The sequence below is a fragment of the Pongo pygmaeus genome, chromosome 5 (assembly GCF_028885625.2).
Source record: "Pongo pygmaeus isolate AG05252 chromosome 5, NHGRI_mPonPyg2-v2.0_pri, whole genome shotgun sequence".
NCBI lineage: Eukaryota > Metazoa > Chordata > Mammalia > Primates > Hominidae > Pongo > Pongo pygmaeus.
The window spans coordinates 117,684,873-117,738,243 of record NC_072378.2 but is presented as its reverse complement, the minus strand read 5'-3'; the positions used below and the strand labels follow the sequence as shown (position 1 = coordinate 117,738,243).

Sequence of the window (53,371 nt, the reverse complement as noted above, 5' to 3'; positions counted from 1 at the left end):
TGTTGAAAAATGGGCAAATGGTCAGAAGTGCCTGACATCCAGGCATTATTTTACACATTGGTCCCTTCCCAGTCTCTGCTCCCAGTGAGGCTCGTCCCAAATCTTTCTTCTTTCTCTCCTGTCTATTCCTTCAGTCTCCACTCCAAGCTCTGAGTCCTTTGAATCCTTGTTTCTACAGACTCATCTGACCTCTCCCTTTCTCCCCAGGCTGCTCCTCACCAGGCCGAGCCAGGTCCCAATTCTTCCTCAGCCTCTACTCCCCAACCCTATCATCCTTTTATCACCTCCCCTCCTCACACCTGGTCTGGCTTACAGTTTCATTCTGCAACTAGCCCTCCCCCACCTGCCCAGCAATTTCCTCTTAAAAAGGTGGCTGGAGCTAAAGGCATAGTCAAGGTTAATCCTCCTTTTTCTTCATCTAACCTCTCCCAAATCAGTTAGCATTTAGGCTCTTTTTCATCAAATATAAAAACCCAGCCCAGTTCATGGCCCGTTTGGCAGCAACCCTGAGACGCTTTACAGCCCTAGACCCTGAAAGGTCAGAAGGCCGTCTTAGTCTCAATATGCATTTTATTACCCAATCTGCTCCCAACATTAGAAAAAGCTCCAAAAATTAGATTCTGGCCCTCAAATCGCACAACAGGACTTAATTAACCTTGCCTTCAAGGTGTACAGTAACAGAGTAGAGGCAGCAAAGTAGCAATGTATTTCTGAGTTGCAATTCCTTGCCTCCACTGTGAGACAAGCCCCAGCCACATCTCCAGTACACAAGAACTCCAGACACCTGAACCGCTGCTGCCAGGGGTTCCTCCAGAACTTCCTCCCCCAGGATCTTGCTTCAAGTGCCAGAAATCTGGCCACTGGGCCAAGGAATGCTCACAGCCCGGGATTCCTCATAAGCCATGTCCCATCTATGCGGGACCCCACTGGAAATTGGACTGTCCAACTGGCCCAAGGCTCTGATCGACTCCTTCCCAGATCTTCTCGGCTTAGTGGCTGAAGATTGACACTGCCCGATTGCCTCGGAAGCCCCTTGGACCATCACGGATGCCGAGCTTCGGGTAACTCTTACAGTGGAGGGTAAGTCCATCCCCTTCTTAATCAATATGGAGGCTACTCACTCCACATTACTTTATTTTCAAGGACCTGTTTCCCTTGCCTCCATAACTGTTGTGAGTATTGATGGCCAGGCTTCTAAACCTCTTAAAACTCCCCAACTCTGGTGCCAACTTGGACAATATTCTTTTATATACTCCTTTTTAGTTATCCCCATCTGCCCAACTCCCTTATTAGGTTGAGACATTTTAACTAGATTGTCTGCTTCTCTGACTATTCCTGGGCTACAGCCATACCTCATTACCACCTTTTCCCGCATTTCAAAGCCTCCTTCACATCCTCTCCTTGTATCTCCCCACCTTAATCCACAAGTATAGGACACCTCTACTCCCTCCTTGGCAACCAATCATGCACCCCTTACCATCTCATTAAAACCTAATCACCCTTACCCCGCTCAACACCAATATCCCATCCCACAGCATACTTTAAAAGGATTAAAGCCTGTTATCACTCGCCTGTTACAGCATGGGCTTCTAAAACCTGTAAACTCTCCTTACAATTCCCCCATTTTACCTGTCCAAAAACCAGACAAGTCTTACAGGTTAGTTCAGGATCTGTGCCTTATCACCCAAATTGTTTTGCCTGTCCACCCTGTAGTGCCCAACCCTTACACTCTTTTGTCCTCAATACCTTCCTCCACAACTCATTATTCCATTCTTGATCTTAAAGATGCTTTTTTCACTATTCCCCTACACCTCTCGTCCCAGCCTCTCTTTGCTTTTACCTGGACTGACCCTGACACCCATCAGTCCCAGCAGCTTACCTGAGCTGTGCTGCTGCAGGGCTTCAGGGACAGCCCTCATTACTTCCTCCAAACTCTTTCCCATGATTTACTTTCTTTCCACCCCCCTGCTTCTCACCTTATTCAATATATTGATGACCTTCTACTTTGTAGCCCCTCCTTTGAATCTTCTCAACAAGACACCCTCCTGCTCCTTCAACATTTATTCTCCAAAGGATATCCAGTATCCCCCTCCAAAGCTCAAATTTCTTCTCCATCTGTTACCTACCTTGGCATAATTCTTCATAAAAACACACATGCTCTCCCTGCGGATCGTGTCCGACTGATCTCTCAAACCCCAACACCTTCTACAAAACAACAACTCCTTTCCTTCCTAGGCATGGTTGGATACTTTTGCCTTTGGATACCTGGTTTTGCCATCCTAACAAAACCTTTATATAAACTCACAAAAGGAAACCTAGCTGACCCCATAGATCCTAAATCCTTTCCCCACACCTCTTTCCATTCCTTGAAGACAGCTTTAGAGACTGCCCCCACACTAGCTCTCCCTGACTCATCCCAACCCTTTCATTACACACAGCCGAAGTGCAGGGCTGTGCAGTCGGAATTCTTACACAAGGACCGGGACCGTGCCCCGTAGCCTTTTTGTCCAAACAACTTGACCTTACTGTTTTAGGCTGGCCATCATGTCTCCATGCAGCAGATGCCGCTGCCCTAATACTTTTAGAGGCCCTCAAAATCACAAACTATGCTCAACTCACTCTCTACAGCTCTCATAACTTCCAAAATCTGTTTTCTTCCTCACACCTGATGCATATACTTTCTGTTCCCTAGCTTCTTCAGCTGTATTCACTCTTTGCTGAGTCTCCTGCAGTTACCATTGTTCCTGGCCCAGACTTCAATCCGGCCTCCCACATTATTCCTGATACCACACCTGACCCCCATGACTGTATCTCTCTGATACACTTGGCATTCACTCCATTTCCCCATATTTCCTTCTTTTCTGTTCCTCACCCTGATCACACTTGGAACATTGATGGCAGTTCCACCAGGCCTAATCACCACTAACCAGCAAAGGCAGGCTATGCTATAGTGTCTTCCACATCTATCATTGAGGCTACTGCTCTGCCCACCTCCACTACCTCTCAGCAAGCCGAACTCATTGCCTTAACTCGGGCCCTCACTCTTGCAAAGGGACTACACATCAATATTTATACTGACCCCATATCCTGCACCACCATGCTGTTGTATGGGCTGAAAGAGGTTTCCTTACTACGCAAGGGTCCTCCGTGATTAATGCTCTTTAATAAAAGCTCTTCTCAAGGCTGCTTTACTTCCAAAAGAAGCTGGAGTCATATACTGCAAGGGCCACCAAAAGGCATCAGATCCCATTGCTCAGGGCAATGCTTATGCTGATAAGGTAGCTAATGAAGCAGCTAGAATTCCAACTTCTGTCCCTCATGGCCAGTTTTTCTCTTTCTTATCGGTCACTCCCACCTACTCCCCCGCTGAAACTTCCACCTATCAATCTCTTCCCACACAAGGCAAATGGTTCTTAGACCAAGGGAAATATCTCCTTCCAGCCTCACAGGTCCATTCTATTCTGTCATCATTTCATAACCTCTTCCATGTAGGTTACAAGCCGCTAGCCTGTCTCTTAGAACCTCTCATTTCCTTTCCATCCTGGAAATCTATCCTTAAGGATCACTTCTCAGTGTTCCATCTGCTATTCTACTACCCCTCAGGGATTGTTCAGGCCCCCTCCCTTCCCTACACATCAAGCTTGGGGATTTGCCCCTGCCCAGGACTGGCAAATTGACTTTACTCACATGCCCTGAATCAGAAAACTAAAATAACACTTGGTCTGGGTAGACACTTTCACTGGATGGGTAGAGGCCTTTGCCACAGGGTCTGAGAAGGCCACTGCAGTCATTTCTTCCCTTCTGTCAGACATAATTCCTCAGTTTGGCCTTCCCACCTCTATACAGTCTAATAACAGACCAGCCTTTATTAGTCAAATCACCCAAGCAGTTTCTGAGGCTCTTGGTATTTAGTGGCACCTGGTTTTACCTCAACTGCCACCCTTAAGTCTCTCTTTATGTGGATAGAAGATCTTCAGTGGCAAGGTACCCTCCAGTACTTGCACCCTGATGAAGTCCTTTACTGTTATACTTACTCTTATTCTCATTCCCGTTCTTATGCCATCCTTTACCTCTCCCCAGCTATCTCCACCACACTATCAATCTCACTCTCTCCTAGCCATTTCTAATCCTTCTTTAACAAACAGTTGCTGGCTTTGCATTTCTCATTCCTCCAAAATCACTGAGGCCGTTACTTACTCACTGCTTAAAAAAAAAGGCCGGGGCGGGGGGACTCCGTGTATTTTTAAATGAAGAGTGTTGGTTTTACATAAATCAATCTGGCCTGGTATATGACAACATAAAAAAACTCAAGGATAGAGCCCAAAAACTTGCCAACCAAGCAAGTAATTATGCTAACCCGCTTGGACCCCCTTGGACACTCTAATTAGATGTCCCGAGTCCTCCCAATTCTTAGTCCTTTAATACTTGTTTTTCTCCTTCTCTTATTCAGACCTTGTGTCTTTTGTTTAGTTTCTCAATTCATACAAAACCGCATCCAGGCCATCACCAATAATTCTATACCACAAATGCTCCTAACAACCCCACAATGTCACCCCTTACCCCAAAATCCTTCTTCAGTTAACTCTCTTCCACTGTAGGTTCCCACGCCACCCCAATCCCACTCGAAGCAGCCCAGAGAAACATCGCCCATTATCTCTCCATACCACCCCCAAAAATTTTCACCACCTCAACACTTTACCACTATTTTGTTTTATTTTTCTTATTAATATAAGAAGACAGGAATGTCAGGCCTCTGAGCCCAAGCTAAGCCATCATATCCCCAGTGACCTGCACATATACATCCAGATGGCCTGAAGCAACTGAAGATCAACAGAAGTGAAAATAGCTTAACTGATGACATTCCACCATTGTGATTTGTTTCTGTCTCACCCTAACTGATCACTGTTCTTTATAATCTCCCCCACCCTTAAGAAGTTTCTTTGTAATTCTCCCCACCCTTGAGAATGTACTTTGTGAGATCCACCCCCTGCCCCCAAAACATTGCTCTTAACTCCACCACCTATCCCAAAACCTATAAGAACCAATGATAATCCCACCACCCTTTGCTGACTCCTTTTTCGGACTCAGCCCGCCTGCACCCAGGTGAAATAAACAGCCATGTTGCTCACACAAAGCCTGTTTGGTGATCTCTTCACACAGACACGTGAGACACTCGCTACCACGCCCAACTAATTTTTTGTATTTTTAGTAGAGAGAGGGGTTTCACTATGTTGGTCAGGCTGGTCTTGAACTCCTGACCTCAGGTGATCCACACGCTTTGGCCTCCCAAAGTGCTGGGATTACAGGTGTGAGCCACCTTGCCCAGCCAGGATAACTTTTTCTGTAAGATGAAAGACATCATAATGCAAGCCATTTTGGAAAATATTTTGGGATAAAATGCTAGTAATATATCTGACAAAATACAGATAATATCCCTACCATAAAATAAACCTTACAAATTGATTTTTAGAAAAGATGAAGAGCTCGATTGCTTAATGGGCAAAGTATATGAATAGGTAATTAACAGAAGAGGAGATGCAAAGGCTAACACATATATAAAAACCCATTTAATCTTACTAGTGGTCAGGAAAGTAAAAAATGAATTAATGAGATACCATTATTTTCACCCATCAGATTGGCAAAAAGTAAAGACTGCACATAGATGCTGATGACTTCCCATAAAAAGGGACCCACAACACTGCTGTTAAGAGTTTCAGTGTGAGTCAATATAACATTTGGAGGAAGTAATCTTTGCAAAATTATCAGGTGGGATTAATTACAATTGAAAATAGGCTGAGCACAGTGGCTCACACCTGTAATCCCAGCACTTTGTGAGACTGAGGTGGGAGGATCTCTTAAGGCCAAAAGTTCAGGACCAGCCTAGGCAACCTAGCAAGCCCCTATTTCTACAAAAAAAAAAAATAAAAATAAATTGGCTGAGTAAGGTGCTGAGAGTTTGTAATCCTAGCTACTTGGGAGACTGAATCAGGAGAATAGTTTAAACCCAGTGTCTCACACGTCCATGTGAAGAGACCACCAAACAGGCTTTGTGTGAGCAGCAAGGCTGTTTATTTCACCTGGGTGCAGGCAGGCTGAGTCCAAAAAGAGAGTCAGCAAAAGGTGGTGGGATTATCATTAGTTCTTACAGGTTTTGGGATAGGCGGTGGAGTTAGGAGCAATGTTTTGCAGGCAGGGGGTGGATCTCGCAAAGTACATTCTCAAGGGTGGGAAGAATTACAAAGAACCTTCTTTTTTTTTTTGTGAGATGGAGTCTCGCTCTGTTGCCCAGGCTGGAGTGCAGTGGCACGATTTTGGCTCACTGCAAGCTCCACCTCCCAGGTTCACACCATTCTCCTGCCTCAGCCTCCTGAGTAGCTGGGACTACAGGCACCCGCCACCACACCTGGCTAATTTTTCATATTTTTAGTAGAGATGGGCTTTCACCGTGTTAGTCAGGATGGTCCTGATCTCCTGACCTCGTGATCCGTGATCCGCCTGCCTCAGCCTCCCAAAGTGCTGGAATTACAGGCGTGAGCCATCGTGCCCAGCCACAAAGAACCTTCTTAAGGGTGGGGGAGATTACAGAGTACATTGATCAGTTAGGGTGGGGCAGAAATAAATAGCAATGGTGGAATGTCATCAGTTAAGGCTATTTTCACTTCTTTTGTGGATCTTCACTTGCTTCAGGCCATCTGGATGTATACCTGCAGGTCACAGGGGATATGATAGCTTAGCTTGGGCTCAGAGGCCAGACACCCAGGAGTTCAAGGCTGCAGTGAGCCAAGATCATGCCACTGCACTCTAGCCTGGGTGACAGAGTAAGATCCTGTCTCTTAAAAATGAACGAACAAACAAAAAAACAAAATAAAACAAAAAACACATAACCAACACAGGGATCCCAGTTTGGAATTTCATTACATTTCCAGGTGAATCATGAGCTACTTTTCATACAATACATGGAAATTTATTGCCTATTCAGACAATTTTCAGTGACATTGGGAATTGAGGGAAAAAAAAAGTGGTTGATAAATTCTAAGTAAGAAATTAGTACTATAGGCCTGAATAACAGTGATTTAATCCAGGGTGAGGGAGGTTATGGCAGTTGTGGGGTTGTGTGGTGTGGAAGAGAATAGATTGAGCAAAAGGACTATATACTAAGTATTTTTCTAATATGGAGATTGATTGGGTTAAGAACACTCCCACTCTGAAGGCAATCGTCAGTGACTGTTTTGAATGTTGAAAATAGGTATTAAATAAAATCCTTTATATTGGATTCTTAAAAACTGTGTTTTGTGGAAACCCATAGAGAATATTAAAACAATATCTTGCCTTAGAAAAAGATGGGGAAATCCATTACACCACCTCTGTCCTGTCAAAAACAGATACCACCTAGAATAAAGGCAATCCTAGGGCTGAGAATATGCTAGTAAGACCCCTGAATCAAACCGTTAAGATAATCCATTTTTATTAACTGGAATGACACCAGTTCCACAAGGTTTATTCTCACAAACATGGGCACTTTTACCATTCCCTGGGGCTTCAGACTGATATGCCAGCAAGAATCCAATTTAATTCCCCATCAATTATGGTATGTGATGCAAAAACACTGAGTTTCTGGGTGACTTGTAAAGACGGCAGTTATTCCATTTGTGTGCATATTTGGCTAAGCAAATTTAGCTAAGAGCAAAATATCAAATTAACTAAATGATGGGTGACATAACTGAGCCATGAAGCATGACAAAGAGAGCTTTAGAAAATTATTATTCTGTAATCCAGCACTTTGGGAGACGGAGGCAGGCGAATCACTAGGTCAAGAGTTTGAGACCAGCCCAGCCAACGTGGTGAAACCCCCAACTCTACTAAAAATACAAAAAATTAGCTGGGCATGGTGGTGAGCACCTGTAACACTAGCTAATTGGGAGGCTGAGTCTAGAGAAACACTTGAACCCAGGAGACAGAGGTTGCAGTGAGACGAGATCGCACCACTGCACTCCAGCTTGGGCAAGAGTGCGAGACTCCATCTGAAAAAAATTGTTATTATTCAGTTCTTAGTGTTGGCGAAACTCATATAACCTACAGATAAAAATCATGAAAGAGCTAAATGCCATCAGACCCTTCTAACCTCCTTTCCCCTACATTATTGGCTATTTTGTAATGAGACCAGACTCTTCAGCTGTAGCCTCAACACCAGAGCATTATTTGCTGAGGGGAGATGGTAAACACCTATAGAGAAAAAACAATTCCTTGTAAGGAAGGAGAGTTTTCTGACCATCAGCCTTGAAGTTAACTTACCCTTCTACAGCCAAGACATCCATGAACATCCTCTCTCTGTAGTAAGGGAGGAGACTCACAGGTGCAACCAAGCAGATTTGGAGAAGACTTTTGAGCCCCTTTGCAAAGGCATTAGCAGAAAGCCCACATCAGAGACAGATAAGTCTACAGCATTTCCTCCTGCTATTGTATATGCTGCATAGCAGAAATTTTTAAAGTGTCCAAAGAAACGCTTTAAAGTTGATAAATTTTGAGCAATTCTGAGTAGATACTAAGAATGCTGTTTAGTGAAAATATCAGCTCTGATCAAAGCAGTAATTTCCAGTGAGACTGTGTGTATGCCAGAAAAAAGCACTAGCTCCTTTTCATTTATTTCAGCTCTTGCTTCTTAGGTTCCAAACTGGGATGACATTCTCACCCACTAACCCAAGGCTGAATGGGAGATTAATCCATCTAAGAACAAGCAGGCCCTTACAGGGGCCAACTTAAAGGCTCTAACCAGAATTTGTATTACCAAGGGAGCAGCCCATAGGAGGCATATGACCAGGCAATGGCTCAGTTCTGACTCTTGGCAGGGCTAAGCAACCGTAATTTGTAATGTTTGGGGTCATGGAGAAAAGACAAGGGCCTTCACCCAGTGGACACATGCTGTCCACTGCATAACCCTGGGGCGAACCATTTACATGTGACCATATGACTGGCATCTGGGATATTAAGCAATGTCTCCATTGGGAGAGAGGAGCAGATTTGCAAATTATGGGGAGCAGATAGAAAAAATGTGTTTTTTTATATGTTTTATTCAAGAAAATTAACTCTAGGAGATATTGCTATAATCCTTAATTTACAGATGAAGAAACAAACACTGAAAGGTATCAAGAAAAACTAGTCTTTGGAAGTTTATCTTCCCTTTACCTATCTACCCCCAAGTAGTCCCTTTTCTCAATACCCAAAATGACTCTTCCTTCTCCAACTCAAGTGACACTCAACCTACACCTACCATCCAGGGCGTTGATACAACATCTCATATTCTGTATTTCATTCTTCCTTCTAAATGTCACCTGCCCTGCATCCCAATCCTGGTCTCCAGCTGCTTTCCAAGATTGATAGGTAATTATCTAATTAGAAAAAAAATTCTACATAAGTATAAGTGGGTGATAATTACGCTTTAAAAAATTTGCTTATCCTTTTCTACTTTATCCTTCTCCTCACCCTTTTTTCTCTTTTCTAGTGAAGTAATTAATCAACTCAATGAAGAACAGATGAATGGATGGATGGATAGATAGATATAGATAAATTCTATTATTAAGTAAATTGGGTCCCTCCAAAATCCATATGTTGAGGCCCTAACCCCCAATGTGACTGTACGTGGAGATGGGGCCTTTAGGAGGGTAAGTAAAGCTAAATAATGTTATAAGGGTGAGGCCCTAATCTGGGTGTCCTTATAAGAAGAAGAAGAGAAACCAAAATGCGCTGCGTGCTCTCTCTTTTTCCCTGCGTGCACAGATGAGAGACGGAGCAGAGGCCTCACCAGAAACCAACCCTGACAGCACCTTAATCTTGGAATTCCAACCTCCAGAACTGTGACAAAATTAATTTGTTGTTTAAGCACCCAGTCTATGGCATTTAGTTATGGCCACCAGAACAGATGACTGCAGATACTTTATTGGACATATGACTATTCTAGATACTGTTTGTGAGTAGAATACACTGAGTGAATGTTATATTGCTGCAAATGCTGTAGTCAAAAGAGTGCTGGATGGAAGTAAGGAAACTCAGGTACAATCAAGTTCTAGCTCTACCTCTTCCTGTAGGTGTGAATATGACAGTTACTTCACCCCTATAAGCCTGAGCTCCTTTATCTGTAAAAGGATAGATTCCTTCTCAAGGCCCTCACAGCTTGGGAATTCTAATGATAAATATCCAGGCAATGTCAGTGGGTATAAATTATTACTCATCGTGCATTATTAGTCTTCCTTAGAGAGAACTGTAGGTCTAGCACATAAGAGTTGAAGTCCCACACAATAATAAGAAAAATCATGTAAGAGTTCCCTTATTTCTATACTTCTGTGCTTCATATGCTTGGGATACATGTCAGTATGCCAAGGAGAAAGAAAAACCCCAATACAAATAGGGCTTTTCTGCAAGAGGGTCAAAATTTTTTTTTTTTTTTTTTGAGATGGAGTCGTGCTCTATTGCCCAGGCTGGAGTGCAGTGGGGCAATCTCAGCTCACTGCAAGCTCCGCCTCCTGGGTTCACACCATTCTCCTGCCTTAGCCTCCTAAGTAGCTAGGACTACGGGCACCCACCACCACGCCCGGCTAATTTTTTGTATTTTTAGTAGAGACGGGGTTTCACCATGGTCTCGATCTCCTGACCTCGTGATTCGCCCACCTCAGCCTCCCAAAGTGCTGGGATTACAGGCGTGAGCCACCGCGCCCCGCCAAGAGGGTCAATTTTATAAAGATTTTGAGAGAGGAAAATATGAAGTAAGTACTGCAAAATGTGAATAAAATGGTAAGTTAAAACATGACATTCTGAAAAAAGGTTTGGCTTCTGGTGGACATCTTTGCTCATCCATTCATTCTCTATTATTTACTTTCTTTCTCACTGGGGATATTTTAACAGAAAAATGTTGTAAAGTACTGCAACAGATAAATCTTGTAGGACCTAATTTGGAGAGAGTTTCAGATTTATTTGCAAGTAGACTATATTCACAAGTGGATTCACAGAACAAAATTATTCTTTGGCCATTCCCAAACAGGCAACTCTCAAAAGCTTACATTTAATCAAAAGAAAGGCAGGATGGGGATTGTGGTCACCTCAGTGAGAACTGCATAGAACTCGGAGCACAACTCTTCAGGAAGGTCATTGTAGGGATATCTGTAGGATTGAAGGTGCGTGTTTGCATTTCCCTTTCTGGTTTCATTTTGGTCTGGTTAAGACTGTCAAACAAGACCTACTGTTCCTTAGCCTGGCAAATGTGTGACTCAAACTAAGCCAATTAATCTTTCCCTCTGAAGATATGAATGTTGAGAGGAGGGAGCTAACAATGAAAATAGTTGGAGGGCTGCATTCTGCCAAGAGGAGAGCCCTGAAGAAACTGAGGGTCTCTTCCATGATGTATTTTCTGCCTGGGGCCCTGGAGCAGGTTTGATCCCTGTCCTTTCAAGATCCTCATCTTTTCCTTTGATTCTTTGAGCTATCCCAAGTCCTTTCAATAACTTCTTTCATGCTTAAGTCAGTTAGAGTCTGTTTTTATTGCTTGCAACCAAAAGCCTGTAGTGTATGCCAATAGCACCAGCATCACATACAAAAATTATTTTTCTTATTTGATAAAATCAGCTACGCTATTTCCAGGAAGTTATCCATATGATGATTCTATTTAGCATTATGATTTGCCAAGTGTGATGGTTAATATTAAACATCAACTTGATTGGATTGAGGGATGCAAAGTATTGTTCCTGGGTGTGTCTGTGAGGGTGTTGCCAAAGGAAATTAACATTTGAGTCAGTGGACTGGGAGAGGCAGACCTAACTTCAATCTGGGTGGGCACCATCTAGTTAGCTGCCAGCACAGCCAGAATAAAGCAGGCAGAGGAAAGTGGAAAGCGCAGACTTGCTGAGTCTTCCAGCCTTCATCTTTCTCCTGTGCTGGACACTTCCTGCCCTTGAACATCAGAATTCCAGGCTCTTCAGCTTTTGGAGTCTTGGACTTACGCTAGTGGTTCGCCAGGGGCTCTCAGGACTTTGGCCACAGACCAAAGGCTGCACTGTCGGCTTCCCTACTTTTGAGGTTTTGGGGCTCAGACTGGCTTCCTTGCTCATCAGCTTGCAGACAGCCTATCATGGGACTTTGCCCTGTGATCCTGTAAGTCAATAATCCTTAATAAACTCCTGTTTGTATATACATATATCCTATTAGTCCTGTCCCTTTAGAGAACCCTCACTAATACACCTAGGTTTCACTATCAAGCACAAATTACTTTTTTTCTCTTTTTTTCATAACTTATTTTGATTTATTTATTTTTTATTATACTTTAAGTTCTGGGATACATGTGCAGAATGTGCAGGTTACATAGGTATACGTGTGCCATGGTGATTTACTGTACCCATCAACCCATTAGATATTTCTCCTAATACTATCCCTTCCCTTGCCCCCCACCCACTGACAGGCCCCAGTGTGTAATGTCCCCTCCATGTGTCCATGTGTTCTCATTGTTCAGTTCTCACTTATGAGTGAGAACATGTGGTGTTTGGTTTTCTGTTCCTGTGTTAGTTTGCTGAGAATGATGGTTTCCAGCTTTATCCATGTCCCTGTGAAGGGCATGAACTCATCCTTTTTTATGGCTGCATAGTATTCCATGGTGTACATCTGCCACATTTTCTTTATCTAGTGTATCATTGATGGGCATTTGGGTTGGTTCCAAGTCTTTGACATTGTGAATAGTGCTGCAATAAATATATGTGTGCATGTGTCTTTATAGTAGAATGATTTATAATCCTTTGGGTATATACCCAGTAATGGGATTGCTAGGTCAAATGGTATTTCTGATTCTAGATCCTTCAGGAATCACCACACCATCTTCCACAAAGGTTGAATTAATTTACACTCCCAGCAACAGTGTAAAAGTGTTCCTATTTCTCCACATCCTCTCCAGCATCTGTTGTTTCCTTTTTAATGATCGCCATTCTAACTGGCATGAGATGGTACCTCATGGCGGTTTTGATGTGAATTTCTCTAATGACCAGTGATGATGAGCTTTTTTTTCATCTGGTTGTTGGCCACATAAATGTCTTCTTTTGAGAAGTGTCTGTTCATATCCTTTGCCCACTTTTTGACAGGGTTGTTTCGTTTTTTCTTATGAATTTGTTTAAGTTCTTTGTAGATTCTAGATATTAGCCCTTTGTGAAATGGATAGATTGCAAAAATGTTCTCCCATTCTGTAGACTGCCTGTTCACTCTGATGAAGTTTATTTTGCTGGGCAGAAATTCTTTAGTTTAATTATACCCTATTTGTCAATTTTGGCTTTTGTTGCCATTGCTTTTGATGTTTTAGACATGAAGTCTTTGCCTATACCTGTGTTCTGAGTGGTTTTGCCTAGGTTTTCTTCTAAGGTTTTTATGGTTTTAAGTCTTAAGTTTAAGTCTTTAATCCATCTTCAGTAAATTTTTGTATAAGTTGTAAGGAACGGGTCCAGTTTCAGTTTTCTGTATATGGCTAGCCAGTTTTCCCAGCACCATTTATTAAATAGGGAATTCTTTCCCCATTGCTTGTTTTTGTCAGGTTTGTCAAAGATCGGATAGTTGTAGATGTGTGGTGGTATTTCTGAGGCCTCTGTTCTCTTCCATTATTCTATATATCTGTTTTGGGTACCAGTACCATGCTGTTTTTGTTACTGGAACCTTGTAGTATAGTTTGAAGTCAGGTAGCATGCTGCCTCCAGCTTTGTTCTTTTTGCTTAGGATTGTCTTGGCTATACAGGCTCTTTTTTAGTTCCATATGAAATTTAAGTAGTTTTTTCTACTGTGAAGAAAGTGAATGGTAGCCTGATGGGGATAGCATTGAATCTATAAATTACTTTGGGCAGTATGGCCATTTTCATGATATTGATTCTTCCTATCCATGAGCATGGAATGTTTTTCCATTTGTTTGTGTCCTCTCTTATTTCCTTGAGCAGTGGTTTGTGGTCCTCCTTGAAGAGGTCCATCACATCCCTTGTAAGATGTATTCCTAGGTATTTTATTCTCGTTGTAGCAATTGTGAATGGGAGTTCGCTCATGACTTGGTTCTCTGTTTGTCTATTATTAGTGTATAGGGATGCTTGTGATTTTTGCACATTGATTTTATATCCTCAGACTTTGCTGAAGTTTTTTTTATCAGTTTAAGGAGATTTTGGACTGAGATGATGGGGTTTTCTAAATACACAATCATGTCATCTGCAAACAGAGACAATTTGACTTCCTCTCTTCCTGTTTGAATACCCTTCATTTCTTTCTCTTGCCTGATTGTGCTGGCCAGAACTTCCAATACTATGTTGAATAGGAGTGGTGAGAGAGGACATCCTTGTCTTGTGCAGATTTTCAGAGGACATCCTTGTCTTGTGCAGGTTTTCAAAGGGAATGCTTCCAACTTTTGCCTATTCAGTATGATATTCGCTGTGGGTTTGTCATAAATAGTTCTTATTATTTTGAGATACATTCCATCAATACCTAGTTTATTGAGAGTTTTTAGCATGAAGGGGTGTTGAATTTTATCGAAGGCCTTTTCTGCATCTATTGAGATAAACATGTGGTTTTTGTCATTGGTTCTGTTTTTGTGATGGATTACATTTATTGATTTGCATATGTTGAATCAGTCTTGCAACCCAGGGATGAAGCTGACTTGATTGTGGTGGATAAGCTTTTTGATGTGCTGCTGCATTTGGTTTGCCAGTATTTTATTGAGAATTTTTGCATTGATGTTCATCAGGGATATTGGCCTGAATTTTCTTTTGTTGTGTTTCTGCCAGGTTACGGTATCAGGATGATGCTGGCCTCATAAAATGAGTTAGGGAGGAGTCCCTCTTTTTCTGTTGTTTGGAATAGTTTCAGAAGGAATGATATCAGCTCCTCTTTGTATCTCTGGTAAAATTTGGCTGTAAATCCATCTGTTCCTGGGCTTTTTTGGTTGGTAAGCTATTAACTACTGCCTCAATTTCCAAACTTGTTATTGATCTATTCAAGGATTTGACTTCTTCCAGTTTAGACTTGGGAGGGTGTATGTGTCCAGAAATGTATCCATTTCTTCTAGATTTCCTAGAGTATTTGTTTAGAGGTGTTTATAGTATTTTCTGATGGTAGTTTGTATTTCTTTGGGATCAGTGGTGATATCCCCTTTAAGATTTTTTATTGTGTCTATTTGATTCTTCTCTCTTTTCTTCTTTATTAGTCTGGCTAGCAGCCTAGTTTGTTAATCTTTTCAAAAAATTAGCCCCTGGATTCATTGATTTTTTGAAGAGTTTTTTGTGTCTCTATCTCCTTCAGTTCTGCTCTGATCTTAGTTATTTCTTCTCTTCTGCTAGCTTTTGATTTTATTTGCTCTTGCTTCTGTAGTTCTTTTAATTGTAGGGTGTCAATTTTAGATCTTTCCTGTTTTCTCCTGTGGGCATTAGTGCTATAAATTTTCCTTTAAACACTTCCTTATCTGTGTCCCAGAGATTCTGGTATGTTGTGTCATTGTTCTGATTGGTTTCAAAGAACTTATTTATTTCTGCCTTAATTTCATTATTTACCAATAGTCATTCAGGAGCAGGTTTTCCAGTTTCCATGTAGTTGTGCAGTTTTTAGTGAGTTTCTTAATCCTGAGTTCCAATTTGATTGCACTGTGGTCTGAGGGACTGTTTGTTATGATTTCTGTTCATTTGCATTTGCTGAGGAATGTTTTACTTCCAATTATGTGGTCAATTTTAGAATAAGTGTGATGTGGTGCTGAGGAGAATGTATATTCTGTTGATTTGGGGTGGAGAGTTCAGTAGATGTCTATTAAGTCCACTTGGTCCAGAGCTGAGTTCAAGTCCTGAATATCCTTGTTAATTTTCTGTCTTGTTGAGCTGTCTAATATTGACAGTGGTGTGTTAAAGTCTCCCACTATTATTGTGTAGGAGTCTAAGTCTCTTTGTAGGTCTCCAAGAACTTGCTTTATGAATCTGGGTGCTCCTGTATTGGGTGCATTGATCCATTTACCATTATGTAATGCCCTTTTTTTTTTTGATCTTTGTTGGTTTAAAGTCTGTTTTCTCAGAGACTGGCATTGCAACCTCTGCTTTTTGTTGTTGTTGTTGTTTCCAATTGCTTGGTGAATATTCCTCCATCCCTTTATTTTGAGCCTATGTGTGTCTTTGCATGTGAGATGGGTCTCCGGAATACAGCACACTGATTGGTCTTGACTATTTATCCAGTTTGGCAGTCTGTGCCTTTTAATTGGGGCATTTAGCCCATCTCTATTTGAGGATAATATTATTACGTGTGAATTTGATCCTGACATTATGATGCTGGCTGGTTCTTTTCCCTGTTTTTGATCCAGTTTCTTCATAGTGTTGATGATCTTTACAATTTGGTATGTTTTTGCAGTGGCTGGTACCAGTTGTTCCTTTCAATATTTAGTGCTTCCTTCAGGAGCTCTTGTCACCTGGCAGGCCTGGTGGTGACAAAATCCCTCAGGATTTGCTTGTCTGTAAAGGATTTTATTTCTCCTTCACTTGTGAAGCTTAGTTTGGCTGGATATGAAATTCTGGGTTGAAAATTCTTTTCTTTAACAATGTTGAATATTGGTCCTCACCCTTTTCTGACTTGTAGGGTTTCTGCAGAGAGATCTACTCTTAGTCTGATGGGTTTCCCTTTGTAGGTAACCCTATTTTTATCTCTGGCTGCCCTTAACATTTTTTCCTTCATTTCAACCTTGGTGAATCTGATGATTCTGTGTCTTGGGGTTGCTCTTCTTAAGGAGTATCTTAGTGGCATTCTTTGTGTTTCCTGAATTTGAATGTTGACCTGTCTTGCTAGGTTTGGGAAGTTCTCCTAGATAATATCCTGAAGTGTGTTTTCCAACTTGGTTCCATTCTCCCCATCACTTTCATGTATATCAATTCAACGTAGGTTTGGTCTTTTCACATAGTTCCGTATTTCTTGAAGATTTTATTCATTCCTTTTCATTCTTTTTTCTCTAATGTTGTCTTCCCGCTTCATTTCATTAAGTTGATCTTCAATCTCTGATATTCTTTCTTCCACTTGATCTATTCAGCTATTGATACTGTATATGCTTCATGAAGTTCTCATGCTGTGTTTTTCAGCTCCATCAGGTCATTTATGTTCTTCTCTAAGCTGGTTATTCTAGTTAGCAATTCCTCTAACCTTTTTTCAAGGTTCTTAGCTTCCTTGCATTCGGTTAGAACATGCTCCTTTAGCTTGGAGGAGTTTGTTATTACCCACCTTCTGAGGCTTACTTCTGTCAGTTCGTCAAACTCATTCTTCATCCAGTTTTGTTTCCTTGTTGGCAAGGAGTTGGGATCCTTTGGAGGAGAAGAGGCATTCTGGTTTTTGGAATTTTCAGGCTTTTTGCTCTGGTTTTTCCTCATCTTCATGGATTTATCTACCTTTGTTCTTTGATGTTGTTGACATTCAGATGGGGTTTTTGTGTACCTCCTTTTTGTTGATGTTGATGCTATTCCTTTCTGTTTGTTAGTTTTCCTTCTAACGGTCAGGCTCCTCTGCTGCAGGTCTGCTGGAGTTTGCTGGAGGTCCACTCCAGACACTGTTTGCCTGGGTATCACCAGCAGAGACTGCAGAACAGCAAAGATTGCTGTCTGTTTCTTCCTCTGGAAGCTTCATCCCAGAGGGGCACCCACCAGATGCCAGCCAGAGCCCTCCCTGCTGGGAGGTGTCTCCCAGTCAGGAGGCACGGGGTCAGGGACCCACTTGGGGAAGCAGTCTGTCCCTTAGCAGAACTTGAGCACTGTGCTGGGAGATCCACTGCTTTCTTCAGAGATGGCAGGCAGGAACATTTTAGTCTGCTGAAGCTGCACCCATAGCTGCCTCTTCCCCCACATGCTCTGTCCCAGGGAGATGTGAGTTTTATCTATAAGTCCCTGACTGGGGCTGCTGCCTTTCTTTCAGAGATCCCCTCCCCAGAGTGGAGGAATCTAGAGAGGCAGTCTGGCTACAGCAACTTTGCCACTTTGAATTTCCCCGTCAGCTTTGTTTACGCTGTGAGGCGAAAACCACCTTCTCAAGCCTCAGTAATGGGGGACGCCCCTCTGCCTACCAAGCTCCAGTGTCCCAGGTTGACTTCAGACTGCTGTGCTGGCAAGTGAGAATTTCAAGCCAGTGAATCTTAGCTTGCTGGGTTTTGTGGGGGTGGGATCAGCTGAGCTAGACCACTTGGTTCCCTGGCTTCAGCCCCCTTTCCAGGGAAGCAAATGGTTCTGTCTCACTGGAGTTCCAGGCACCACTGGTGTATGAAAAAACAAACAAACAAAAAAAAACTCCTGCAGCTAGCTCGGTGTCTGTCCAAACCACTGCCCAGTTTTGTGCTTGAACCCCAGGGCCCTGGTGGTGTAGGGATTCCTGAGGGAGTCTCCCGGTCTGCAGGTTGCGAAGACTGTGGGAAGAGCATAATTTCGGGGCCGGAATGCACTGTCTTTCATGGCATGGTCCCTCATGGCTTCCCTTGGCTTGGGGAGGGATTTCCCTGACCCTTTGTACTTCCTGGGTGAGGTGACACCCTACCCTCCTTTGGCTTGTCCTCTGTGGGCTACATCTCTTGTCTAACCAGTCCCAATGAGATGAGCCAGGTACCTCAGTTGGAAATGCAGAAATCACCCACCTTCTGTATTGCTCTCTCTGGGAGCTGCAGACTGGAGCTGTTCCTATTCGGCCATCTTGCTAGCCACACAAATTACTTTTAAAATGGAAGGAATCTTACATCTTCTTACCATTGTTCTTTTCTGTTTTCTTCCCCCATCTCATCTTAACCCTCATTCTTAAGACATTCTTCAAACAAAAATGAGAACCACTACAAAAGAGAGTCTTGCATATCTAAGTGTATAGCACATTTCTACTTAAGAGATTGAACATTAAAAAACACTTTCTAAACTGTGAGCAAAGTTCATACTTAATCTATTTCATAGTTATAATCATCCATCATCCATGTTGATTCTGATGCTGGAGGGGTCTTCAGGTTTTGATTTCTTATTGGTCTCTTTGCTTTTCTCAGTCAGATGAAAGTGATGCTCACATTGCCTCATGATCTTCTTGGAGGACATCCAGCTCTCCCCTTGCTGTTCAGCTGGTGCTGCACATTGTCCTCCCCTTACATCTATGCCCTTGGCCATCAGGACTTCTCTCGCTTTTAAGAGACTGCAGGTGCAATTCCAGGGATTTCCATCCAGGTACAGGTGCCTGAGGTGAGTTAGACCCTCTAAGGCTTTTAGGTCTAAGGCAAAGATCTTATTGTTCCTCAGGCTTAGAACATGAAGCTGCTTGAGGTCCTTGAGCTCCCATTCAGCAATATTCTGGATGACATTGCGTTTTAGGTCCAGCCCGGTTAAGGTCCCTCGGAGCCTGCAAAGCATGGAAACAGGATGTGAGAGGAGGCCATGCCCATCATTCCACAACTGTCAGGGCAACAGTAACTGAGCAGCATTGCCTTTTCATACAGCTCTGTCTCTTCTCAAGCTAGGAAACAAGATTTATTTGAGAAAATTAATTATAAGCACAAATCTCAGTGTTAGTGTATGGATCCTTAACTTTTTCTCATAGATCTTATGTTCTAACCCTCTGATTTTTCTGGCTCCTATTCATAAAATCTTTAGTTTTTTTTCTTGTGAAATGAGATCACTCAAACAAATTGATAAGAAAAACACTAAGTTCCTCATTTCTAAGGTGGCAAAGGCCATTAATCAATAATTTACAGAAGAAGCAGTGAAAGTGTCAAATAAAAATATGAAAAAGTGTTCTTCATGAATATAAAAGGCAAATGAAAGAATGCAATGTTTTAATATAGCAAATTAAAACATGGCTTTAATTTTAAAACACTGCTGCTGTAGGTATAGTAAATACTGTTGGTAGAAGTGTAAACTGGTACCGTTTAGGAAACAATTTATTAATATGTATCAAATTTAATTAATATCATGCCTTTTGACCTAGGAAAAATAGAAAAAGTAAATATTTATTGACAAAGATGTTTGTCACATATTTGATATTTATAACAGCAAAAAAAAAGACTAATGCTCAATGATTTTAAATTATGAGATAATGGACTATTATGTGGTTACAAAAATCATGGGTTTTGATTTTTTTTTTTTTTTTAATACAGGATCTGTCTGTGTGGCCCAGGCTGGAGTGCAGTGGTGAGATCTCGGCTCACTGCAACCTCTGGCTCACCAGCTCAAGTGATCCTCCCACCTCAGCCTCCTGAGTAGCTGGGACCACAGGCACACACCACAACACCTGGCTAATTTTTTTCTATTTTTGGTAGAGACAGGGTTTCATCATGTGGCCCAGGCTAGTCTGGAACTCCTGGACTCAAACAGTCCACCAAACCTCGGCCTCCCAAAGTGCTGGGATTACAGGTGTGAGTCACCGCACCTGGCCTGATGTTTTAAAATAATTTTTTAAATAACAGTTATATGAAAAAGCTTTTGTAACTATGACTAAAAAAATCTAGAAGCTATAAAAAATTGATAAAGCATCAACATTAAACAGAATTTTAAAAGAAATTATGTACAGCAAAAGACAGGCAAAGTCAACAGACAAATGATAAACTGGGGATAAGCATGATGTCTGCACTTTATATCAAAAAAAGAATTAATCTCCTTAATATACAAAAAGCACTTAAAATTGAGAAGAAAAGATTATAAAATAAAACAGAAAAATGGGCAAAAAACCAAATGGAAGTTCACATAAAAAGCAAAGCAAAGGGCCCCCAAGTTTTCAACTTTATGCAGAACAGAGAAATTAAATTAAAGCTACACAGAGATGCCGCTTAACACTTATCAGATTGGTAAAAATTCTAAGCCTTAGCAATCTGGCCTGCGAACAAAGCTGTGAAGAAACAGATATTCTCACATATTGCTCATGGGAGTCTAAAATGGCATAGCCCCTATGGAGAAAAATTTAGCAAAACCTAACAAAAAAATACATATTTATTCTTTAGACCAGCAATCTCACTTCTAGGAATACACCCTGAAGATATGACTTTACAAATATAAACAGTATATGTGGCATTTATTATGATATTATTTATAACAGCAAAAGATTGGAAGCAACCCAGTACATTAGTAAAGAATTACTATGCAACCTTAAAAAAAATAAAATAATAAAAAAAAGAGGCTGGTCCCTATGAATTACCATGAAGTGATTTCCAGAAAGTATTGTTAAAGAGAAAAAAAGCAAGAAACAGAGCCATATATATAGTACACTAGTTTTTGCGTAAGAAAAGGGGAAATAAGAATTACATATACAAGTTTACTTATTTGGGGCAACTGAAGGAGAATGATAAACCAGAAATCAATAAAAATGGTTATATATAGGGAGTGGTTGGTTCCATGTGATTTTAATTTTTCAACCATGTTAATGTTTTACGTGTTCACAAAAACAAAATCAACTCCTAAAACTGAACACAAACAGGAACAAGCATATCTAATTAATTAATCCAATGTTTATATTTGTAACATAGTCATACAGAGAAAAGAAAAAGTATTCTGACTGAACAACCTTAGTGGATATATTTAAGCCTTAGATTCTGAGGACAAAAAGATCTCAAAATTTCTCTTAGTATGTTTATTGTTAATACTAATGTTAATAATGAAATTTTGAAATTTTATATGAATATTATCCGGCAAAACAAATAAGTAAATATATTCATGTCATTAGGAAACTATACTTTCATTGTAAGAGAAAAAGATAAAAATATAAAATAAAATAAAGAAAACCCTCTCTGATGTTAAATATGAATTGAAAATGTCAATGTGAATTCATAATTTTAAAAAATGTATTTTCTAGCTCTTGTTTGCTGAAAGGACCTAGAAACAGTATTATATTCTAGTAGCAATGCTACCCCAATGACATGAGCACACCAAGCACACAGATCTTAGCTGCTGAATTCCAATCTTTACTGGAAAGAACCAGAGCTTCTTGGAGAAATGACTGATTCTATGTCTAGGGAAAAAACCCCACAGAGTTTCTCAGCCAGAATGTGATAAAATGTTTAAGGATTAATGGAACACCCATTGGGATTGCTACTGTCAAAATAATGGAAATAAAAGTATTGGCAAGGATGTGGTGAAATTGGAAGCCTTTTGCACTGTTGGTGGGAATGTAAAATGGTGCAGCTGCTGTGAAAATAATATTTTTTTATTTTTAAAAATCTAAAAATAGAATTAGCATATAGTTTAGCAATTCCACTTCTGGCTATATATCCAAAAGAACTTAAAGCAGAGTCTTGAAGAGATATTTGTACCTCCATGTTCATAGCAGCATTCTTCACAATAGCCAAAGGTATAAGCAACCCAAGTGTCCATTTACAGACAAATAAATAAACCAAATGTGGTCTATACATACAATGGAGTATTATTCACCCTTAAAAAGGAAGGAAATTTTGACACATGCTACAGCATACATAAACCTTGAGGATATTATATTATGCTACATGAAAGAAGCCAATCACAAAGACAAATACTGTATGGGTCCACTTATGTGAAATATCTAGAATACTCACATTCATAGAAACCTAAAGTTAGAAAGTAGAATGGTGGTTGTCAGGGGCTAGGAGGAGGGGAATATGGAAAGTTTTGTAATAGGTATAAAGTTGTAGTTTTGTAAGATGAAAACTTCTGTAGGTTGGTTACACAAGAATGTGACCATACTTAGCATCACTGAAATGTACACTTACAGATGATAAATTTTACCTCATGTGTATTTTACAACTAAAAAAAAAAAAAAGATTAATGGAGTCATGTCTCATGAACAGAGGAACTACCTTGGAGGGGCTCCCAGTAGCCATATTTGTGACAATTTGGGCACCAAAAGAGACTAGCAACTGTAAGTGATCAAAACATACCAAATAAATTAAAATCCGTGGGTCCATAGTGATACTTGGGAAGAAAACAGAAAAGGGGAAGAGAGAGAGAAATAAAACATTATGTTAAGTGGAAAAAGTAGAATACAAAATTGAATGATCCCAAATATGTAAAAACAAATTATGTGCTTATGTCTAGACAAAGGCTCTGGTTGAACAATTCTGGATGATTTTTTAATTTTTCAGCATAATAAGTTTTCAAGCTTGAACAGCTATTGCTTTATGGAAGAAAATACAGGTTTTTTAAAACTGTGAATACCAATTTGAAAAATGTCATGCTCATGCCTGTTGATTTAAAAATAGAAAAGAATCACAATGGTGAATGTGAAAATCTTTTTCCTACACAGAAACTTTGTAGTAAGTGCTTTCCTTTTTATGAAATACAAAACATCTGAAAGTTTAATAGGGAAAAAAAGCCCTTCAAATTGAAATACCACCTGAATGCTATTTTCATACAAAGTGAACATACTGGATATATATTCATGAATTTTAGTATTCAGTGTAGTTTATTGTGGCAGTCCCAGTTATAGAAGTGTTATATCAAAAAGAGAAAACAAATAAGTTTAGCCATATTCTATGCCAATATTACCTTTTGCTTGTTATAGTATTATTATTACATGAATTTTATCCCAGAAGGTCAGTATTTTGGGTTTCTAGCACTTAGCCTACATTTTGCCTTCGGGATTTTCTTTTTTAAACTAAATTTGTCATTTGATATTTGTAATCATATCCTATACAGTAGTATGTATACATAAGTATTTACACTTTTTGAGTAAAAATAATCATTTAAAGTGTCTTCTTCCTAGACAGAATAAATTTTACCTAATAAAGTAGTTTAATTTACCAGGGAAAATCACTTTATGCCTTCTAACAGTTTGATAATTAAATTCAATTCAAAGTTAATCTCCAAGAAAATATAATTTTGTGCACACACCAGCTTATCTAAGGTGAATTTCTAAATGGTATACAGAAAATCTCTTATGTATAGGTTCCCCCCTGCCAAGGAAAAATAGACTATTGTTGGATTGTGTAGTAGTAAGCAAGACTTCGTTCCCATTGCAGAGGACAATGAAGCCTAACTGGGAAAGATCCGCTAGAGTAAACAGGTGTCAAAAAGTCCCAATGTATTAAGACTTGTGTTCTAACTTAAGCCATTCTGTTTACCACTGTGTGGTTTTAGGTAAGTCATTTCACTTCTTAAAGATCCTAATTTTCCACCCTACAGATGAACCATTCAGTACACACGTCCCATAACCAATGTTAGAGAATGAAAATGAGTAAGCCAAGTTTTCTAGGAAACAAATACAATTATCCAGTTCTTGGATGTGTATCCAAAAATTGTGCCTGTTCTTAGGCTTGCCTTTTTTTTTTTTTCGTGTCTTGTTTGTATGGAAGCCATCACCAAATGACATTGTAAGAGAAATCACTATTTATCCTGGTTTTGTGACTTTCTGACAGCCACTTATTGCTTTGATATAATTTGTCTTTATAAGTCTGATTTATATTTTAAAGTAGCTCTGATTTTAAAGTAAACAGTTTTCTAGAAATGCTATCATGTTCTTTGGGTAGCTATTGCTTTTTAGAGTAAAAAGGGGCACAGCCCATTTTGCAGTAGATAGCAGTTGGGTGTAAGATGCTATCTGCATTTGGTTCTAAGAAGCCATTCTAGATTTCAATTATCTGAAGAGTGGATAAAAGAGATAATCTAATTTATATTTATACACTAAGCTGCAAATTGATGAAATCCGAAGCAGCAACAATTGAAGACCAGTTCCTGGGCATTTGAAGTAGTATAGTTATTTTATTGACAGTAGAGTAAATCCTAGAGGCAGGACTATGCAGTGGCTAAACTTCCCTGGCTCTGGAGTTAAACTACTGTGTTTAAATTCTGACTATGACGTGGACCCAGTTTCTGAATACCTCTAAGCCATAACACCCTAGTCTGTAAATTATTAGGTAAACCAGTGTACCTACCTTCACAGAATTATTGTATGTGTCTAAGTTCACTGCTGGTTTTAGTAAGCACTTAATAAATGTTAGGTATTATTTTCTATCTCAATTAGTGTAATGAGGCAAATGTAGTAGGTCTTTGAATATATGTGTACCTAAAACCATATACTACTATTTTCTTGATGAAATGTAGAATGGAGGATGGTAGGCAAAAGAAAAGATATGCCAAAATATCGTTGGTGATAGAAGCAGGTTGCCTGTGTTAATAGTTTACTTGTAGAAAACTGAATTGTATATTATAGATACTGTGTATGAAGAAGAAATATACAAATTTTTAAAAGTTGTAATGTTTAAAGGCCATAAATAAAAATTTTTTAATTAAAATATAAGGAATACATATTATCATGTTTCAAGTTTTAACTTTTTTTTTTTTTTTTTGAGACAGGGTCTTGCTTTGTCACCCAGGCTGGAGTGCAGTGGCACAATCATGGCTCACTGCAGCCTCAACCTCCAGGGCTCAAGCAATTCTCCTACCTCAGCCTCCTGTGTAGCTGGGACCACAGGCATGCACCACCACACCCAACTAATTTTTTAAAAAACTTTCATAGAGATGGGATCTCACTATGTTGCCCAGGCTAGTTTTGAACTCCTGGGCTGAACTGATCTGCCTGCCTCAGCCTCCCAAAGTGCTGGGATTACAGGCATGAACTACTGTGCTCAACCATGTTTTAAATTTTAGTGAGAGGAAAACCACAGGGAAACCTTTCTGGGTCTTTCCCACTTGTCAATCAAAACAAAAAAGAGCTGAGGAGTGGAGGCAGTGTTGATAGGGGTATTTCAAAACAAAGAATTTTGCTATCACAGCTGGCCAAGTACTTTGACAGAGCAGACAGTTGTGTTGCTTAATTTAAGCCTCACAGGAAAAGCCCACTCCCACCTCATGTTACTGGCCCCATTGTCCTTGCAAAGTAGCTCTTGACCCTAGCTGCACATTAAATTCATCTGGGGAGCTTTTCAAAAGTAGTGATGCCTGAGTCCAGGGGCATCTGATTTAATTGGTTTGAAGTGAGGCCTAGGTATAAGTATGCTTTTTAAAAATATTTCTCCATATAATTCTAATGTGAAGCCAGATTTGAGAACTATGGCTAGCTCATGCTTGCAATTCCACTATACATTCCATTGGGTAAAACACTGTGCTTTCTGTAGTCACTTGTTAAAACACAAATACTCTGAGAAGAGTAAATAATTAAGTTACTTTTTCCACTTTTTTTTTTATTATTATACTTTAAGTTTTAGGGTACATGTGCACAATGTGCATGTTAGTTACATATGTATACATGTGGCATGCTGGTGTGCTGCACCCACTAACTCGTCATCTAGCATTAGGTATATCTCCCAATGCTATCCCTCCCCCCTCCCCCCACCCCACAACAGTCCCCAGAGTGTGATGTTCCCCTTCCTGTGTCCATGTGTTCTCAGTGTTCATTTCCCACCTATGAGTGAGAATATGTGGTGTTTGGTTTTTTGTTCTTGTGATAGTTTACTGAGAATGATGATTTCCAATTTCATCCATGTCTCTACAAAGGACATGAACTCATCATTTTTTATGGCTGCATAGTATTCCATGGTGTATATGTGCCACATTTTCTTAATCCAGTCTATCATTGTTGGACATTTGGGTTGGTTCCAAGTCTTTGCTATTATGAATAGTGCCGCAATAAACATACGTGTGCATGTGTCTTTATAGCAGCATGATTTATAGTCCTTTGGGTATATACCCAGTAATGGGATGGCTGGGTCAAATGGTATTTAGTTCTAGATCCCTGAGGAATCGTGACACCGACTTCCACAAGGGTTGAACTAGTTTCCAGTCCCACAAACAGTGTAAAAGTGTTCCTATTTCTCCACATCCTCTCCAGCACCTGTTGTTTCCTGACTTTTTAATGATTGCCATTCTAACTGGTGTGAGATGGTATCTCATTGTGGTTTTGATTTGCATTTCTCTGATGGCCAGTGATGGTGAGCATTTTTTCATGTGTTTTTTGGCTGCATAAATATCTTCTTTTGAGAAGTGTCTGTTCATGTCCTTCGCCCACTTTTTGATGGGATTGTTTGTTTTTTTCTTGTAAATTTGCTTGAGTACATTGTAGATTCTGGATATTAGCCCTTTGTCAGATGAGTAGGTTGTGAAAATTTTCTCCCATTTTGTAGGTTGCCTGTTCACTCTGATGGTAGTTTATTTTGCTGTGCAGAAGCTCTTTAGTTTAATTAGATCCCATTTGTCAATTTTGGCTTTTGTTGCCATTGCTTTTGGTGTTTTAGTCGTGAAGTCCTTGCCCATGCCTATGTCCTGAATGGTAATGCCTAGGTTTTCTTCTAGGGTTTTTATGGTTTTAGGTCTAACATTTAAGTCTTTAATCCATCTTGAATTGATTTTTGTATAAGGCGTAAGGAAGGGATCCAGTTTCAGCTTTCTACATATGGCTAGCCAGTTTTCCCAGCACCATTTATTAAATAAGGAATCCTTTCCCCATTGCTTATTTTTCTCAGGTTTGTCAAAGATCAGATAGTTGTAGATATGCAGTGTTATTTCTGAGGGCTCTGTTCTGTTCCATTGATCTATATCTCTGTTTTGGTACCAGTACCATGCTGTTTTGGTTACTGTAGCCTTGTAGTATAGTTTGAAGTCAGGAAGTGTGATGCCTCCAGCTTTGTTCTTTTGACTTAGGATTGACTTGGCAATGTGGGCTCTTTTTTGGTTCCATATGAACTTTAAAGTAGTTTTTTCCAATTCTGTGAAGAAAGTCATTGGTAGCTTGATGGGGATGGCATTGAATCTATAAATTACCTTGGGCAGTATGGCCATTTTCATGATATTGATTCTTCCTACCCATGAGCATGGAATGTAAAAACCACATGATTATCTCAATAGATGTAGAAAAGGCCTGTGACAAAATTCAACAACCCTCCATGCTAAAAACTCTCAATAAATTAGGTATTGATGGGACGTATCTCAAAATAATAAGAGCTGTCTATGACAGATCCACAGCCAATATCATACTGAATGGGCAAAAACTGGAAGCATTCTCTTTGAAAACTGTCACAAGACAGGGATGCCCTCTCTCACCACTCCTATTCAACATAGTGTTGGAAGTTCTGGCCAGGGCAATTAGGCAGGAGAAGGAAATAAAGGGTATTCAGTTAGAAAAAGAGGAAGTCAAATTGTCCCTGTTTGCAGATGGCATGATTGTATATCTAGAAAACCCCATTGTCTCAGCCCCAAATCTCCTTAAGCTGATAAGCAACTTCAGCAAAGTCTCAGGATACAAAATCAATGAACAAAAATCACAAGCATTCTTATACACCAATAACAGACAAACAGAGAGCCAAATCATGAGTGAACTCCCATTCACAATTGCTTCAAAGAGAATAAAATACCTAGGAATCCAACTTACAAGGGATGTGAAGGACCTTTTCAAGGAGAACTACAAACCACTGCTCAATGAAATAAAAGAGGATACAAACAAATGGAAGAACATTCCACTCTTAAAACTTAGCAGGATTACTCAACAAAATGCTTTCTAAAAGTCACTTGAGTAGAAAAACCCACCAAGTTCACAATATTGCCCATGGCTGTCATAGCCTGCTGTCACATCTTTTACATGATATAGTTACTGTCTAACCTGTTGTATGATTTTTCATTTTATACACTATTTTTTTCCTTTGGAGTTGGGGCAGTCAGTAATTAAAAAATAAGGCTTGTGGCCAGGCGTGGTGGCTTATGCCTATAATTCCTGCACTTTGGGAGGCCAGGGCCGGAGGATCACGAGGTCAGGAGATGGAAGCCATCCTGGCTAACACGGTGAAACCTCGTCTCTACTAAAAATATAAAAACAAAATTAGCCAGGCGTGGTGGTGGGCGCCTGTAGTCCCAGCTACTCAGGAGGCTGAGGCAGGAGAATGGCGTGAACCCAGGAGGCGGAGCTTGCAGCCAGCTGAGATCGAGCCACTGCACTCCAGCCTGGGCGACAGAGCAAGACTCCATCTCAAAATAAATAAATAAATAAATAAATAAAAAATAAGGCTTGTGACATTGTCAAGAAGTTATTTAAATAAAAAGTAGTAGAATCTTGAGACACTGCAAGTGTGTTTTCGCCTTAGGGCCCTTGAATTGGCTGTTCTTCTGTCTAGAAAACTTTCTCTCAAATAGCTTCGCAGCTAAATCCCTCACCTTCTTCCAGTCTTTGCTCAAAAGTTATGTTTTCATGAGGGTTACCTTTCTTACCTTATTTAAAATTGCAACCAGCCACCTCACCCACTACACTCTTGAACCTGATAATCATGCCCTTTTTTGTTGTAAGCTATAATAGCTAATATAGTCTGAATCTTATATATTTTACTTATGTATTATGTTTGTTATCAGTCTTCCCCTGCTAGATTTTAAACTGTATACAACAGGAAGTTTTATCTCTTTTATTACATTGATGTATCCCAAGTGTCTGGTAAAATACCTGGCACATGGTAAGTGCTCAAAAGATATTGATTAAATTAAAGCAATTGTGTATTCATGCTTATGTAGTAAAAGAAATTAATTACTTTGAAATCACCTTCTATATATTTGGAAATACTGATTTCTCTTGGAAACATCACTTTTTGATGTTTTATGCTGAGTACAGTTATCATACTATATAATTTTAAAATCCCCTTTTCGACTAGAAAAAAGAACATCTCTACATGTCAAAGATAATTTTCCCTTTTTTACTGATAAAAAATTATAATAGGCTGGGACTATAATTAGTGGCTCATGCCTATAACCCAGCACTTTGAGAGGCTGAGGTGGGAGGATCACTTGCTCCCAGGAGTTTGAGAATAGCCTGGGCAGTAGCAAGAACTCATCTCCAAAAAAAAATTATTTTAACTAGCCAGACATGGTGCATGCCTGTAGTCTCAACCACTCAGGAGGCTGAGGGGAGAGGGCTGCGTTAGCTCAGGAGGTTGAGGCTGCAGTGAACCATCATCACCCCACTGCACTCCAGCCTGGGTGATAGAGTGAGACCCTGTCTTAAAAATATATATATTATAAAACACAATAAAATTAGGTAAATAGAGTAGCATAGGATTCTATAGAGACCAGAAGTTGGTATATTAATTATGAGAAATTTGATAATGCTAATAGCCAAGGCAAGAAGCCTTTTATTTTTTCAATAAAGTGCTGAAAGGAAAAAAAAGAATCCACTGATAGACAAACATACTATCATTTTAAAGAGAATAATAGTGATTCATCCTACATTTTAAAAATTTATCTACTTTAAAATGTAGAACATAAAATAAAGTTTAAAGAAATAGGATCAATTAATATAAACACATGTTGCATTAGTTATAAATTATGAGTAGTTGGGAACAGGTGCAGCAGGTTGGGTATAAAGGGAGGGATATTCGGGAAGAGAAATTGTCCGAGTGTGAGGGCGTGCTTGTGTGTGTGTGTGTGTGTGTGAGAGAGAGAGAGAGAGAGAGAGAGGGAGACAGAGAGAGAGAGAGAGAACTGAAGACATAACCAAAACCAGAAGGTAAGACCAACCTGGTGGACTCACCCACTCATACAGACAGACACACAGAGAAGTAACCAAAGCCAGCTAAAGCTCTTTAAAGGTCACATCACTGAAGAGAATATGAGGCTCCCCAACAAGTAATTCAAAATAAATACAATATTACATTGTAAAGTTTTAATTTTCCCCCAATAACTACTACTTCAATGCATTTTAAATTATAAATATCTTACTATATTTTCCCCCTTATTTTTTCCTGGTGTCCTTGTTTTGCTAGTAGCTAAGCTCAGGCTTACTGACTGTTGATTATCCAGGCAATATGCAGTATGAAACTGAGACACAGTCTTTACAGTGTCTTCATATTATGTTTACTAATAGAGATATCACCTGTCGGTGTCTTGTTGAGAGGTGAAGCCGCCTGGGCTTCTGGGTTGGGTGGGGACTTGGAGAACTTTTCTGTCTAGCTAAAGGATTGTAAACACACCAATCAGTGCTCTGTGTCTAGCTAAATATTTGTAAATGCACCAATCAGCACTCTGTAAAAATGCACCAATCAGCACTCTGTAAAATGGACCAATCAGTGCTCTGTAAAATGGACCAATCAGCAGGATGTGGGTGGGGCCAAATAAGGAAATAAAAGCTGGCCACCCTAGCCAGCAGCAGCAACCTGCTTGGGTCTCTTTCCACACTGTGGAAGCTTTGTTCTTTTGCTTGCAATAAATCTTGCTGCTGCTTGCTGTTTGGGCCCACGCTACCTTTATGAGCTGTAGCACTCACTGCAAAGGTCTGCAGCTTCCCTCCTGAAGTCAGTAAGATGACGAACCCACCAGAAGGAAGAAACTCTGGACACATCTGAACATCTGAAGGAACAAACTCCGGATGCACCATCTTTAAGAACTGTAACACTCACTGTGAGGGTCTGCGGCTTTATTCTTGAAGTCAGCAAGACCAAGAACTCACCAGAAGGAGCCAATTGTGGACACATTGTCACATAGACAAGATAGATAAAGTTAGTGCAGGAGTGAGTTTGAGGACTGGAGATTCCACACCTCTGTTTAAAACTTCTATCCCTAAATCCTTGTGTAGCCTTGATCAGATAATTCACGTTTGCTCTAATTCTCTTGCTTATATGATGTGCTGAATTGTCCAAATCTTCAGAAAATTTCTACGGTAGCTACAATAAATGAAAACACTCACTCACCTTAGGAGTATGGACAACAGTAGGTTCTGCTCCAGGGCCAGGTTGGAGAGCTGAGAACACCTCTGCAGGGCTCCAGCTTCAAAGAAACTCACAATATTGTTGTGCAGAATCAAATGTTTCAAGTCTCGGAGGTCCTGGAAGTCTTGTGCTGTAACTCTCTGAATCAGATTATTGCTACAATCAAGTTTTTGTAGCTTTACTGGTAGTCTGAAGGGCAACATTTGGAGCTGGTTTTGGGACAGCTCAAGAGCAGTTAAATTGTAAGGAACTGTGCCCCATTGATGGAAGAGAATAAGTTTTCTGACAGGTAAAGATGGGACAGATTCTCCAAGTGTCTTGTATCTCAAAACCTTACCATTGTGAGCTGGTTTCTTTCCATCTTTAAAGATAGCAAGGATTTGGGTAGATTGATAAGAACTTTAATCAGAAAGTTACCACCGAAACTGAGAAATTGCAAAGACAACAGAGAAGTAAAGAAGCTATTGTTTAAGATGTAGCTTATTATTCTCCAGGCTCATATGTGTCAGATGGGGAAGTATCAGGAGTCCAGCTATAGCCTCCATATTGTTACCATCCAACATCAAACTTTGCAAACTGGCAAGGGAGGAGAAATTGCTGGGAGAGAGGGAAGAGATCAGATTGTTTTTAAGTTCGAGGATTTTTAATTTCTTCAGTCCTTCAAAATCTGATCCATGTAGGACATTTATTGACTTATCATTTAGTTTTAACACTTCAAGACTGGCTGGGAGAGCACTGGGGACTTAACTTATTTTTCCAGAGTTCTAAGGTCTTCAAAGTACTCAGAGTTTTGAAGGTGTCATTTTCTACTGACTCTGTTCCACTAGCCAGCAGAATAGAATCTTCTAAAGCCAACATTCCGGTGAAGTCAGACAGCTACAAAAAAAGTGGAGGCAGGGAAGGGGAAGAAAAAGCAATAAATTAATATTGTTTAAAAAATACCATATACACTGTCATTACAGTACTAATAATACTTCAGATTTCTCTTCAGATTCTATTTTAAATTATCTCTTGGAAAAGGGTTGAAACTCAGATCCTGAATATTTTTATTTATGATTGATAACATCAGTGTAAGGTATGAAAAATATTCTAAGCACTTTCACACATCATTGATAGACACATATTATTGGCCAACTTTTACTACATATTGTCTGACCCAGCAAATTTACTTATAGGCAGAGATACTTACAAATTGCAAAATGACTCATGCACTAGGATGTTCTTTGTTGTATCATCTCATATTAGCCATAAATTGAAACAATCTGGAAATCTTTCACCAAATTGTTAGTAGTTTCTAAATCTAGAGGGTAAGATTACAAAGGATTTTCACTAGCTACATTTTGCATTAACATTATGAATCACACGTTTTAAAAAGGCATTAAAAATTACAAAAATGTAAATGTCCTAGTCTGTTATCACTAGAATGCACTTACTGAAAACACTTTCAACTATATTGTATTTTGGGAAATGAGCCTACCTGTTTCCTATACACAATTTTCACTTCACCAATGAAAAAAGTTCATAAAGAGACAAATGTATACATGTTATCTCCCTCCGTCTCTGTAGAGCAAAGAGTTCATTCATGCATATATCGCAGACCTAATGCCACTCTTCCTCTAGAGTTTAGATATTTGCCAAATCTGATATACTTGCTTCGTGTTTTGTAAATTCTCCTGTCTCTCTACATGCCTGCCAACCTCTGAGCTTAATACCCATGTCTTTTTCTCAATGATGTAATTATCTTTATTTGGTGCTAGGAGTAAGGTTATGTTTAAGCAGAAAAAGGAATTGTTCCATGATTTCTTCAGGTTGATAAATCTTCACAAAATTTTCAATCTGCCTTAGAATTCAATAAAGCTGCAGTTTTCAGTATACAATTTCATGTGTCTTACTATCCACAGTTTTTAAATATTTGACTTAATTATGCAGTTGAGCACTTTTGTAATACCAGTACATGATTAACAACTTCAAGATGAGTTAATTTTGTATCATATATTTATTATAAGTACTTATATTCTGAGAGGATATGTGATGTGAATTATCGTGTATTTTTAAACATCTCTAATATGTTACTCCATTAGGACACTCTCCAGTTAAAATTTCCATAAATGAATATTTTTAATCATAATGGTTTCAGCAGTTGCCTTGGTTAGATATTGCTGCTAACATTTTATATTTTCTTAATGATTTATCAGTTATATTGAATAGTCCTAGTCCCAATAATGATAGAGATTTTATTCTTGCATTAATTGAGTATCTATGAGTGCCAAGTGCTTTTTTATATATTATCACCAATCTCCTAATAACCCAGCAAGTTTACTGTTATCAACACTGGCTACTAGATGAGGAGACTAGGAGAACTAGAATGTGAAAGAATTCAGAATTTCAGCAAGGTCTGTTGAACTGTAAACCCCTTTCTTCCTTAGCTACACCATTTTCTAAAGCATTTTCTATTGCCTTTGGCCTGTAATTGATGTTTTTCAAAAGAGGCTCAAGATCTAGACACAAATGACAGAGCTTTAAAAAAGCAGAGATTTTAGGGATTATCTAATCTAAATTTCCCATTTCAGCAATAAAGAATTTCAGGCCCAAAAAGTTAAATAACCTGCTGAAGACTCAGTGTTCTTTACACTCCATTCTGAAATGCCTTTTTGTAGGCTTATCTTTTATATAGAGTCAGAAATATCTCTAGACATATATCTTTATGTCTTGGACTGTTGAGATTCCCCAAAAAGAACTGGGTATTATATTTCAACTTATATCTGAGTGACTATAAACAAAAAATGATTACTAACTATATAGTAAGTCTCAGAGATGACATGGATCAGAATGGGCAATTTATTTTGGGAATGGACAAGGGATGGTGTCAAAGCTTCAATTTGTCTTGATTTCTATTTATAAAGTATACAGACTGGGCTAAATAGACTTCATATTCTTAAATCACTATTATTAAGCATAGAAAGCATTTTCTTTCTTTTTTTTTTTTGGTCAGGGTCAATAGAGATTACATTTAATTATTAATTAAAATGGCTACAATTTTAGAAATATTTACTGTATTTAATTTTTACAAAGCCCTATGCATAAGCATAATTATTCCATTTTCAGAGAGGGAAACTAAGGCTCAAGAAAGTGGAATAACCTGTCCAAGTATATCCTTTTCTAGTGGAAAAGTTGGGCTACTAACCCAGGTTTATCTTACCCCAGTGCATATATTTTTAGCCTTACTGCTATAACATCCTTTAGCTGAAGAAAATAGAATTGAGGTGCCACATAACAATGAGGAAGACTCCTGCTGACTTTCAACTTTTCAGTTGGGGTTGCAGAGCTGACAAAGGGAAAAAAATTCTGCCAGACCAATTATTCCATTTCCATGGCTTAAGCAGGGCTTCACACAATATATGTGGAAAGAGATGCTTTTGCCCTAGAGCTAACCTTGAGGCTACTGGCAGCTTTTCCAATATTGCTTAAAAAGCAAGGCCAGTAAAATGAAGTAGAGCACAGGATAGCTCCTGCTAGCTTCTCCAGGAAAGACTTTGTTTCTGGTTTCAATCCTAGGCGGACTCTTCTCCAAGTAGTAAAGGGAACAAACCCTTTTCTGGCTCCTTATAGATCCAATGTACAACGAAACTGACATACACACAAAGTGATGGTTTCAGACCTGTGTGAACCAAGCCAGGAATGAGTTTGTAAAAAAATGTTGGATGTTTTCCTGATCATCAAAGCAACATTTTTTCTCTACAAACAATTTTTAAATTCTGGAAAATAGAGAGAGAGTATAAAATAACCCATTATCCCCCCATTCAGTAATAATTCTTGTTTATATATTTCTTAGGAAGAATTTGAAGAAGCTTCTTGTCTTCCACGAAAAGCTTCTTGTCTTCCACAAAAGATGTAAAGTACAATCATTTTAACTGACTGCTACCATAACTATATTCCCACTTGTCTTCTACCTCTGAAGAGAATATATCACTTTGGCTTATCCATTTGAATGGCAATAGTGAAGTAAACTTAATGATTTTTTACACATGTGGACACAAAGTACGAACTAAACCTACAATCCTCTAAAAAGAAGTGACTTGGGTCACCTAGCACATTGTCCATTTGGTATCACATGTAATCAGCTATTCATTGTGTCTTTCACTCAACATAGTTAAGCAGTTCATCATGGCTTGAGACTAAAGTCCGAGTTAGTGAATAGCAACAGAACAGGACAGAGGGAACAAAAGAATGAAGCTGAATTCCTTTCTTATGCCATACCCAAAAATTAACTCAAAATGGATCATAGACCTAAATGTACAAACTAAAATGGTAAAACTCTTAGAATAAAATATAGGCATTACATTTTCATGAACTTGGATTAGGTAAAGCTAGCTTAGATATGACACCAAATGCATGAGTGACAAAAGAAAAATAGATAAATTAAGTCAGGTGTAGTAGCTCAAGCCTGTAATCCCAGCACTCTGGAGGCCAAGGCAGGTAAAGAGCAGCTTGTAAAGAAAGAGTAACTGAATATATGGGGGTGCAGAAAGTTAGAGAGCAAGGTCTGGAGAGAAGTGTGAAGCATGGAATCAAGGGCCTTGAATACAAGGAGAAACTTGTCCTCTCTGGAGAAGAGTTTGCAAAAGTGGATGGAGACAAATTTGTACACAGTGAGCAGGGACTGAGGGAGATCAAGTTTTGCATGATTTGTCAATAAAATGGGAGGCCAGCTATTCATTGAGAATGAGGATGGCAGGAATTGAGTATGCAACCCAACACTCTACCGAAGTTTTGGAAGATATTGAATGATTCTGTAAATTCAAACCCAATAAATAGAATGTACATTGTATTTACCAAATGCAAGTGAGATATGGTCACTTAAAACCTATGCAAGTGAGATATGGTCACTTAAATCCTAAGTATTTTTAAAAGAGAAGTATCATTGGTCAGAACTTTCATCAACAAAAAGAACTTTCCTTTTCCTTGACAAAACAATCCTTTTATTACGTTTCTGTTGTGAACAGTCCTTCCAAGAAATAATTACCTAGCTTAAAATCAGGGAAGTGGCAATGCTGCTATTCAATGAAACTAAACCAATGACAAATTGACTCAACCAATAACTGAATTTAATAAGAGGCATAATTTTATCTTATTGGCTACAAAGTACCAGTGTATAATCATTACTAGGATTAGTTGACATTCTGCTCAATAAGCATATCAAGTCCTCAGAGCAAATATTTAAGTAGCTTACCCTTTAACCAGGTGTCTTGCTTGAATATTTACACTTAATGGGGTCAGACTTTCTATCTGGTGTTAGACACTACAGGGTTAGAAGAGGAAAGCAAACAGATGGAGACAAGAAAACTGTGTTTATTGAGCCGGGATCTAAATACCATGCCACATATTTAAAACTCTATGTGTTTATGGGACACTCATATGAATATTTCTTAACCAAATTAAAGGGATGGTGTCTCTGAAGGTAAGGTACACTCACCTGCTGCCTCTCTGCACCTGGCTCACAGAGAGACATTTCTTTATCTTAGGATTTGGATCTTTGAGGGAGAAGCAGTGAATAGTAAAGGGAAAATTAGAGAGCCATAGAATTTTCCATCTGGAAGGGGCCTGGGATCACCTATCTAATCTAGCCTTCTCACTTCATAAAGGTGCTGCCCAGAGATTTTTTTAACAGCCAACCTAAGATAGTCATATCTCTAATTAGGGGGGAAACTGGGATGAGACTCTAGTCTCTTGATAACTTTCAAAACATCAGAGATCAAAAATAAAAGTTCATTTATATTATATAAGTCAGACAAATCCATAGCACTCTTTTCAGTGCCCTCTGGATAAGTGGGCATAAAAATAAGTCATAATTAAAAGCACATAGAATGAGAACTGTGAGGAACTTGGCAAAACAAAAAAATTTATTTCCTCTGTATAGGTTTCCACAAAGACACTGGTACCTGACTGATACATAGGGTTTGTGTGAATTCTTCTGATATGCTGGGTTTGCTTTGGTAGTCTGATGAAACTCTAAGTATCATCTTCCATCCATGGAATAAACAAAACTACATTTTCCCCTGAAAGGATTTATTCTTAATCCTGGGGACATAAAGTAGCAGTATACTTTTTGTTAAGCAAGAGTCATTTTTACTTTGCAGCAACATAGTTTTTAATATTTTGAATAAAAATTAAAATAGAGTATCATTAACTGTAGATTCTGACTTTTGTTGTTGTTTTCCTAAAAATAAACATCCAGAGGCATATACCCATCTCAATAGTACAGAGCAAGCAGGTAGCTAGTTCAACTACCCTACTTTGATAACTAGCACATTTAAGGTATGATTATTTAAAATAAATTTAACAACCCCACACTTGCCCCTCATACTGTCTCACAAAGTAAGATTGCAACAATTTGAGTGGTGCATGGCACAGTTACCTGGAGGTGATGAAATTTTCTGTGGCTGATGTAGAGCCTCTTGATGGTAGAAGGAATACTTGATGGTACCTCCGTTGGTCTGTAGCATTGCGCCGACTGCATAGAATCACAGTTACATCTTCCAGGACAGTTAGGATTAAAACCATTGCTAAGAGAGGGCAAAATAAAGAAAGTATAAAGCAGATGCATCTTCCAAAACAGGGGATCTCAGATGTAGGTAGGTGTTCAGGTGATGTCTCTTTATACCATGAAATCTGATAATAAAATCTTATGAATGTGTACTCTGTCAATGTAAGAAGACAGTAAAGAAAAATTTTCTTAATTTGGGTTAAAACGTTAGCAACAATTATAAAGAAGAAAGGGCTTAAACATTGATAAGCTGCCTTAATATTTGTAGGTGAGCAAAACCCTATGTTATTTATGGTTTTGAAAGCTAATCTGCAAACACCTCTATTATCTGTAGTTTGCTTGTTTTGTTGAATGTGACACTAGGGAATTAGTGGACAAAGACAAAGAGCTGTTTTATAATGGGCCATAAAACCTTTGAATTTTGTGTGACCCTATATTAAAACCATTTTTGTGGGACTGAAACAGGCAGGTGTTGTCTTCTCACATTAACTAGTAAGGGAAAATAGGAATGTTTTCTATTTGTTACTGCTGTTTCAGTAACATTTTATTGCTAAATAAAACAATGGTGGTACAATGGCAAGATACTTAGAGGCACAGATAACTTACTCATTTATCACTTGATCCACCCAAATATAATATTTGGAAAACAACTTTGTTGCTCAAAAATATAGCTCATTCAGAGAACAAAACCTCAACATGAGTGGATTATTTTCATCTATTTTTAATAATGATAGAAAGGGCCTCTAGCCACTTCAGAGAAAGTTGTCAGTTGTGAAACCTCACTGACTACAGAGGGGAAAACTTCACTTGTCTAGGCACTCCTTTGATGTGGCTTTTTTATCTTGCTCTCAGCATACCTGCTGAGGGTTTCAAAAGCATGCTATGCAAAAAATTATATAAAGAAGATCTCTATCCACAAATGAAGAACTTTATTTCCTAATGCCAGCAGGCCTCAGCAGTTTTCTCTAATGAAACTCTCAATATTGAAAAGATCCTTCGGTCTCCTCTTCAACCTTGCTTCTCTGCTATAACTGTCATTTGAAATGTGAACTCTGAAAACCTGAGACAGGTCTCAGTTAATTTAGAAAGTTTATTTTGCCAAGGTTGAGAACACATGCCTGTGGCACAGCCTCAGGGAGTCCTGAGTGGTGGTCAGAGCAGTTTGGTTTTATACATTTTAGGGAGATATGAGACATCAATCAACATATGTATGATGAACATTGATTCGGTCTGGAAAGGTGGGGAGGGGACTTCCAGGTCAAAGGTAGATAAGAGACAAGTGGTTGTATTCTTTTGAGATTCTGATTAGCCTCACCAAAGAAAGCAATCAGATATGCATTTATTTCAGTGAACAGAGGGGTGATTTTGAATAGAATTGGAGGCAGGTTTGCCCTAAGCAATTCCCAGATTGACTTTTCCCTTTAGCTTAATGATTTGGGGGGCCAAATCACTAAGATATTCAGTCCCACAAGATATTTTCCTTTCACATTTCCTTCCTTTTAATTTTTTAAAATCTTTTGGAGAAAGCATTTTAGAAGAAAATGAATCTCTGGTCTCAGGTTTCATCTGATCTCTCATGGCTAGGATGTTTTATTCCTAGACAGGTGGGTCTTGAGTTATTAGGAAAGCTCATTTTTAGAAGGTTGTGAAGTGTCATGTACTATGAAAGGAAAATAGGAGGAGGAAGGGAGAAAAATAACAACAAACAAAGAACATCCTGGAAAATCAACGTAGGCCACATTACTCTGAAGTCCATACATCAGTAGGCAGTTATAAAAGGGGCTTATGTATGTAAATAGGTTGCTGTTATTTTCTTCTGAAGTTTAAGCTGTCTAGCTTCAGTTCACAGGGCTTTATGAAAGCACAGCTTAGTTTTCAGTGACTCTGAATTAGGAAAAATGGGAAAAAAGGTAAAAAAAATGAAAACATTATTTTAAAGTCTTCTAGCCAAGAAAAATTAGAATTTGATCCAAACTGTAGAAAATAATAAAAATTGAAAAGCATTAGGGAAGACTAGAATCTAACAACAGGTGTACTACAGTTTTTGAAACCTAATTTTTCTCTCTCCAGTTTCCCATTTTTACTAAAGAGAAACCATAGTAGGACTAATTTGCTTTATTATATTTGGCCTAATTATTTGTATACAGTGTGGCAAGAATAATTAATTTTTACATAACTTTTTTTTTCTTTTGAGATGCAGTCTCACACTGTCACCCAGGCTGGAGTGCAGTGGTGTGATCTTGGCTCACCACAGCCTCCATTTCCTGGGTTCAAGTGATTCTCCTGCCTCAGCTTCCTAAGTAGCTGGGATTACACCTGGCTATTTTTTTTTTTGTATTTTTAGTTAAGACAGGGTTTCACCATGTTGGCCAGGCTGGTGTTGAACTCCTGTCCTCAAGTGATCCACCCATCTCACCCTCCCAAAGTGCTGGGGTTAAGGGCATGAGCCACCATGCCTGGCCTAAATAGGCTCTTAAATTGGTCTTGATGGAACTTTATTCCATAGTAGGAATAAGCCAAGCCCAGTCATGTCTTTATACTATTAAATACCTATGTGTTGGGTGAATTCGTCTCCTCTTGAGGTTCCAAGATAAACCTGGGGCCCTGGACTTGTCAGAAAGTCCAGGACTTACCACAGGTCAGGAACCCTGTACAGGAACTGTGTAGACAAAGGTAAGCAGACAGTTTTTCCAAGGAGTTTTATTGGCTCAATAAGTTTGATTCCTAAATGGAAAACCCGCCATTCCAGTAAAAGCCTTGGTAAAATAACCAGTTCTCCAACTGTGTCCTGTTACAAATGAAAACACATTCTCATTGCACTTATGCTACTAATTGTATTGTCACCAGTTAAGAATACTCACAAATAATTTCCATATTCTGTGGAAATAAGGTAGAGAGAAAAAAATATGCTCCAAATTTTGTTCATAGGAGTATACTTTACTCAATTGTTAAAATTTGTAAATAGCTTACAAGTTGTTGACTCTGAAAAGCAAAACAAAGGATCACCAATGTTTTAAGCAAAATTTAAAAAGATTACTTCAGCCTTCTACTAGTTTAGTCCATGAAGTTAATTCCTATTCTGCTTGATATTCATGAACATTTCAGCTCTCCATGAGTCCTGAAAGTTTTCCTCTATTCTGAAGTCACAATCTTGAAAGTTATCAGAAACCTGCATTCAAGAGCACCTGTTAGAGTTTATAGAGGACTATAAAACCATCTTCTAAAGAGGACCAAAACAAGACAGTAATTGTCCATGGATGGCAAAAAGTTTCAGGGCAGCCATACTCAAAGACAAAATTGACAAGGAAATTTGTTACCTCTTGTGGCACACAATAATTTAACATAACAATTATAATTATTACTGATAACATACATTAAGTCACATCAAAATTATAGGAATTCTCATAATTTTAGAACACATACCAATAACATAGTTATACAAATACAGCCCAAAGAAAATCAAACACCATTTTATATTTGACAATGCTTCCTGTATAATTTTTATACCAAATAAGCCAAATATGTCATCAAATACAACCCAAAGAAAATCAAACACCATTTTATATTTGACAATGCTTCCTGTGTAATTTTTTTACCAAACAAGTGAAATATGTCATTTTTGGAGTTTAGGGAACTTACGAATAACATCTTAAAGGATTAATTAGGTCAGAAAGAGACATAATTTATAATTTGATTTTGGAAAGTTTGTCAATTGCCATATGTTTAAAACACTTGATATTACAAAATTGGATTACAGGTCATTGTAAAATAAGTCATTCATTTAACCAAAGTGATAACTCAAGTATTTAAAAAAAAAAAGGCAAAAACATTTATTCTTTCAGAGAGACTAATTTTCCAAACAATAAGCCCTAATAAAACAGCATGAAGCCAATTAAATTTGTTTTCCAAAATTTTATAAACAATCTATAAAATTTCATCTTGATTTTAATTTATAACTTCCATAAGTCTTTATAACCTTTGTAACATTTATTAAGGAGTCATCTAATGTTTCATGAAAACCTTGTTAATCTGACATGGGGGCTCATATGCTGGTCTTGCATCAGTGTGCCTTTGACATTAATGATTAGTTTATACAGAAATAACTTATTTTATCTCTCAAAATCGGCCCTTAAAATCTCACGTGCCCCCCTCTTCCATGATTGTCCCTGGGCCTTGAGGAGTTGAATAACTTTAATTTCTGACCCTGTGTTTCAGGAATGCAGATAATTTTGAGGCTTTAATGCAGTTAATTAAAGATAAGGCTTTAATGCAGTTAATTTTGATTGGCATCTTCTACCAGGTCTGAGATGACAGGAAGATCCAAGAATCTAATAACCTTAATTAATTTTTTTAATCTCAGTTTTTCCTAAGCAAACCTAACTCAATAATAATGGCATAGGAATTATTTTGGTAAAATGTAAAATTCGTTAGGCCAGTTACTAAAAGGAAAAGAAAAGACCTTCTGTACTGCACAGAGTATTACACTAGAAGAAAACATGTCCTTGAGATCTTTAAGAAAACATTGTTAGCATCAGGCTACAAAAAACAGAACCCAAAGAAAACCATTTTGAAGCTAAAATTTGATTTTGGGAAGCCTATTAAATATGTTAAAGGTTTAAAACACTTGATATTATTAACTAGAATTCCAGGTCACCCCAAGTTATTCATTTAGCCAAAATGATGACTCAAAATTTTTTAAGAAGTCAAACCATTTACTCGTTAATGGAGGGAAGACTTAGCTTTCCAAATACTCTGTCTTTGTCTTTCCCTTCTTTTTCTTCTTTTTCTTTTTTTGGTAGTGTATTTAAAAGGCAAACAACCTGTAATCCCAGCACTCTGGGAGGCCAAGGCAGGCAGATCACGAGGTCATGAGATCGAGACCATCCTGGCTAACACGGTGAAACCCCTTCTCTAATAAAAATACAAAAAATTAGCTGGACGTGGTGTCAGGTGCCTGTAGTCCCAGCTACTTGGGAGGCTGAGGCAGGAGAATGGCGTGAACCTGGGAGGCAGAGCTTGCAGTGAGCCGAGATCATGCCACTGCACTCCAGCCTGGATGACAAAGTGAGACTCCATCTCAAAAAAAAAAAAAAGGCAAACAAATATCTTTTATTATCTTTTAATATTGCATGAAAATCTTGTTCAAGTGAGAAGACCAAATTTCACCCTTGCATTAGTTGCTATTAATATCAGCACCAATTTTTAATAAAACATCATAGATAAATCTATCCAAGCTTAATCAGTTTGACCATAAGGCAAGATTTTTATGAATCTTTTATAATTCTTTACAAATTTTTGTTAAACAGCAGATTAGTGCTTTAAGAAAACCATGTTTTGCTTTTATTCAATGTTCAATTTATGGAAAAACCACATAGTACTCCTTTAAATTTAGTCAATATGTTCACACATATCATTTCTTTTACAAGGTTCATTTTTACAAACCTTCCAAAACTCATTTAGACCTTTAGCTTTATCTTATTTAATTTAAAATAGTCCTTTAACTCTCTAGACAAAATTGTACATTCCCTGCCTTCTTCTAGTCTCTTACCAAAAACATATTTCATTCTCCTCACACACCTTGCATGTAAACCTAATTTTTTCAGTAGTCTTAATTACATGTTATAATGGTAATTCTTAGCAACTTTCACTTTTGGTGCATAAATTTTCTTTTACAAATCCCTTTGCAACTTAAATAGAACATCTATGACATACTTGGACTTTCTGACTTGTCCTAAACATCCCTCCTTTTAAACAACCGTCATTTTACTTTAGGACATGAATGTACCATACAATACTATTTCTTATATAAAACATTTTTCTTTATAACTGTCTTTGCATAGCTAGGGGGTAAGGCTAATACCACATATCCCCAGGCCTTATTTAGAATTTAATGCCTCCAAAAGAAATTGAGTAATTTCCAAAAGTCAAAGCTGTTTATGGCCTTAAAGCATTAAGAAAACCTAATATCTGACCTGCATGATTTAGACTAAATGTATTTATTTTATTAATAATCTTTAAAGCTGTGTTTATTTCCCAAAGATTATTAAAGTTACATGAACTAAAAGGCATTACAGTTTTTATTTTTCTTCCAAAATATTTTATATGAACACTGTGATTTAAGCCAATTAATTAGAGCTCTTATATATAAACATTACACACACAACACATATATAACTACACAGACAGAAGAAGATTACTACAGTATTTGTAAGACTTTTCATTTGCCAGTGTTAAAGTTTCTTAATTGGATTACTGGCTTTAGGGTGGAGTCCTTGAAAGAACAGGGCCAGGAAAGGGTCTCTGGCATCTTCTGTTTTTCCCAAGGAGTCCCAGGCTCTTAGAGCTTCAATATTCACTTTTAATTAAGCTGACTTTTAACCATAGCACTCTTTAACAAAATCCTTTTAAAATTTCTTATTACCTAACTTTAGCCAGGCCAAACAGCTGATATTTCTGGCTTTTAAACGTTACCAAAAGTAACCTCACAGGTGCTTTGAGAAAGGAAAATTCAAGACAACTGGTGGAGGGGAAGAGAATCAAAAAATGACCAATTTCACCCAAATATCAACAAAAAAGTCTCATCCCCTAAGCTAGGGATTGAACCCTGAACTCAGGCCACCATTGTGAAAAGAGAAAGCACGTGGTTACAAGTTCATGGTTACAAGTTCAATCTCCCAAGGACATAACTTAACATTTTGCTGGGCCACCTTGAACATCAGGCTTATGGGGTTTTAGGCATGCATTTTATCCTAAGGTACCACTCTTTATTACAGAACAATACAGAAAGACACACAAAGCACACCAGATTCACTACAGCTTAAGACCAGCCTCAGAATTCTTTTTCATATTAATCAAAACTTTACAGAGGAGATAAGCAGTATCTTTTTACCCCTAATTTAACCAGTTTGCACAGAGAAAAAGAGGGAGAAAAGCCAGAAATCTGACTACCTAGGAATTCTAACACTTTTGCCAGCATACTAGGCTTCTCTAAGCAGCCCTAGTGACCCAGCTTGCTGCACCATCAACCTTGGGGCCAAGCTGCACAAAAAAGGAAAATTATCTTTTTTTTGTTCTGCCCAGAGCAAAATATGTGTGATGAAACATAGACATTAGCCACTCTGCTTAACTCCCAATATCAAACTGTCAAGGCTTAAATTTGCCCTCAGATGAGCCCCATCATCTTTAATCCAACCTCTGACTATGAATTTTGACACGTGGTTTCTGGGCAAGATGGTTTCCCTGGGTAACAGAAAAAATAGGAAAGGAAAAGTAGAGAAAGAAAAGTATTGCCTATGGCAGGGTGGGGAAGGTGAAGAGCTCAAGGAGACCAAATAAAGACCTACCCACTGCAGTGACACTGAAAAGTTCAGGCAGCCACTTGTCAGTAGCAAAGGGGTCTTTTCCAGCAGTCCCATTGGGTCTCAAGTTTCCCCTTTTGGGGAGGAAAAAGCTTCCCATATCCCATGGTCCTGTAAATGCCTTATCCTGTCACCCATACCTGTCAGCAAAAAGTGTAAGACAGATTAATCCAAAGGGAATAGCAGTTAACATGCCATAGTGCCAAACCCATTCTTAGCCAAAGGGTACTTTACTGAGAGCCCTCATTTTTAAATGTACTTCAATGAATTGTTGTTCATTTGGAATGTTCCACAGTAAGTTATCTTTAGTAAGATTTTGCCATTTCTGTAAGACTTCACTGCCTCCTGGGCATAATGTATAAGCTAGAAAGAACTCAGTTTTCCAGAAATTAAGGATCCCATTTTTACCTAAAATATTGGCTTTAATCTCAGGTTCTCTTGATTGACTTATCCAATGATTTTTCCTACCTAAGCATGCAAGCAAAAGGAAACAAAGGGGTAGAACACAAAAATACCCATGAATTTTCAAAAGCCAAATTTTATAACCCCTGTAATATTACTGCTTAATACCAGTTCCTTTCTGACCAAGTCAGATATATGGAGCTTCTAACTTGATCCAAGCCAGTTAATTCCTGGATCAAATCCATGCCCGGACCCAGCCCAGATTCTGTCATGACTTCAAACCCAGTTTGGATCAGAAAGTTGCTTGAAGAAACTCAGAGGGCTAAAAGCACAAATCCATGGAGCTCTGAAATCTGAGAGAGAGAGCTTACCCATGATCCCCAGCTGCTCTGAGAGATTAATGGACAAAAGTGGGTCCTGCAGGTACCTTGTTTGTTCACTCAGTGCTCCTAGGGCTTGCTAGAAGCTCTACTTTGGATCCCACTTCTGACACCGTCTGATAACAGAAAAACTTCAGCCAAAATAAATTTAAAGGAGTTTAATTGAGCAATGAGTGATTCATGGATCAGGCAGCCCCCAGAATCACAGCAGATTTAGAGACTCCAGCACAGCAACATGGTGGAAGATTTATAGACAAAAATGGGAAATGACATACAGAAATCAGAAGTGAGGTACAGAATGGCTGGATTGGTTACAGGTTGGCATTTGCCTTATTTGAACACAGTTTGAATACTCAGCAGTGCATGAATGGTTGAAGTATGGCTGCTGGGACTGGCTAAGACTCAGCTATTGTTACAGGCACATACTCCTAAGTTAGGCTTTCAATATTGTCTACCTATTAAACTAGGTTGCAGTTCATCCATATGGACTCATATATAGAAGTACGGAGTCCCTTCTCAGGCCATATTTAGTTTGCTTTAACGGGAAAAACTTAGTTTACAGTTTAGCTTTGAAACAAACACAGTAACAGTTTTTTCCCAAAACAAACCTTACAATTGTTTGAAATGCTTGTTCCCTGGTGCTGTAAAGAAATAGCACTTGAACATAAATTTAATTTACTCAGCAAGGCCATTTTTATACTTTCTGTAGAAAGGATACACTTGCTAGCAGTTTTGCCAAGACAGTACAAGGAACAAAGGAGACAGGGTTATTTATAACCTGGCGTGCCCACCCTAACACTGTGTCTGGTTTCCACTGGCTAGAACGGGACCTTACATTCTGTATTTGTCCTGATTGGCTAGCAACTTAGAACTTTTTAAAAGAAGTAAAGATAGAGGAGAACAAAGGAAGGAGGAAGTAACTTGTGGAATGCTGAGAAAGGTAAAAACACCTTCAAATAAGGAGGAGGAATAGGCTATGACCTAATGCTTGCTTGGACCAGTATAAGCACGCTAGGGCAAATATTTAGGCCAAATTGTGGGAGCTAAGAACGTAAAGTGTATTGATTTCTTTATCACGGCTAGCAGATATTTAAGAATGTTAGCACAGGTCTTTGAATACATTTTGCGTCTAACAGAAGTTACTATTTATTCCTAATTAAATGGGGAGGAAAGTCTTTGAAGAGGAACCTCTACTTTACTTTTTACAATTCCCCCTCTTTTTATGTTATAATTCCTCTTCAAACTTCTTTAATATGTTTTGACTTAATTGCTTTGTTTGTCCTTCTAAGAGAAGTAATTTTTCCAAATAGGGTGGAGGAGAGTTAGGAGTTAACTCTGTAAGAGTGGTAGAGACAAGTTTTTGTATAAAACTTTGAAGGCAGTGAATAATATAACAGCCTACAAGAATAAGTACACCAATAACAAGAGCAAACAAGGTGAGAATTGATGTTAAAATTTTATTTTATCCACTGAACCAATGTTTCATTATTTTAGAAAAAGGGTTATTTATTTTAGACTTTTTGGCAAGTTTATCAGATAGGGCTGTTAATCCTTGTAGCGATTTTGTTATAGTTCTGTCAGGGCAGTATTATTAGGAACAAAGGTACAACATTGAGTTTTAATTATGACACAAACAACTTTTTTTGCTAATGTTATATTTAAAGCTATTCTATTTTTCTAGGCCATCTGATTAGTAGGTCCTAATTGCTTAGCTATCTCTTTGATAGCATCCCCAGTGTAATTTATGAATCATTGCTGATTGTAATAGATATAGTTTATGTAGTCTAATTTTTTTTTTATTTACCTACCGGAATAATGTGGATTTAAATTCTGCAGCTATTTGATTTTGTGCTTTAACTTATTTGGCACTTCTCACAGGACCTTAATAGCATTCATGTAAACCTGAGGATTAAAGGACTTATAAGGAGTTTCCTTTGGCCTGCAGTGTTTTGTTTTTACCTTTTTAGATTGATGAAATGCCAGGGTGAAGGGGATAGCCAATTGGATTAGAGCCCAAGTACTCCTCCAATTATTTGGCAAAGTGTCCAATAAAGGTCCTCCACAGTACCACCATACATTTGCTTGGGGATGGCTAAGCATGGATGGATGGGCAAGCTCTTGGAAAGGCTTGAGCTCCTTGCATCCTTTTATGCTTCCAAGGAACACCAAATTTTCCCCCTGCCATGAGATACATGAAGTAAACTTGGCATTTAGAGGTGGAAACTGGATTGCCCTCAGGGGCTGACCTACAGGGTGCTGAATTTCAGGAAATTGCAGAGAGAACTCAGCATATGGATTATCCCAAGCAGTGGGATTCTGAAAAAGACCCACCATACAGTCCATATCTGGTTGACGAGGAGACCATCTGAGTGGAAAGGGGATAATCTGGGCCTCTGGCCTACTGTGCATACAAGCGTAATAATTGCTTTTATTTAAAGTGTGAACAGAGTATTTAATCCATTCCAACAAGGCATTTGCATCTTGATATTTTGTCTTGATGGCTAAGGTCTCTCTTAGATCTATTACTTTTACAATAGACACCCTAGTTTTATTAGACATAGGAGCACCTGGTGTGGGATCTAGAACTGAGGCTACTGAAGAAGGGGAAGATGGGGGAATAATGCATATTTTAAAAATACCTAGGGAGTCTTTTCCATTTATGTCAATCCCCATACCATAGAAGTGACTAAGGGCAGGTCTAGAGTTAGTTAAGGTAGAGGTGGTGATACAGAGAAGGACAGGGTTACATTGATAAGGCTGACAGTTACAAGGGGTAGTCATTTTAGTGAAATAGATGAGGGGTTTTAGATCTGCACAAATCTTTTTCATGGAAGTCCAACTTTGCTCCTGAGTAGTTTAAAGGATGGAGTCCCATTTACTACAAGGTTACCAGGCTGTAGGAGCAGAAAATCAGCGTCTTGGCTTTAGGTCATTACAACTATGAGTGCTAGGGGAAACTGTGTCAATTAGAGGGCTGGGACATAAATATTTGTGTGAAAAGGCTAGCTGTTGTTGATCTTTTACATTTCCACAAGGTATGACAGAGCAAGCACTAAAGGCAATGGTCTAAGGTGTGTCAGACTTAGTTAATTAATAACAAAGGAACTAGTGACAGAATAAAGAAAGGAAAGGAAGCAATATAGAAGGTATATGAAAGTTAAGCTTTCTTTAACTTAGGGCCTGATCCTAGTACAGTGATGCATGATTCTGAGAGGAGGATGTTTTCTTGACTTGAGTATGGTGGGTCCATTTTTCTCTCGGCTGTGTGGACAGCAGTCTCAATGGTTAACAGCATAAAATAGGGTTCTTCCCAGGGTGGCTCGAGGTTTTTCTTTCTATCTTTTGATAAGGACTTGGTTTTCAGGCTGGTGCTTGTGTGCTGGATTTCTAGGGGTGGTACCTGTGCTGAAAGACTTTAAGTTCCAAGGGAAGGGAAAGTGGAAGATAAATTAAGTATATAATTTCTGCTGCATATCTTGGGGATTGAGGCCCCATGGTGATGCCTCCCACTCTATTCCTGCTCAGCACCACCCAGGGGTTGCTGCGGCCCTGCCCCTTTTTAATGTCTTGGCCTTCTTGCGGCCTTCACTGCCCCTGCACGCTGTGGCCTTGCTGTTGAGGGGCCTTGCGACTTACCTGGCTGCCTTTTGGGACTTAAGAAAGCTAAATGCCAGGCTGGGTGCAGTGGCCCACACCTGTAATCCCACCACTTTGGGAGGCTGAGGCAGGCAGATCACGAGGTCAGGACATGAAGACCATCCTGGCTAACACGGTGAAACCCCATCTCTAAAACAAATACAAAAAAAAAAAAAGCCAGGCATGGTGGCAGGTGCCTGTAGTTCCAGCTACTCAGGAGGCTAAGGCAGGAGAATGGTGTGAACCCAGGAGGTAGAGCTTGCAGTGAGCTGAGATCACACCACTGCACTCCAGCCTTGGTGACAGAGTGAGATTCCATCTCAAAAAAAAAAAGAAAGAAGGAAAGCTAAACACCACTTTATATTTGACAATGTTTTTTGTATGATTTTATACAAAATAAGTTAAATTTTACCTCTATATTAATGTGCTATTAATGTGAAACTTAATTTTCATAAAATCTTATTATCATTATTTATCCACTTTTAATGTCTGACTATAAGGTAAGACTTTTATAGACTCTTTTTAACTTTTTATAATTTTTGTTAAAGAGCAGGTTAGTGCTTTAAGAAAAATTTATTGTGCTTTTGTTAATGTCCAGTTCACTGGATGATACCCCTTTAGCTTTAGCCAATATGTTTACACAAAGAATTTCCTTTACAATTAACATTTTAAAACTTGTTTAATTAAAACAAAAATTTTTAAACCTTTTAATGTAGGTAAAAATCCATATTCTTATGCCTCCTTATAATCCTGTTATTAAAAGTATATTTTATCTTTCTTACATACCTTGTACATAATCTGGGTTTTTAAAAATAATTTTACATCCAAGAGGCCTAATTATTTTTAAATTATACAATATTTCTTGCATAAATTCCCTTTTATAGCGTTTCTTATGACTTTAACAATCTTCAACATGTCTTAACTTTCTGCCTTCCTTTTACGCTATTTCTTTTCCTAGTTTCACCCTCTGTGTCTTCCTTTGATTTCTGTCTCTTCCAGTTTCTTTCTTACTCTTTCCCTTGATTTCTCTATCATTTGCACTCTATTTTCCTCTCTCTCTGTGTCATCCCATTTCCCTTTCCCCTCCTGAGTTCTCCCACTCCTGCCACCAGCGGGGCCAGGCCACAGCATGGGCCCCACCCCTGTGCACATGCTGCCATCTGTTTCTCCTATTTTTTCCCCAACTTCCCCTTTTTGCTTTTTTCCTTTCTTCTTAGTTTCTCAGGGTGGGTGGGATTTGTGCAGCTGCAGTCCGGGCCCCGGGCAGTCACCAGCCCAGATGCTTTGCAGATGCCTGCCACAAATTGCAAGAATTATGCCCCTTTCACCTCCTCTGCTCTCCCCCTGGCACTGGTCCCTGCCATCTTTTTCACATAGAGCCAGGCTGGGGAGTGGGACCTAACTCTTGGTGTGCCTACCTGGCTGTTTGGTGCTGTGCTTGCTGTTTTTGCTTTCTTTCTCTCTGAATTCCTCTCCTGGTTTCTTTTTCCTCTCTGCTGGTCTTTCTTTTGTCTTTGCCAGTGACCTATGCTGCTGTTTTCCCCTCTCTTTCCCCTTCCCTTAGGGGAGGGACCAGCGGGAGTGGAGCTACTGTTTCTTCCCCCAAGAGGAAAGGAAAGGGGGGTTCTGAATATTTTTCTTACTATGGGAGGTTTGTGTGAGGTTCAACCCCTGCTCATGGGGATTTCTCACCTCTTTCTTAGGTTCAGCCCCCCCGATGGGGATTTCTCACCTCTTTCTGAGGCTCAAGCCCCCCTCACGAGGATTTCTCACCTCTTTCTGAGGCTCAAACCCCCTCGCGGGGATTTCTCACCTCTTTCTGAGGCTCAAAGCCCCTCGCGGGGATTTCTCACCTCTTTCTGAGGCTCAAAGCCCCTCGCGGGGATTTCTCACCTCTTTCTGAGGCTCAAAGCCCCTCGCGGGGATTTCTCACCTCTTTCTGAGGCTCAAACCCCCTCGCGGGGATTTCTCACCTCTTTCTGAGGCTCAAACCCCCTCGCGGGGATTTCTCACCTCTTTCTGAGGCTCAAACCCCCTCGCGGGGATTTCTCACCTCTTTCTGAGGCTCAAACCCCCTCGCGGGGATTTCTCACCTCTTTCTGAGGCTCAAACCCCCTCGCGGGGATTTCTCACCTCTTTCTGAGGCTCAACTCCCCCTCATGGGGACTTCTCACCTCTTTCTGAGGTTCAACCCCCCACCACGGGGACGTCTCACCTCCTTCTGAAGTTCAACCCCCCCCTCATGGGGACTTCTCACCTCTTTCTGAGGTTCCATCCCCCCTCATGGGGATTTCTCACCTCTTTCTGAGGTTCAAACCCCCCTCATGGGGATTTCTCACCTCTTTCTGAAGTTCAACCCCCCCACGTGGCTTTCTCATCTCTTTCTGAGGTTCAACCCCCCACATTGGGATTTCTCACCTGTTTCTGAGGTTCAGTACCCCCACCATGGGGATTTCTCACCTCTTTCTGAGGTTTAACTCCCCACATCCTGCCCACTTCATGGGAATTTCTCACCTGTTTCTGAGGTTCAGCCCCTCCATGGGGATTTCTCACCTCTTTGAGGTTCAAGCCCCGCCCCCATGGGTATTTCTCACCTCTTTTTAACCTGCAAGACATCCCGACTAAGGAATACTTCACGGCCCTGCTGCAGCTTTCTTTCCCTAGTCCCAACTAAGGAATGCTTACTGCCCCTGTGGTTTCTCTCTCCTTGGTATATCCTAACCAAGGAATGCTTTACAGTCCTGTGGCTTTTTCCTTAGTCCCAACCACCAAGGAAATACTTTACTGGCCTCTGCGGCTTCTCCTTCCTTGGTCTGTGCAGAGTTGTCACCACGGTATGTGGCTAGGTTGCTGGCCAGTTTCTTTCTTTTCTTTTCTCTGCATTGCTGAGAGTCCGAGTTTATTCGTCACACTGGGAGGGTCTCAATTTCTCATCCCTGAGGCCACTGCAATGAGGCAGAAGAGCGTGCTCCCTCGTGAGAGAGGACTGGTGACCGCCCCTGGAGGAGAATATATCCCCATATGGATTGCCACCAAATTGTTTGAAATGCTTGCTCCCCAGTTCCATAAAGAAATAGCACTTGAACATAAATTTAATTTACTTAGCAAGGCCATTTTTATACTTTCTGTAGAAATGATACACTCACCAGCCGTTTTGCCATGAGAGCACACTGAACAAAGGAGACAGGGTTATTTATAACCCGACATGTCCACCCTACTGCTGTGTCCGGTTTCCACTGGCTGGAACGGGACCTTACATTCTGTATTTGTCCCGACTGGCTAGCAACTTAGAACTTTTTAAAAGAGGCAAACGTAGAGGGGAACAAAGGAAGGAAGAAGTAACTTGTGGAATGCTGAGAAAGGTAAAAATGTCTTCAAATAAGGAAGAGGAATATGCTATGACCTAATGCTTGCTTGGACCAGTATAAGTATGTCAGGGCAAATATTTAGG

At 39.2% G+C, this 53,371-nt stretch overlaps 1 pseudogene; it reads right to left on the bottom strand.

Annotated features, from left to right (window-relative positions):
- Window positions 1-18,919: 18,919 nt before the first annotated feature.
- Window positions 18,920-38,204, bottom strand: LOC129039110 (nephrocan-like; annotated as a pseudogene).
- Window positions 38,205-53,371: the final 15,167 nt, after the last annotated feature.